This window comes from Acomys minous (assembly GCF_964271855.1).
Source record: "Acomys minous genome assembly, chromosome: 15".
Taxonomy (NCBI): Eukaryota; Metazoa; Chordata; class Mammalia; order Rodentia; family Muridae; genus Acomys; species Acomys minous.
In genome coordinates this window covers 50,036-122,124 of record NC_140497.1, presented here as the reverse complement: position 1 = coordinate 122,124, position 72,089 = coordinate 50,036, and the positions used below count along the sequence as shown (strand labels likewise).

Genomic DNA, 72,089 nt, shown 5'->3' with positions numbered 1-72,089 from the left:
AAGAGAAAGGATATCCCTCCATAGAAAGAACCCATTTTGCGCATTCAACACACCCTGAAATGAAGAAAAAAAGAATATCTTTTGCACCATCTTTCAGAATTTCTAGGTCACTGGCTGAATTTTAAAATCCTAGTCATGACCAAGTACTTTAATCAAATATCAATGATGTACTAGAGGCAAACCACTAAGTACTAACCCAAACACCTTCCAGAGTTTTTGGGCAGGACCCTTAGCACCCTGGATCAGTTTATTATAAAGTAGTGTTCTAGCTCTAGACTCAGATTGCTTCACCACAGTATAAGGAACTAATGTCCTCCAATTCCAGAAAGCTGGATAACATTTCCATAAATGTAAAAACCAATAAGGTGTGACAGCTATGAACTTGCATTCCAGAACTCATCCCTATTACTGGAGGATAGCTTTTCCAGAAGAGCACATTTACATTCCAGAAAACTGAAATAGAACATGCTGACAAATGAATTACAAGGTCCAAGTCCACTGTTCCTGAGGACTCACCAGCTTACACATTCAGACCAGGAAGGCAGGGTCACGCAGGGTCACGAATAGAAAGGTCCATGCAAAGATGTACAATTCTGCATTTTTCTAAGTTTAGAGATATAAACATTGTATTAAGCTATCTGATCACTACATACAGTAAATATTTAGTATACACTTCAGGTAAAAACTTGGCAAAACAGAAAGAAGGCACACATTTATTCTGCACTTGTGCAAGCCTATGCTAGGTATAATTTTTAAAAATCATCATTTTGATGCAAATAATAAGCCTCTGATTTTTTAAGACTAAAAAAATTGTTCTAACTAATTGAGTAACTTTTTCAAATGCATTCAGTAAGAAGTAATAGGGCAATAACTGTCTTTACAGTCCACAGTTTCCATTCTGGCATGTTATCTTATAAACATTAAATCCAAAATGCTGACTTTGCCTTTTTCAATCTCTAAATCTTATTTTTCTTGCTAAATTTTATTTACCTTACCTGCAAATTATAATATTCTCAAGGACACACAGCTGGAAATCATCAGCTGAATTTCTTGTTCTGTCGAACATAGCATGTCCAAAGGAAATTGTATACTTCCTCTTTCATTGTAATTCTTTCCTGCCTTCAGCTTCCTCCTTCTCAGAACTTAAAGATTATCCTGAAGGCATTATCCTCTCCTTTTCATTACTCTACACATAAGAATTGCATAGTAACTGGACCTCCAAACTTAAATTCATCATTTCTCTCCAGCACTACTTTCAACAGAGCCAAAGGAACTCTACAAATACAAATGAGTCCATGTTATCCCTTTCTTTGAATCCTCCTTTGGCTTTTCACCTCATTTGAGATTCTCCCCAAGTCCATCATTTTTCTCCTTTCTTCTCTCACACTCTCATTTATTATACCTCTTCTTCTTAATTAACAAATTCCATCTGACTTCACCAGCTATTCCTTCTTCCAAGAGCACTTTCCTTCCCAATATTTCATCATTCTCTTCAAAAATACTCCCTTATGTGTAAGGTTTCCTAGACTCTCCACTCTGTAAATTGTAAATTGGGCCTTCTCTTGCCTTCTGGTATGGACTGAACAGTGTCCCCTCTAAATCCATATGTTGGCATCTTAACCTTCAATTTGATTCTGGTATTTGTAGATGGGGTTATTTGGGAGGTAATTAAAGCTAAATGGGGTAGTGATCAAAGGCTTTCCTGATGGTGCTAGTAGCCTTTAAAGAGATGCCAGAAAGATACAGATATCATCTCTTTCTCTCCTCTACACTCTTTTCTCACCTGTGAAAAGAACCTGTATCAATCTATAGAGGAATGTTAATTCAGATCATGGCTATTCTGGCAAGAGATCATACCCAAAGACCTTCTAGGTCTATGTGATCTAGCTGGCAAGAGATCATACATACACAAAGATCTTCTAGGTCTGTGTGATCTGGCTGAAATACAAACATATCTTTAATTCAGGAGATAAGGCAAATGGACTTGAGTTCTAGGCCAGCCTGGTATAGAGCAAGTATCAGATAAGGAAAAGGTTAGGTCCAGGTGTGGTGATACATTCCTTTAATCCCAAACAAAGGTAAAATTAGTTTGTAGAAGGAAACACCCATGTTTGGAAGTGATGCCTAATTAAGTGGCTGAAAAGGTGATGAATCAGAGATTTGACAGAATAGGATATGACCAGTTCTCTAGAGAAGAGAGAGGAAAGGGAAACTACTTAAGAGGGAGTTTTACAAAGAGAGGAAGCAGTTTTATGAGGACAGGAATAGAGAGATGGGTTGCAAAGAAAGAACTCAGGTGAAGACAGAATGAGCCAGAGACAAGAAGAAACCAGAAGATTATGAGTTAGTTTGAGGCCAGCAGAGCAATTGTGGGCTGAGAGAGAAGCCAAATTAAATAAGTCAGCTAGGAGAATAGTTTGACCCAGAATGGCTGAATTAAGGCAGGCATCCCAGAGCTCAGAAAGAACAAGTAAGAATGAGCTTGTTAAGTAGTAAGTCTCAGAGGCTGAAAACATTGTAGGCCTAAGTTAGATAATTGGAGGATAGAAGCGTCCAGGACTAGGGATAGGGCAGCAGAAGGAGGTAGTAAGCCTGCCAGACAACTACTGAGCCAGAAGAATAAAAGTTATTATTACAACAGTCAAACCAATAAGTATTATCAAAGTTGTCTGCTGTGTTGTTTAAACCACTGTGTCTGTGCTGATCCTCATGGCAGCATCAGCCAGGAAATATACCTTTTTTTTGTCACTTTCTATATTACAAATACATGCTAAACAGGAGCAGGAACAGAGATACCCAAAGATACAATGATTTAGTTAAGATGGAAGCTCATTTTATGACAAATTACAAGCTAGGTTGTACCATCTTCATCCATAGCTTCCACATTATATGAAAGGCCATAAATTCCTTTCTCACAATCTTTTAGCCAGTAGGAAGGGAGAAAACTACAGGGGAACACATATGCTTTCTTTCAAAGGCACACTCCAGAAGTGATAAAAAATGGTTTTTTCCCTTTATCATTATCTAGAACTTAGTCACATTGACACACCTAAGAGACAATGAGTGCTTGGCCATGTTCCCAGATAGAATCTGAGCTTGGCACCACTAAGGCCAGAGTGAACCCTGGTGAAAATTGAGAAATATCTACATTTTCCCTTCACAAGATAAATTTTAATCAGTAAATACATATTTATTTTATTGATAATTTTAATGTCTATATTCCCCTTTGACAATATCATGTGTGGTAAGGGGATAAAACCATGTGTTTAAATAATCATAGAGCTCACCATGCCAAGTACAGCTAATGGAGTATAGAAGGGGACTCCTAAATTTTTTTGATTGCATTAAAAATCATATCAGCTTTTTAAGCATTATACAATCTGCTATGTTCTATTCATGAGCCTAGATATATGTAGCTCCATTGAATCTTGCCAGTTCCATTGCTGTCTCTACTTTTTGCCATTCATTATCCTCCTGAAAGCTCTCAACTGGGACTTATTAACACTCTACTGAGTTTATTTTCTTGGTTAGATTTTTTTTTTCCATAGCTCTTATTGCATTTAGCAATGCCAGTCACATCTTATTGTTCTTAAAACCTTTTTCCTTGATTTCCATCATTTAAACAATGTTACTTCCTAACAATCAAATAGGCTAGTTAATTTTGAATTATACTTTACCCCCTTTCATTCTCCTACTATAATTATGTTTACTCATTGATGTATCACTTCCTTCTTTTCCATTCAGCAGCCCTTTGGATATCTACTCTGTGTACTGTGCTAATCAGCAAGAATGAGAAATATATAATATAATCTCACTTTCCAAGTAAAGTTCAGAGTCTACTTGGAAGACATAGTAGCAAAACAGCAGGACATGCCACTGATGCTATAAGGAATGTGCTATAAAGAGATATGTCGAGCGGTTATTGTTATCTTATTGAATCTAGGATTATCATCAGATCATCTCAACCTTAAAGATTACGATGTTGGTAATCAGAGTCAAAGAATTTACCCAAGGTTAGACAGTCAGGAAATAAGAACACAATTGTCAATTAGAGACCATCTGCTAAGAAACTCATCTTGCCCCTCTAAACAGGCGCTCTAAGGCAAATGTTATCCTACTGGAATGTGAGTTCTCTTGGGATAGCATCAAGTTTTTGTGCTTATTCCTCACATCTAGGAGCATCTGGTTGGCATACTTTTTAAATCTATTTTTATTTCAAGTTCCTTAAATCTTTCTCCCTTCTCCACCTCAATCTCTTCTAACATCTCAACACCAGGTAAGAGAGAAAGGTTAGTAGGGAGAGGAAGGGTCATAAGGTTCCTTGGGGCAAGTCCAACCCTCATTTCAGGTCATCCCTGACTTCCCATCGCACTGCATATCAGCAGCCAAGAGCAGCAGGGGAGAAAAAGCAGCAAGGGGAAGACCAACAGCCTTTTTCTTTCTCAGCCCCCTCTCCCCCCCCCCCCCCCCCCCGTGTCTTTCTGGATCTGGCTTTTATCCCCACTCACAAAGACCACGCCCACGCATGAAGTAGTTCCCAGCTGACAACGATCACCTCCCCTGAGAGGCAGCTATCAGCTGTGGAAAAACTGGAGGAGGCCCACATCTCACACCTGGGATTAAAACAAAAACATGATTACATATAAACCAAAACTTCCACAACAGCACCCAGTTCAAGCCAAGCCCACAAAGCATCCTCAATGAATGAATATAATGACTTCCTGTGCTTTTTGCTTCAATCTAGGATTCTCATCATAATTTCTTCCTGGGGGAAGCAGTGCAGAATTTGTTTTGTGATGTTCCTATTGTATGGTGCTAAACTATACCCAAAACACTGTGAATGAAAACAATAATTATCTCCTATTTTTGGCTGTTAACTGAGGGGCTCTTACACAAGATTTCATACAGTTGCACTCAGATATTCACAGGAACAGGAATCATCAGATGGTTTTATCATTTATACTTTGGTGCCTGGAATAAATGGCTGGAATCATTGGAAAGTGGTCAGATATCTCACATGCTGGAGCTAACTCACAGCATAGCAGTCATGTCAGATGGACTTTGTACACTACAAAATTCTGGCCTTTTCTAAAACAAACAAACTCCCCCATGGACCCCAGACCCCACAAAGACAAACTTTAATTGATTGGTCAGAAGTGAGTCAGAGTATGGAGGAGGAGGAGGATTCAGGATTCGCTGCTTGTTTGGATATTGGGGACATTTTGGGTCATTGAGGGTTTGGCTCTTACTCAGGAGTTGGCCTTTAATTTGATTGGATGGGGCCAGCTGTGTTCTTTACCAAGGCCATGAAGTAATAAAAGCATAGTGTTTGGTCTTTTTTACTTATAAGCTGATGAGCTGTGCATGAGTTGTGGTTTTTCCAGGAATTGTTAGAAACTTGGCCTAGTTAGGCAGAGTGAAAACCTGAAGACTGTCATGGAGTTGGACTAGTCAAACAAACTGGAGTCTTTGGGGGCTCCGGGGTCCCTGGGGGAGGGTCTCCTCATCTACTACTTCAGAATGGAGATGGGCCATGCTGGGGTTTTAAGGAGTGGAGAAATGGATCAATGGCTAAGAGCTATTGTTATGCAATTCAGGTCCCATCATCCACATAAAAAGCTGAGTGTGGCCTTATAAATCTATGTCTCAGGATAGAGGATGGAGATGGGAGAACTGCTGGGATTTTTAGTCTGCCAGCCTACCTCTAGGTTCAGAAAATGACACATCAAGACCTCTGATGTCTTAGCTTCAGCATGCACACAGGTGCCTCGGTGACACATGCATGTTCATATGTACCTCGTGTATTTCTGTTCTCTGACTTTATAACATGATAAGTTTCATAAAATTTCATTAAATGTTATAAATACGTCTGTCAATGTAAAAAGTTGCTAAAAATCCATAGCAATCAACATTTAAAAGACCATCTGTTTATTTGAGTAGATTCTCAGTACACTTAGATAGTACAAAAAGTCCCCTCGTACCCTTTTTTGGAAACAGTTGTAACTCTGGCTGGCCTGGGACTCACAATATTTCACAGACTGTCCTTGAACTTAGCAATTCTCTAGCATCAGCCTCCTAAATGCTGAAGTTAAAAGCTTGAATATCCACGCCCAACTAAAGTCTTTTATTTTATGTATTTGTGTTGTTGTTCTCCAAACTGATATTTGCAGCAGAGTTAGCAGCTGATAACAGAAATTATGATAATTCCAGCTAAAATTAAAATGCTAAGTATGGATCATCTACTATGAAGAAACTGATTAGCTTAATCTCTGATGAGGAAATGAAAACAGCAATAGAGAAAACTGCAAGCAGCAAGCCCCCTGTTGTGCTCAGTACCAACTGGAATAGAATGAAGCTTTTGAGGGAGATCAAAGGACCTGACACGTGGGATTTATGAGGATTGTCTGTTTACAAGCCCAGGACAGCCCCCAAAGCAAGAGGTTTTGTTCTTGTAATTTGTCAAAGTACCATCACAAGTACTGTTTGATTAATTAATTCCACAAGGGTAAAAATCCTTCCAGGTCATAAATAAGTAGAATAAATTCAGTTTGAGATGAGTAGTTTTGTGCATAACTGTACTTATACAATGTGCAAATTTTCTAATTTACAAGTGCTGGCAAATAAATTTAAACCTCCCTTCTATAACAATTTATGAATCTTTTCAGAAACCTTTACTGTGGAAAAGAAAATGTTTGTAAAGGCTCTTTAGCAACTTTCATTATCAACAACTTTAATAAATAAAGAAGCAGCTTTTTGTGACTATTCCATCTGTCAGTGAAGGGTTTCTTCTTCCTGGGGAAGCATGTGGTGTGTAGGTGCCTCTGCACTTCGTTTTGTTTGGTGACATAAGAAGTTCATGTTGGATCCAATATTGAAAATTTGGAGATGCTAGATTGGTGGTAATACACACACACACACACACACACACACACACACACACACACACACACACACACTCCCTCACCAGAGAAGAAGAGAGAGAGTTAAAACACAACCAGTTTGGGCAGCCTCCTCTTACAAGATTGTTTCCCCTACTTTTAAATTACTGTAAAACTGTAGCCTATCAAAAGCCATCAGAAATCACAAATAAACAAAGTAAATAAAGATAAAAAGAGAGAGGAACTTTGCTGATCAACACTTAGCAAGTGGCAACTAAAACTTGATTCTACTTGAACTGGCCATGGAAACTCTTTCTGACACAGTATCCAAGCATACCTTAAAGCTTTTGGAGTTGATCATTAATGTATTCTATATAGCCCACTCAGCTTGAGGGAAAAGGAGAAACTTTATATTTTTTCTGGTGCTTCTGAAACCATCCTTAGAGACAATACATGCGCGCGCGCACACACACACACACACACACACACACACACACACACGCATGCATACATGTGCACACGCAAAAAGAAAAAACCCACAACTCAAATAGACATCCTTCCTAGCTCTGAGCACCATTTGTCTGCTTGACCTAAACTGTCTTTGGTATAGATGATGAATTCAGAGAGCTGGCTCCACTTACAGCAATAGTTTACATCCTGGGAACTTTCCTGACCTTAAAATAGACTTCCCATTGAAAAATGACTGCATCATATTGAAGATGCAGCAAATAGACACCAGGTGTACTTAAACTTATTGACAAAAACCTTTTATCAATATTACAACTGTCATATAGCACCTGCTTGACTTATAATCCGCTTCTTTGATTTTCCATTTTATTATCCTCAGTTAACATGTAAAATTAATACATTTATTTTTTCCATACAATTTATCACATCTATGACAGCTATTTCAACAGACCAACCCCTCCACCTAGGTCCGAGCCTTAAGTGTAGCAGCAGAAAGTTATTCTCAAAAGTCATATTTTTAAATTTTTTGGTAAGGTCTCATTTAGAGAGCATGTAAGATCTGTATCCCTATCCCCTTTATTACCAGAATCATCAAGCTCTGAGAGGTGCTGAACGAAACTCCAAATCCAAGAAAAGGTAAACCAAATCAAAACCTGACACCAGAGGGACAGGGTCCAAATGGGAAGTATTTAAGAATGTACCTTGGGAAAAAAAAAAAAAAAGAATGTACCTTGGAAACCATGTGTGTGAGTCTACCCGGAGGCAATGGACAGAAAAGATGGTATTCAAGCTACATGTTCAAAAGTAATTTGGAGGTCTTATGAGTGAGAGGGAAATAGGCATCTCATAACAAGGAGTGTTATGGTTTCAGACTTAAATATCTGGTCCCCAGCTGTTTGAGCTGCTTGAAGAACTTGAAGGCCTTTCAGGCAGGAACAGAAGCAAAAACTATAGTGTAGTACTGCTCATTGGCATGCTCTTCTTACACAACTCAGGGCCATTTGCCAAGCAGTGGTATCACCCTCATTTGAGCTGGGTCTTTCCATATCAAGTATTAATCAAGAAAACGTTCCTACAGAGCTGTCCATAGGATATTCTTAGAGAAGTAAGTACTCGGTTGAGGTTCCCTCTTCCAAAAGCAAATCTTCCCACTTCCAAAGGGACTCTATTCTGTGTCAAATTAATAAAAAAAAACTATTTAGCATATTTTGGGATTCTATCACAATGACAAGAGGAGTCAGTAGTACAGGAGTGAGTATAGTGCTAAAATTCAAATATCTGGCACAGTCCATGGTGTAATCCACTGTGACTAGTGTGAAGGTGGAAAAAGGAAGGAGCTGTTTAATATGTATTTGTGTGGCTTTGATTTATAGAGTGTTTTTTAACAAATGCCTTCTAGAACTGGTCCAGAAATACCAGTGGAAAGTATGAGGTACAAAAGCAAGACCCATAGCCAAGTAAGTGGCCACAGATGCTGTGGTCAAGGACATAAGGACTTTGGAGCCCATTGCTTGTGTTCACACCATTGCTCTTCCTTCTCTGGCTCTATGACCTTAGGCATGTGACACACTCATCCACGAAATAGGAAGAGCCACAGTACTGCTTTAGGGCCATTGTGAGGATTAAAATAGTTAATTATTTGTAAGGGATTGTACATGAATCTGAAAATGGATAACTAGTACTTAAATCCTTAGTAAACAAAATAGTGGTTGTGGTAGTTAAGTATCATGTCTCTACCAGAAACACCTGCTCTTGGTTTCACATTTAAGGACCTATTCCTTTTAAGAGAAAAGCACACACAAACTGAAATCTTCAAATGGAGATCTTAACCTAGCAACTTGTTCTAAGAAATAACTGTAGTCTTTGCTCCAGTATTAACTGAACTGAGCCTTGTATAAGAAGGCATAGGGTTCAACCTATAGGTACTAGACACGCCTAAAGACATCAAGTGGAAGTCTGTTTGTTTGCATTAGTAGACAGTTCATAACAAAAGCAGCAGATGGATGTACTCAGAGCAAAGCCAAAAGAAGAGATTTCTTCTCACTTAGGGTTCTCTGATTATCCTTTGCCTCTCAGAAAAGCAGTCTTTCTTTTTTATAGGTACCTCAGAAAGAAATACAATGTTATTAAGACCATTTTAAATTCACATATCCCAGATATCTTTGGGTGACTATTTCATAATTACAGAGTTACATACCCAGACTGTATATAAAATAAATTGCTGTGTATATATGAGGAGATGAAAAATGAATTACAATATTCCTTATAATTGCTGCTATGTTCACCTAGATCATCTAAATGTTTATAGGAACACATTGGATTGCACTTTGTCTCCAGTTTAAATTGATGTAGCTCAAAGGTCACCCACCAGACTTTATTTGTACAACGAAAAAGGCCAATTCATGCTAAAATGTTTAGACTTTTTACTACAGACTACTGACTTCTTCCCACCAAAAGAAAAGGACAATGCTATCAGTCTCCATCATTTAAATAAGTGTGTGTGTAACACAAAAATCTTACTGTTAAATTCAATCATCTTAATAAAAAGAATAGAACAAAGTTTATAAAAGATTATTCACTATACCTCACTTCATTTAAAACTTCTTTTAAATGTTTGTAACTTAGACACCATTTAAACAAAAGTTAATTTTAATGTCTCAGTATATACATCACACATGAATCCATAACTCCTACCTAAGTATAAATTTACCTATAAAAACAATAAATGAGAAAGCCCACATGAAATGTTGCTCTTTCTGGATAGAAATAATGATTATATTACCTTTATACGAAATTTCTAAAAAAAAAATTAACAACTCCTAAAATGTTTCATTTAATGAAACATTTTTTAAAAAGAAGAAGAAAATAGAGTCAGGAAAATAAAACAATAGAATTTTTTTTCTACAGAAAATAACAAAAGGCTTCTGGTGTCATAAGTTAAATTTCCTTTCAACACAACTCTGCTTCCTCCTGGAAAGTTCTAAATGGTTCAGTTTAAATTTTTCAGAAGCTGTTTCACATAAGCATTGCCATATATGCCAAATGATCCATTAAGTGTATTCCATTGCAGCTTGGACAACTCTGGGTTAAATATACAGGCCCCTGCAACCTGAGATGCTGAGTAAATATGCAGCTCAGTTTCCATCTGATGCAGCAGATATTATCCACAGAACATTTGTTTCACTAGAACTCATGTTGATACAATACCACAGAACTTTTCAGGGCGTGTAGGTGCTCTGATCCCCTGAGACTAAAGTCAGTCTGTCCTAACATTGTGGAAGGCTAGTCAGCTCCCACCATTCACATATGAATTCTGATAGTAATGTTTTTTGCACAAACACCTAGAGATCTAAAGTATGTCTTTGTGCTTTCAGGATGATATCATACCACCATATTAACACCTTTCCTGGCCCTCACCTTCAGCAATTTGTTTTGGGTCCTACCAAGGAACTATTGTCAGAACCTGTAGAATAGGATATGTACACCCTTGTCTTAACTGTACTGGTCAGGTAAGTGCTAATTATCCCACTTTTTATTATAGTTGTGTCCTGGAAATAGCCCTCTAACCAAAATTGCATAAATCCTGTCTGAATTTTTGCAAAAAAAAATCTGTATGTCACTGAGAGTATCTTGGACTCAAGACATTGAGTGGACCTTGATACTGTTTTACCGCATGACCTCCTAAAAGCTGTGTAGAGTCAATGGTGCAACAATATCCTGTGGATCTTGAGTGAGTGCCATGTTGAGAGAGGGAGACATTTGATACTTCAGAGGACAAACTAAAAAATGTATATCCTAAAGGCATTTATTTCTTTGAGGAACTTCGGACAAATTACTTCTGGAAAGTGAAGTCCATACACATGTATCCTTTATAATTTTGCTTTCTTTTCATTCAATCACTCTATCAAGAGATCACTAGACTTAGTTTGATATGATGAAAATAAAAGCAAGAACCCAAGCAGTTTCAGAGAGGTCAAGCACAGGGCAGTGAGAGTTTGAGCATGTTTGCACTTTCTGCGTAAGTGGAAGGGAATGAAGACACATTCTAAGTGGGAATTGGTGGAATGGGCAAATTCACCAGGAGTGGAATTGCCCTGGCAGGTTCAGGAAACACTGAGTACCTTCTTCCTTTGGAGGAAGCTGTACCTTGTGGGTAATGTGGTAAGGCCATTAAGAGTTCTTGAATTTTGGCCTGGGGAATTCAGAACTTACCATACAGACAACTCTCTTGGGATAATGAAAACTACATTGACTTTTCTGAAACTACAACACAGACTTGGATGGGTGAATTGAAAACTAAAAGGTAATAATAACCCAAATGCCCTGGGTTACTATTGCTTGGTGTCATATGATGCTTGTTCTGAGAGGAAAATAATGTGAAATTATTCTCAACCAAATCTATCCTCTCCCATCATCGTAGAACTAAGAGTCAACCTCGACCCCAAAATAAAATAAACATTCTACAAAGAGCCCCATGTATAACAGGAAGGTGGAAAAGGGAAGGTATCTGTGTGCTCCCTTTCTCCTGTTCACTCAATGAAGAAGCAAAGCTGGACTGGCCCTTTAAGAGAACTGGAGTCCTCTCAGCTGATAAGAACCCTTTAAGATCAATTTTTTTTTTTTATTTGAAACAGAGCCAGCTAAGCATATCTAAATTACCCTGGATAACAGATCTCAATTCATAGGAGTTCTTTATCAAAGTTATTAATCTGTCCAAATGTAATCTTCTTCATGCAACACCCTGCTCCCCTGAAGTCCTGCCCATGTGTTTGTCAAGGTTTAGGTACCAAACTCTGCCTAAAGCCACATCAAACCAGCCAGCTTCGTCCTAAGAGCAGCTCAAGAAGCCTTCTTCTCCCTAGAAGCTTGGATTCTCAATGTTCTTAGTGCTGCAACCCTTTAAGGCATTTCCTCATGGTATAGTGATCACAACCACAAGATTATCGTTGTTGCTACTTCATAACTGTAATTTTGGTGCTTCATAACTATACTTTTGCTACTGTTATGAATTATAATATAAATATCTGATATGCAAGATATTTGATATGCAACCCCTATGAAAGGGTAGTTTAACACCCAAAGGGGTTACAAGCCACAGGTTGAGAATCACACCAGCCCTCTCAACCAATGCTGACTTTAGCCTGTCTCTAGCTGGTTTGCTGTGGCCACAAAGGCTCTGAGGCACTTTCTTATTAGAAACACTCTCAACCAAGAAAGTCGGGGAGAGCTTAAAATCATGAAGAATCGAAAACTCCCTGTGATCAATAGAAGGAAAAAGCCGGCGTCAAATAAAAGCAGAGACATTTTCTGCTGCCATGTTGTAGGAAGGACATATGGCTACTTCCCTCCAGAAGAGAACACAACTTACAGAGCATGTCCACAAGATCTAGTGATAGGAAAGGCTTTGTCCAGAGAATTACATCCTAAAAGGACTTTATCACACTGTGATTGGTTCCTAAGACCAAAATGCGTGTTATTTACAAAGGGGGGGAAGCCATAGAAGGAAAGCAATACTTTTCCATCACCCAGGCTTTTGTTTTGTTTTGTTTTGCTCTGTTTTGTTTTGTTTTTTGGAGTGATTTAAACTAGGTTACTGAAAAAACAGATTGCTTGCTCTCAAAGATACTTCATAACCAAATCTGGGTCACTGTAATACAAATGTGGAATTTGTACATTCTAATCTATTTTATAGAATACTTGCATTTTAAATGAAGATGAGAGAAGGCAACAGGCATAAAAATGAAAATGCTAATATGTATCAATAGATAATAACATGGGTCCTGAGAGACACTGTTTACTTAATAATCACCTATATAGAATCCTGTCACATAAAAATGAGGTTTCTAGAAGCATTTGCAACCCAAAGTTCTAAAACTGAAAGTGTGAGCCACTAAGATGCTACAGAAAAAAATGTTTATTGTGAATCTATTATTTCATACTTATTAAGCATGTTTTATATATTGGAGACTGACTAACTAGAGTCTGACCCATTTAGATCTTTTTTACTCCAACAATTCCTTTAAAAGGTATAATTAGGTAATAAAAATGTTATGGAATTGCACAGGAATGGTACTGAACTCAAAGAAAAATGGAGTTTGGTAAAAAAAAAAAAAAAAAAAAAAAAAAAGACTACTTGGAGGAGGTGGTATTGCTGTTGGGTACTGGCAAGGATAGGAAAAGACCAAGCATTTAAATGTGAACTGTAAAGACAGCTACAGTGTGTGCAAAAGCACACAGATGTGACTGCTGATGAATCACTCAAGAGACTACTAATCATTCTACTGAGATGGGACTGAAGTGCATGGAAGGTGATAAGAAGAAGGAAGGACAAGGTGGCAATAGTCAGAACAACAAGACTGTGCCCCATGGTGAGGTCCTGACTTGGAAAAGAACAGAAGGGGAAGTCTTACTGTGGTGTCAAAGCTGAGGACAGACTGGGCTCGAGCAGGCCTGGAGGTATCAAAAGTAGTTGGGAGGCTGAGGAATTTTCTAAAAAGAAAGTGGTGGTGGAGAGTTTCAAATGCAATATAAAGAATGAAAAAACAGACTGGGTGTGGTAGCCCATGCCTTTAATCCCATAACTCAGGAGGCAGAGGCAGGTAGATCTCTATGAGTTTGTGTCCAGCCTGATCTACAAAGTGAGCTCAGGACAATCAAGGCTTGTTACTCAGTGAAATCCTATGCTGAAGAGAAAAGAAAAGAAAAAGAAAAAAGATTAAGAAACGGGTCAGCTCCATAGAGCTGAGGGAACAAAAACAATTTCCGTAACTTTTCATTTACAATGGTGAAGAGTGACAGCTCCCTGAGATGTTATATGTAGACAGGAACATGTGAATTTGCATGTGAAGATTATAGCATGTCTTAGCTGGGGCTTTATTTCTGTGAGGAAACATCATGAACATGGCAGCTCTTATAAAGGACAACATTTAATTTGGGGTAGCCTACAGTTTCAAAAGTTTAGCCCATTGTTGGTGGGACGTATGGTGCCACGCAGGCAGACATGGTGCTGGAGAAGGAGATGAGAGTTCTATATCTGGATCTACAGCAGCAGGCAGAGATTACATACTGAGCCTAGCTTGAATATCTGAGATCGTAAAGCCCTCATCCAGTGACATACTTCCTCCAAAAACACCAGCCCTATTTCAACAAGGCCACACCTCCCAATAGTGCCACTTTCTCTGAGCCTCTGGGGGGCATTTTCTTTCCAACTACCACCCAGTGTAACTCCATCGAGTATGAACTTCTTTAATATCAACCTCAAAAGTTTACTTACCTATAAAGGTTTTATACAACTATCAAACTATGAGGCTATTATTCACAAAAATAATTCATCTCATACTTAAAAAGATGTAAATACTTTCTCTTTTTCTGTTTATATGTGTGCGTATGAGTGAGTGAGTGAGTGAGTGAGTGAGTGAGTGAGTGAGTGAGAGAGCGAGTGTGTGTGTTAGTGCATGTGCATGTGTGTGGAGTCCAGTGGCAGCCTCAATTGCCTTCCACCTTGTTTTTAGAGACCAGTTTTCTCACTAAACCTGGGGCTTATAAAGTAAGCAATTGGATGTCCAGCAATCCCCAAAATTCTCCTGTACCTGGAACTTACTGAAAATCTGGGTTTCTGGGATTTCTTAATAGAATTTAATTAATGATACTGCTGTTTTTAAATTTCTTACTCAAAATATTTTCATTTAATAGTCTATAGCACTGAGTACTGATAACATCCTTCAGCTTCTATCTTCCTTCAAAAATTCCTTAAGCTCTCAGATACTATGCTTCCCAAACAAACCCAGGAAACATTTTTTCTATGGATCTTACAAAATCCAATCAAAATTATTTGAATATGATAAAGTGGTTGGTGATGCTGTAGCATTTTTTTCAAAGGGAAAATAAGCTTTAAAAAGAAAAGGCTATAATCTAAATGTAGCATGTATACTACCCTTATGCAAAAATCTTACATATTATTGAACCCCTGACTAATTCTTTGAGAATATCCCCAAATTTGAGGATTAGGTTCACATTCAAATAGAAGAAGCCAAATGGCGCCATTTATCAACCATCTCTGATCAGAAAGCCTAGGATTGTGGCTATGTAAAGTCAGTTCTCTGGTCTGTGCTACTGCCCCCTTCACAGTTTACTGGCTTACTATAAGTTTTCCCTTCTATTATGATTGACATGTTAAATGTTCCTCACTACACATATGTTTGAACATTTGGTCCCCAGCTGTTGGTGCTGTCTGGGGAAGGTTGTAGAGCCTTTAGGACAGGCAATATGGCTGCCAGAGTCTGTCTGCTCTAGCAGGCACTGAAAGTATTATCTACTTCTGGTTCTATCCAAAACTTTCTGCCTCCTTGTCTGTGTCATATAAGAAGCTACTGCAGCCAAGATCCCTTCTCCACTTACCTATCTGCTCCAACCACTATGCTTTCCCAGCCATGATAGACTGCACTTCTGAAACTGAGTCAAACTTCAGCTGTTCCTGTAAGTAGTTAGCCACAGCCATGAGAATCATTATCTTGTATATTCTCCATCATTGCTCCCCCTTCATCCATCCTCTGAATGGCAACCAGAGCTGTCCTGTGAAGTCACCAAGCAAGTTATTTCTTTCCTTTGCTGAGTATTCTCAATGGCTGAGTAGTCTCAACTCTCCAATTTAGAGATCAAGCCAAAGTCTGAAAAATGGCCTGCAATGCTTTCCAAGATGCACCCTGTGCTGGCTAACTTTATGTCAACTTGACACAGCCTAAAGTCATCTGAGAAGAAGAAACCCCAATTGAGAAAATGCCTCCATAAAGTTGGACTATAGGCAAGCCTATAGAATATCTTCTTAATTAGTGATCGATGAGGGAGAGCCCAGCCCATTGTGGGTGGGGCCATCACTGGGCTGGTTGTCCTGGGTTCTGTAAAAAAGCAAGCTGAGTAAGCTATGAGGAATAAGCTAGTAGTATCACCCCCTCCATGGCCTCTGTGTCAGCTCTTGCCTTCAGGTCTCTGCCCTCACTGCTTTTGATGTTGAACTTTTATGTGAATCTGTGAGTGAAATAAACTCATTTCCTCCCCAACACATACCATATCCTGATCCTCTCTCCTCACAGTGCCACTTTCTCCACTGGACATCCAGTGTCCCTGGCTATTGTGGGTGGCTCACTCACAACTCTGAGGGGTCTGTTGAGATGTTCTTCTCCAAAGGGTCTTCAGCATGAACTCATTCTATGTCCTCTCTCCATGGAAACTTTCTTGATACTATATCATCTGTGCACTCTATTTAAAACTGAAGCACAGGGGGCTGGAGACATGGCTCAGTGGTTAAGAGTGTCACCTGCTCTTCCAGAGGTCCTGAGTTCAATTCCCAGCAACCACAGGGTGGCTCACAATCATCTATAATGTAATCTGATACCCTCTTCTGCAGATAAACACTCATATGCAATAAATAAAATACATAAATCTTTAAAAAAAAAACTGAAGCACAACACACTTGCCCAGAGCCTTCAGAGGCCACTGACTAATTATGTCATCTTTCCCTGAGAACATAAACTCAATGAAGAGATCTATGATTCTGCTTTTTTATTTGTTGTTTCACATGCCTGGTACTGAATAGGCACTCAATAAATGTTTTTTGAATGACTGTAACTGTATAGTCAGCAGATTCTTCATAATGAACAAAGTTTCGTGTATTCAGCTATATCAAGAGAGAGAGAGAAAAAAAACTAAAGCCAGAGGAAGAGCTTCATGGTAGCTAGTGGGACCTGTTATTTCTGGTGGAAGACCACACTGCAGACTTCCACTCACCTTCCACACACCTTCCATGTCTTCTTTTGTTCACTTGTTTGCTCTTATTATCTGAGAAATAGACATAATATAAATCTGACCCTCTCCTCCTCCTGGAATTGTTGTGAAAATCGCAAGAACAATCTGTAAGCTTTTAAGTACTCACAAATGGTGGCTATTGTTACTACCTGATTCACCATAGAGACCATCTTTAAGCAATAGCTAGCTATTTCTGGAACCTATGGGAATGGAAAAGCTTTTCCCTATTGAAGTGCTCTAATCAATAATACGTAGAGAACAAAAAAGCAGATACTTTGACATTCATCTCTCAGAATTTCCAGGCTGACAAAATAGCATTTCCAATAATAGCTATCTATTAGTTATGATCTATCAGCAAGACCACTATTTAAAAAGTGTGTATGAAGATCAAATATACTAGAAATTTACTAACATGAACCAAGCCCAGAAAAGTGAAAGTTATCCTCCTCTTTGCAATAACCTTGAAACTCAAATTTTCCTCCCTAAATTATGTTCCTCACCAAACTACCCACAGCCATCCTTGCTCCTTTCTGTTCCCTCAGTTCATGATATAATACCCAGAGGGGCAATTTTAGTTCATTTCAGTCGTCCCGCTGCCCTCCCCAACACACATAGTCAATGTTTAGGAAAGCATATTTTTCCCATATCTCCGTTTGAAGCCATTGAGACCAGTTTTGTCTAGACTCTCTGAAAAGGGAGTGGTAGGGTGCTTCTAAGCATGTGTATTATTAATTCAGGGACAGGCTCTGTGGGTGAGTTAGATCAAGGCTTTGTGGTTATAATGCTCATCCACTGTAGTCCAATGAATTTTAATTTTGTGTAATTAACCAATTACTAACAGAAGTCTCTTTTTAAAAAAATTTGACTAGGATAATGACTGTATTAGTTTTGCCTAGTTCTAAATTAGGTTTGATTGTTATTTTTAGATAATTATGAAGTTAGAATTGTCATATTCTCATTTTTCCTTCAGGATTAAAGATTCTTCTTTTTATCAAAATGTAGAATCCTCCTCAGTTTTAACAGAAGTGTGTGTGTGTGTGTGTGTGTGTGTGTGTGTGTGTGTGTGTGTATGTGTGTGTTGCATAGGACCCACACTGCTTCTAGGTGCAAAAGTAGACTTACTTACTTTCTTTTTTAAAAAAAAATATTTATTTATTATTTACACAGTATTTTGCCCACATAGCAAAAGATGGCACCAAATCTCATTATAGATGGTTATGAGCCACCATGTGGTTTCTGGAAATTGAGCTCAGGACCTTTGGAAAAACAACCAGTGCTCTTAACCTCTGAGCCATCTCTACAGCCCTAGACTTATTTTCTTATAATTACCATTTATCTGATGACCTTTCTCTAGTCTTCTATTTTCAATAATTCCTTAGTTATATAGTCATAAAGCTCATTCAGCTGCCTCACTCTTCTTTTCTCCTTTAAAATATAAATAATTGTTAATCTGTTTTAATAACCACTGGCAAGAAAATAATAATTTTACTGTAGATGCTTATCTTATTTTATGGCTTAATTTAATCTTTTCTACCTCTTTTCTGACCTTCCTGCTTCCTACTATTACTATACACTTTCATTTACTATTTATCCCTATTTATTTGGAATGCATAAATCTTGTTTCTATCCTTTTAATGGTTAGTTTTCTTCATATTTTGACAATCTATCCCTACATTAAGTTACACAAATATAGGGCAAAAGATGTGAGTATAGATCCATGTTAGAACTCATGCTTATCGTGACTGGATATCATCCTTAACACCAGGAGGAGAAGGAAGAGAAGGAAGAGGAGAAAGAAAAGGATGTGGCCACAACAGTAGTAGTAAAAGCAGGTGATAGGAATAGTACCCAGAAAGGGATGAAGATATAAGTGATGTCCTCTAGTCCAAGCCTGGCCACCCTTGAACCATGATCTTCCACTTTCTTCTCAGCAGTAATGTGCATAGCACTCATGTTAAATACAGAACTGAAGCCTAAATTTCACAAATTATTGACATGAAGCTCTAGGGCTTATTTACAATGTCAACACACTTAAAAGCATGTTTTAAATTCATAAACAGTGTCTCTACCTTAGGACCTCAAAGGACTTAAGTCCAAGCATTCCCTTCACATAGTCAGACTATCATTGGCCAATTCAGATACCCAGGTATGTAAACTGACAGATAGATAAGAAAGAACATGAATAGAAGGGAGCAAAAGAATGGAAACCTAGAGGGGAAAAAGGAAGGAGGGAAGAAGTGAGGGAAGGAGAACAGATTGATTCAGAATAAAATTAGAACAATACCTCGAAAAGGCTTGGGTGGATGCTTTAGATTAAATGTTTTACAGGACTGTAGACCTGAAAACTAAAAAAGTAAGATCTAAGTCTTTCAAGGGTATGATTAATAGCATCCAAGGTATGTAGAATAATCGATGTCAAGGCTGTAGGCAAGCAAGCATTATTCATTTCAGAAGCACAAACAGACAAATATAACTAGAAGACAATAGTATCAGGAAAGGTGCATAATAATGTTGTTTTAAAAATCAGACTACAAGCCCAGGCATGGTGGCATACAGGTGTAATCCTAGTGGTTGAGAAGCTGGGACAGCTGGATCTCTGGAGCCTGCTGGACAGCTAACCTAGCTTAGTCATCAAGTTTCAAGCCAGTGAGAGACAGTCTGGGGGGCAGGGGAAGATCGAGAACATCTTTTTTTAAAAAAAGTGGGTGGCCCCTGAGGAATGGCACTGAAAGTTGTTCTCTACCTGCATGCCACATACCCACATATACATGTACACCTTCACACTGCACATACACATGTTCATGTGCACACACACACACATGCAAACACTACAAAAGAAATAACAGAAATATGATCAACTGTAAGAGATCATATTCCTGTGTTAACTGAAGTATAATTCATAAGATCCCAGAAATGAAAATTACTGAAGTGGCCATCAGCTAAAGAAGGGCTAAAGACAGTATAGTGTGTCTGTCTATATACAATGGAATACTATTTGACTATTACAATGAACAGGATCCTGTTATTCACAACAACATGAATAAAAATAAAGATCATTATATTAAGAGGAAAAAACCAAGGCCAGAAAGACATATACTCCACGATCTCATTCATATATTGAATATCTACCATCCTCATAGAATAAAATGGAGATCACCGTAGGCTGTGTAGAGTAGCATGGAAAAAAGGACTTGAAATATGTTCACCACACATAAGTCAAAGACATTTGAAGACATGGGTATGTCTAACCTGATTTGAGTGTGATACAAAGTACACACATATCAAATCTAAGTTTAGTGAGAGATATCTTCCCAAAATATAAGGTGAGGAGCATTCAAGAAAACACCCAAAGTCAACCTCTGGCCTCCAAATACACATGCACAGCTACATGTACACACGCACGCACACACACACACACACACACACACACACACACACACACACATACACACACACACACACACACATACACACACACACACACATGGATTAAGGGATGGAAAATATCACATTAGCTGGTAAATATTTGAGAAATAAAACAAAGAGAAAATGATCTGGGCAAGCATGTAAATTACTGTTGCTGCACCTCCCCCACCTCCACTAGCTCTGCCACCAGTACAGCTGCCTCATCTACACACAAAGGCTTGATCTCATGGTGCCATCTGGTGGGGATGATGAGAGCTGCTTGATTCAAATCCACTGCAAAGAGCCATCTTTCCAGGGTAACCCTCTCCCCTCACCCCTAGCAACCTCAGTCCTAATCAAATTCTTTCAAGCCCGTTTTTAAAGCTAAATTTAATTGAATTCAATTGTTTTCTATCTGTTTTATAAACATTAATATTGGTTCTTATTATAATTTAAAGTCTGGAGTAGACTGCCTGGACGAGGTTATAATCTTATGAGAAATTTATTCTTAGTTCTAATAGATTTATGGAAAAATGAACAGCAAATTATCTGTCATTTAAAAACCACTTACAAACTTTTATAGAATGGCAATGGATAAATACAATTATTTATGATTAACTTTACTGAAAAGTTTGAAACCCATGTTCCTGTGTGTTATATTTTTAGCTCAGAGTCTGGTCAAAACATCTGGAACATCTGGTGAATGCTGAAAGAAATCTGTTTTTTTTTTCTTTTAAAAAAGTAGCAATCTGAAGGAGGCTTTGCTTCAAAGGGAATACTATTTATAATTTCAGTTGGCAATTGTTGAAGCTTGCTTTGGCTACCTGTACATTAAATATTTTTAAATTCTAGTTGGATATAATGGCTACTGCAAGGCAGATCTTTGTACTTAATTATATGATATCAAGGCCACCAATCCAGCTGAGAAAGTTTTTCACTTGCTCTACAGTGACTAATTGCAAGATTATAAAGAACTACTCTTCATCCATTGCTTCTTGTCCATAAGGTTGAAAGATCTTAAAGGCAATGCTTATTCATCCAACTTTATTCAGAAAACTTTGACATGTTACCAAAGTGTGTTAATATTCTTATTGCATTGGGCATAACTCTCCCACTGCTTTAGCTAGGCAGGGAAGAAGCAATGACTTTCTCTCCCCTATGTAATTAGAATGACCCTTACTTTATGAACACTTTTGTATCCTTCCATATCAAAGTAGGATTTAGGGATGCAAAGGTGAAATTCCTCTTTCTGGAAAAATGAATTACAGTGTGGTTTTTGGTATCATAGTAGGCCCTAATGAAACAGGTTCCAGTGCCTTTAATAACCTTCTATCACCAGCTCTGCCACTTACATTATCTTTTTTCACTTTTTTATTATTTATTAATTCATTCATATTACATCTCAATTGTTATCCCATCCCTTGTATCCTCCTATTCCTCCCTCCCTCCCTCCCTCCCACTTTCACCCTATTCCCCTCCCCTATGACTGTGACTGACCTCCTCCTCCTGTATATGATCATAGGGTATAAAGTCTCTTCTTGGTAGCCTGCTACTTACATTATCTTAAAGTGCCCAGTCTCATAGACCTAGTCTACATGAAATGAGTGAGGGGTCACAGCCCTCTTTTTCTCCAAGACTTGCTTAAAAATCTTTCACCACCAGCAGCAGCAATTTGCCTTAATTGTTATCCTGGGTAGCTGTCAAACTGTGAGGTCAGTGATGGAGGAAAAAGGCAAAATGAATTACTGTTATGCCTCTGGAAATAAACTCATTGGTTCTGTGTGAAACTGCTATGTTCCTGGTACCTGGGCTGGGCTAGGGAGGCAGATTAAGGTAGAATTATCCTCTGAGGCTGTCAAACATGACCACTGAGGAAGGTCAGCTCACCACATGGGCAAAGCAGAGTGGTTGAATAAAAACACAGTAACTACTGCAAGCCTCTCCACTATGCCCACATCACCTCACCCCTTCTTATGTGCTTACCCTACGTTCAACTCCCCATCACACACAATATTATAAATCCAATCAAATCAACTGTTTTGTCATCACTCTTATCTCCTTTGATCCAGAGTACACACTGTTTATATTCATATGCTTTGCATCCCAGTCACCCTGTGACTACAAAGGGATGCCATTTATTTGTCTTTGCTGCCTCTCCAGACATCTGCCTACCTACTTTACAAGAGATGAGAGAGTACCATGAAAACATGTTTTTTAAAGACTGATTGACCCTTTATCTTTGTAGACTATTAATTCTACTACATGCTTATGCTTATAGTTCTAATAGCTTTGTCTTGGCTACTTTAAGTTGGAGTTGAGGGGGGAAAATCTTGCAGGAATTATCAGGAAACAATTAGTGATCCTTTTCTTTGCTACAAGTAGCCAGCCGATGACTTGGCATCACTCAGGAGGCAGCAGAAACAAAGAAATGCTGGCATTCTGTCCCCTTATAAAACTCTGCCTTTCACTTAGTTCAGATGCCAGAACTTTTCTGCTGGGCTGAGAAGAAAGGAATCAGAAAGGGAGTGGGCATTTGACTACATAGCTCACAAGTAAATGATGGCTTCACATCAACCAGAACCCCGTCTACCTATGGGAAGCAGTAAGCTTGAAACTAAACAAAGGCCATTCACATTCCACCTTGAATGACTTAGAAAATACCCTTTATCTGGGTTTTTAAGCCTCCCTTTGGGAGAGGAAAAGCTAGAAATGGTTGACCTAGAAATAATTCAGCCTTGAGAGCTGGCTGAAGCGAGACATTAGCCAAAACCAAGAGGGGCCTTTTAGGACCATTTATAACTAGATCAATATGTCATCTAGTCCTGCCCTATCCTTACTCAAGTTTTTGTTGAAATGGAAATATTTAACCCAGAAACAAAACTTCCAGAAAAAGAAACATCACAGTGGGCAGTCTAAGGAAAGGAAGGAATCTGTTGTCTTTAGTTTCACCTTCACATCCCAGAAGATATCAAGGCAATTTGATGAGCTATTGGGTCTCAGCATCTTTTTATTCAAAACAAATACATGTATAACATATAAAAGTAGAAAATACTCAGCCCATGGCTCATCATAAAAGGGGGGGCACTAAGGAGATAGCTGAGTCAATCAAGGCTTGCCTCATAATTATAAGAACCTGGGTCCTCTTTTCAACAGCTCTATAAAAAGCTGGGCATGATGATGCTTCACTTGTAATCCCAGCACAGGAGAGGAAGGAACAGGTAGATCTTTGTGGCTCTTCAGCAAGCTGGCCTCAAGTAGTTACCAAACTCCATGCCTGTAAGAGACCTTCTCTTCAAACACAAGGTGCAAGGGTTAGACTTGCACATATGAAAACACACAGAGGGAAAAAAAAGAAAACACACAGAAAGAATGGGGGGGGGCTATTGGGGAATAGGTGAATAAAGGGTACTTTAAAGGCCAGCAAATAAAGGCTGCTTTATAGAATTGAGTCTACTCCATGCACCCAAAGAAATGAATCCTCCTTGCTGAAGTCCATAATCAAAATGCCTGGGGTGAAATGGAAAATGCATAGTATACTATTGGTTGGAGACATAATACACTTTCATTTACTTTGTTGACACGTATTAATTGACACCAGTGGCACTTGAAGTCCTGTCCTGAGACAAGGATAAAAGACATTAGCTGCTTGTACTGGCTGGTTTTGTGTGTCAATTTGACACAAGTTAGAGTCATCAGAGAGGAAGGAGGCTCAGTTGAGGAAATGCCTCCATGAGATGCAGCTGTAAGGCTTTTTCTCAATTAGTTTGGGAGAGGCCCAGCCTACTGTGAGTGGTGCCATCCCTGGGCTGGTAGTCCTGGGTTCTGTAAGAAAGCAGGCTGAGGAAGACATGTGAATCAAGCCAGTAAGAGCACCCTTCCTTGGTGTCAGCTCCTGCCTTCAGATTCCTGTCCTATTTGAGTTTCTGTCCTGACATCCTTTAGTGATGAACATTAATGTGGAAGTATAAGCTTAGTAGACCCTTTCTGTCTCAACTTTATTTTGATCATGGCATTTTGTTGCAGCAACTGAAACCTAAGACACTGCCTCAGTAAGAGCTGAGAACAGTTGAAAAGGAAGAAACCAGAGCAAATAGAGGCAGCTATGTGAAACTCCTATCAAAAGACTGCAGGATGTGTGTGAGGGTACATCTAAGTTTAGTCTTTATAGCATGATTGGGGACCATAGTTGGAAGAAGGGGGCCCTTGTTCAGAGAAGATGCAGAAGAGTGGAAAGTGGGCTGACTGAGAGGGCAGGGAGCTTGTGAAAGAGGGATAAAATGAGTGGTAGTAGGTCTATTAAAGAAAAGCCAATTCTCAGTAGAGAAAAAAGAAGGAAGGGGAAGTGGAAGGAAAGGAAAAGTGATAGAGGTTTAAAAGGCCTAAATAAGATGGTTGTACCCTGACCCCTGTTCCACCTATAGCATGGACTTGGACTCCAAACAGCAGGTAGCTGCCATGGAAGAGAATTAGATGGGAGAGTCACTTGGTCGGATTGTTTGGGAAGACTATTTATCCATTCTGATCATCAAAACACATGTCTTATTCCCTATTCCTGTCTAGGTAACCCCTCTGGAAGCTTCAAATGCATGTCTCCAGAGAGATGTTTGAATAAATGAAACACAAAAATTAAATTAGATAGAAGGAACAATTTCAAAAAATATATTGCTGGGGGTGAGATGTAGCTCAGTGGGTAGAGCGCTTACTTAGCATGCAAAATGTCCTAGTTTAGATCACCAACACCACATATAATTGGGCATGGTGGTACATGCACGTAATTCCAGCCATCAGGAGGTGGAGGCAGGATGATGAAACATTCAAGGTCATCCTTGGTTACGTAGAAATCTCAAGGCAATCTAGGGTACATTAAAATCTGCCTTACCAAAATAGTATTGTATTCAATTGTTTTCTATAGCCTATAATCTCTGATTCTACTCCATAAAAGGGACAGTTGACCCTTAAAATAGTCTTAAGTTTTTCAACACAAGATGGATAGAATTAATGATGAAAGATTTGTGCTTGAAGCACATTTCCTGTGTCAGAAAATAACAAGAAACACCTTAATCTAGAGGAGGATCTATGAGCTCAGGAAAAGTATTATCATATACTATTCTGATTTTGTAAAGGTACTGTTTGTGTTCTCTGTGCCTGTTCTGTATCTGTATAAGAAAGCAAAAGAAATACTAGCATTGGGGATGAAAACTGCATCCCGATGAAGCCTTGGTTCATCCACTCTTAACGTTCTGATTTTAAATACAGTCTCAATTTTATCTCACCTAAGCAAAGTAAACCTGCAGGTCTTTTAGAAAGTTTGGATTCAAAAACCTATACAACTTCCTGGGGCTCAAAGTGCAGAGCAGTGACAGCAAAGTGAACCCCACTTTCCATGACAGAGGTGGAATGCAGCTGATGACTTTGAACTGGCCACCTGCACTCCCTAGTCTTGGTCTAGCAAATTTAAACTCCAGTGCCTTGGGCTAAGTGATCCTGATCTGTGCATTATTTATTTTGCTTTTAGCATGCAGAGCCCACAGGTTTTAACAAGTGGACATATGGATGGGCATAGGTATGCTAATAGCCACTTTCCTGTTTGAAAACTTACCTGAAAATCACATTCTTCCAAGACAACCCTTAGGCACTTTACACACTTAAAACAAAGTAGAGATGTTTTGTTTGGGAGGGAGGTTGGTTTTGAGTTATTTTTTCCCAATTTTACGCTGAAGTAAGTATAGAAGAATTCTATTCAATCTACAAAGTAAAAAGTAGTTTTCAAAAGTTATAAGCAACCCAGATATGACTTTTCACAATAAACCCAGGTTTTAATCTGCATTAAAATTAGACAGTAAAAAATTTAACACTTCTTAACTGATTCTAGCAAAGTCTTTATTCTACATCTCTCTTTCCTCTTACCAACCCAGGAAATTAAGGATAAAATGTGTAGTAACAATATTTATGTTACAAATGTAAATACAAGAACATTGGGAAATATTTGATTAAGGTTCTCATACACTTTGTAATTCATCCACTAGTCTGTGAAAGCCCTATACTTATGTGCTGTGTCCACATCTGAAGCTTAGTGAGAAATGAATATTTCTCTGGAAATTCTTGTTTACAAAGACAGCCTTAATTTTTAGCTTTGCTGATATGAATCTGTAATCCAACTAACGTAAATTATTCATCATTTTCCATGTAACATACCCACAGAGTTTAACTTCTCCTCTAACATTTTTATAGTTTGTTTGTTTGTTTGTTTGTTTGTTTGTTTGTTTGTGACAGGTCTCTTTAAATAGCCCTGGATGCCCTGAAACTCATTATGCCTGGCCTGGAACTCATAGAAACTTGCCTGCCTCTGCCTCCCAAGTGCTAAGACTAAAGGTATGCACCACACCACACCCAGCCCTCCTATATTTCTTATTAATAGCTCTCAGGATAGTCCAGAAGATTTCAAAATGTACTCTTCCCCTACACACACACCAAAAACTCTAGGTTTTTTTAAAAGTATTTTTGATTTATTAAAGGAGCTGAGAGTGGTGACTGATGCCAATATTCCCTGCATGTAGGAGGCTTGGGCAAGAGAATTACCATAAGTGCACTGAACTATGGAAGAAGACCTTGCCTCAAAACTAAGTAATTAACTAAAGCTTACTATAAGAAATATATCATAAATGTTGGGAGCAGAAATTTAAATCTCATTTGCATTTTCCTTCATAGTCAAGAAAGGCTTGCAGGCATAGTGGAACACACCTTTAATCCCAGGACTTGGGGAGGCAGAGGCAGGCATATCTCTGTGAGATCAAGGCTAGCTTGGTCTACAAAGAGAGTCCAGAACATCCAACGCTCACAGAGAAACCCTGTCTCAAAAACACAAAGAGAGAGAAGAAGAAGAAGAAAAAGAAGAAGAAGAAGAAGAAGAAGAAGAAGAAGAAGAAGAAGAAGAAGAAGAAGAAGAAAAAGAAGAAGAAGAAGAAGAAAAAGAAGAAGAAGAAGAAGAAGAAGAAGGGAAGGAAGGAAGGAAGGAAGACAGGCAGACTTTTTGAGGAATCTTTTTGTCAATGAAGACTTTGAATAAAGTGTGAAAGTGGCACACAAAACTGAGTGTACAACAGAACGCCTTCTCCAGCAGGAGACAGCCACCCGCGCCACTCCTCATCCTTCTCCAGGAAACAACACCACTTTCCAGCCTTTCCCAGCAGAAGAAACCTTTTTTTCCAACATTCCCCTAGAGATAGCATTCCTTTCCAAGACTTCAGAACAGGAGGCAGTTCCCTCATTCCAGGCATGTCTGCCCATATAGGTCTCTGTTAATCCATCTTGCACACTGCACAAAAACTTTCAGGCTCATACTCCCAATACAGCAGATTTCTTGACAGCAAGTCACTGCTGTCTGTATTGCTATCAGTCTCTTTAAATTCCACAGCAGAGTATTAGCTTTTTGTACTTCTTCAATGAATTAAAACAAGATTCTACCAGATTTCCCTTTTTTATACAGTTACAAAAAAGCCACCAAAACAATAACAACTAAAAAAACCAAAAACTAGAGAATTCATCTTTAAATTGCTATGAAAGGAGAGAAAAGACAAATAGATAAGAGAGGGGGAAGGGAGAGAGAGAAGGGGGTTGGCCAAGGACTGGAGAGATGGATTAGTGGGTAGAATGCTTATTGTAAAAGTATGAGAACCTGAGTTTGGATCCTCAACATTCACATTCTTGTGCTGGGAGACGATGTCCAGAGGGGTAAAACCAGGAGGATCCTGAGGCTTGTTATCCAACAGGTGTAGCTGAAATATCTCCAGGTTCACTGACAGACTCAGTCTCAAAACTATAGAGTAAAAAGTTATAAAAATTTAGTCAAAATCAACCTCCAGCCTTTCTCATGTACACACACACACACGCGCGCGCGCGCGCGCGCACGAGAGAGAGAGAGAGAGAGAGAGAGAGAGAGAGAGAGAGAGAGAGAGAGAGAGAGAGAGGCTCACATGCAGCCAAATACCTGTGTGCCAGAATCCATCCCCAGCAGGGGTGGAGGTGGGGATAGGGGTGTCAAAACCCAAAGGAGGATGTGTGGAACCTGCAAAAGAAGACTCTGACCAAGAGGTGCAGTTCACACATTTTGGCACGGAGAGGACTCAGGCCACTTTTGTTTATACACCTATCTTTCACAGATGAACAAGTTTTACATTCATTTTCTCATTTTCCCATGTACAGTTTTTTAAAAGAACTTCCTACCTTTAACAATAATATGCATACTGTACTTTTTCCCTTCCTTACCCTTAATCTCTGTGGTTTCCTACTAAACCTGGAACTATATCAAGAAGGAAATATAGCTTCAGTAAGCCGTTAATATCTAACTCAGCCAACCAAATGACCATGGTTGGCAACAATTGTGGTTACAGTATAAGAAGATGATAGACTGTATAGCCAGAAAATCCTGATTTAATTATTGGCATTTAGTGTTTCCCACATCCTAATCAGGGGGTCTAATTCCTCTAACACGCAGTACTCTTGGTAAATTAGTAACCAGAATCAACTCCTCATCCTTGCTTGGCTCACCTCTGATCTGAATGTTACTATTATGTCTTGGAACCCAAGTCTGTAAAGATCAATTAGCAATTAAGAGCAATTTCTAATCTTCTAGAGGTCCTGAGTTCAATTCCCAGCAACCACATGGTAGATCACAACCATCTATACTGGGATCTAATGCCCTTTTCTGGCATGCAGATGTACATATAGATAAAGCACTCATATACATTAAAAAAACAAATAAATCATTTTTTTAAGTCTTGGAACCAACAATTCAGAGAGACATCCCCAACCTTTTGATAATCATCTGACTGTTGTTTGGAACATGTTGGTGGACAAATTGTTGTCATCAACCATATCATCATTATTACAAATAAGTAGTGATCTGTTTCATTCCCACAATCATCAGAGACAAACAAGAATGAATCACAGTCTGAGCTTTCTTTTTTTTTTGATTTGGGGAAACATCTGTCATAGACAAAGTGAAAGTAAAAACTGCCAATAGCAAAGCCAAAAGTGAAAACACAAGGCAAAAGCGAGCCAAGCATTCCCTCAGCAAAGGCCAGAAGATTCTGCACAAATATCCCCACAGGTCCTTCTCATGTGGGCGAGAAACTGTGAAATTATAGAATATAAGATGTTTGTTTGCTTGTCCAACTTTGCTTGCCCAGTGGCCTGAGAACCTCTCCCAGTTCTGGAACTGCTAACCTCAAGAGTTCCACCCTAATTCCCAGAATAGTTACATGCAAATTTGCAGATATCAGATGTCCTCACAAGAGGTTCCCTCAGGCCAGATGTCTTAATGTCCATATGGATTCCAGTGATAAGCAACCCCACCTGCTTTGTGGTTTTGCCTTTAAAACTAGCCTGTAACAGCTACTCGGAGTCCTTTGCCTCCCGAGTGCTGAGGGACCCTGACACATCAACAATTGGGACCTTTGACGTGTCAGTAATAAATTTTACCTATACCTATACCTCTCAGCTGGTGTGACTTGAGTGGTCTCTTGCAGCAACCCCCTTCCCGATTTGGGCCCCCAGGGTCCAACATTTTTGGCCAGGGTCCAATATGGGGACACAACTCCTCCAGCCTTGTCATGAAGAAAGCTGTCTGCATTACACTCATGCACCTTTCCCAGGAGAGGCTTTGCCACCTCGAACTGTGTGGTATTCAGAAAACTTGAAGCCAACCTTTATTTTCTCTTTTCTTGGAGCATTTATTTCATACTGTGTGTATGGTCTAAGAACAAGGGCAGAATTTAAACAATCCCTGATTGAAGAAGATGGTACAGCATATTTATCAAATTTTACAGTTGGATATTTACTCCTGACTGGCATGCATTTGCATAAAATCTTTCATAACTCAATTCATTTATTTAAGGAATGCTTTTACTTATTTCCATTGGTTTATTGGAAGGGAAAGTTTATTCTGCAGGTTACTGGAGCCTCTCAGTGGCAAATGTATGTAATTCCAATTCAGCTTTTCTTTAGGGCTATCTTTGGAGGTATCCAAGTTCTTAGTTTTTGAATGGTTAGAAAATGAAAGAAAGGAAGGAGGAAAAGAATGAAGGAAGAGAAAGTGAACGAGGGAGGGAGAGAAGGAGGGAGATACAGAACAGAAAAAAGAGACAGGGCAGGGAAAGGGGGGAAAGGATGCTCTGAAGATACGCAATATCCACATCCAAGCTGAAACCTCTCCATATTGGCTTTAACCTCTTACACATATTAAATTCCACATGCAGTCCTTGTTTGGTAAAGATAATAGTTCACAGCTTCAAATTCTACTGGTCAACTTTAAACCTGAATGAAAACATGCACAATAAGAATATTGTCGGAAATTTCAGGTTCCCTCGACCCTGGAAGTGGTGAGTATCCAAGACAGTCATTTAAAAGTTTAAAAAGCAAAAACAAAACAAACCTTCTTCTCAATTCTAGAACATTCTATAACTACTTAGCCTGGCCATGCTCTACATAGACATTAACACCATTCCCTAAACCTGCATCTCACAGGACAATTTCTCTGACATCATGGAAGCACACAGAGCCACCCACTGCTACACCAGGTAGTGGCCGTCACCTATCAGAGGGTTTCAGGCAAGTAAGGCTGACTAAACAATATTCACCTTCCAAAAACAAGGTGCCTGACAAAAACAAGGTCCATCTCAGGCTAGCATACACACTGGGTGTCATTTCCACATAAATGATTTCATTGCAGCAAGTTCCTGTCTCTTCTGCAGGGCACCTTTGTCCTTATACTTGACTGGAAGGTAGTTTTCTTTTTTTAATATTTATTTATTTATTATGTATACAGTGCTCTGCCTGCATGTACACCTTCAGGTCAGAAGAGGGCACCAGATCTCATTTTAGATGGTTATGAACGACCATGTGGTGGCTGGGAATTGAACTCAGGACCTCTGGAAGAGCAGTCAGTGCTCTTAACCACTGAGCCATCTCTGAAGCCCGTGGAAAGTAGTTTTCAAGAGCTGCTGTCCTCACCTCACCCCACAGTTCTGATTTGTTCTACTGACACAGTGAACATCCCCACCTAGTAACCAGGCCACAAACACTATCATCACTCTCTGAGCCTTGTCACTAACATATCAGATGATGTTGTAAAATTCAGCTCCACCTCAGTGGCCTTCTGTGATGAAATACTGTATAATATGTTCACTTCCGTCTTAACCCTAACCCTAACCCTAACCCTCAGCCATGTTCTACTTCAGCTCATTCTCAGAGCCTTCTTTATACAAAAGTTTTCTTTTATTTCTTTCAATGGTTGTAATATCATCGTATGTCATTAAAGTGATTGTTCCATCATGTATGCAATAGTCCTTTAAAATAAAAGCATATTCACTATTTAGAACCTTTGGTCTACACACCTGTGTCATATTCATCCTTTTATGTATTAGGGTTCGTCTTTGCAGGTATGTCTCAGGAGTACCCAGTTTAAGCCAATTTGTACTCAGGAGGCAAACACAATACCCACTAAACTGATAGCTTGGTAATAGGAATGCAAGTCAAATCTGAAAAAACACAGGCCCCAGGACTGCAGAGGTCAGGGTTCCTACTCCAGTGATCACATCTGTGTAACCCTGTGGAAGGTACCCACACCCACTGGGTCTTGGTGCCTTGCCATGTAAATTAGACAAATGCCTTTAGGGCTCCTAGGAAGAATCCATAAAATACTCTGTGAGTAGAGCAGGGAGAACTCCACTGATGGCAGTTATTATTCAGCATGAGTTAGCAGAATTAACAATTTGCCCAGTCGCTCTCCTCTGCTTCTACATCATAGTACACTCTCTTCCTGTGCTGGAATCTGTCTTTTCTCCTTTCTGTTCTTGTTCTCCACCTCCTTTGCCCATCTATGGGTTGCTGCTGAGTCACCTTCACTCTTCCCTGTCTGTGGCTTTCAATTCATTTTGCTGCTATCAGCCACTGCCCACCTCCTTACTTCCACTTCTGTTTTCCTGCTGCTGGCTTCTCTTCCTCAGCCAATTTGCTGACCTTAAAGTCTCCAGGGGAACGAGCCTTGTCCACTTTGTTCCCTTCTGTGTCTGAAGCCTTGGGTTGGCATATTGTGAGCTTTTAATAAGTGATAAATGAATATATTCGTAGTAAATGAATGAGTGAATGAACAAATGACAACCATGAGATAACTTTCTAAAGAATATAAGCCAAACTCCAAGAAGAGTGAGATATAGTTACATTTATTATTTGGCATTTTTGTAATTACCTTTATGTTTCTTTAAAAAATGGAATGGAGCCTGTTCTCAGAAGCTCTTAGGCTTTGCTCCCTCAACCCAAAGATGCTTCATAGAATTTTTCCTCAATTCCTTTCTCCAATGTATAACTATAAAGTCTTGTTTGACTATCTTTTCACTCTCAAATAAATTACTTAGTAGTCACAGAGATACTAAGGGAACGACCCTGCATTAATAATTTACTAGTAGCAAACTGTAGTTTTGCCCTGAACAAGAAACATATAGATTCAGAGACCCTCTTGTTTGCACACTCAGAAATCACATAAAACACTAAACTTGGAATATATATATAATTTAATTTTATATAAATTAAATAAAACAGAAATAAGATAAATTTTATTGAGACAGGGTTTCCCTTGTAGTCCTGGCTGTTCTGGACTCGCTTTGTAGACCAATCTGGCCTCAAACTCACAGAGATCTGCCTGTCTCTACCCGTGATTAAAGGTGTACACCACCATGCCCAGCCCGATACCATATTTTTCGAACTATAAGACACGCCTGACCATAAGACACACCCAGTTTTAGAGCAGTAAAACAAGAAAGACAGTAAAAACAGCAATCAGACCATAAGGCTCACCCTAATTTCTCCCCAACTTTTGGGAGGGAAAAAGTGTGTCTTACGGTCTGAAAAATAAGGTAATTATTTCTAAAAGTCCTCCAGTCCCCACTCTCCCTCCATCAGGATGTAATCAGAATAAATTATAATAAAAATGATACAAAAACTAAATAAATAAAAATATGAGGGGTAAAGCCCTCCTTTGCCCACTTGCTGCTTACCAGCTTGGCCCATCTGGGACAAAGAGAGAAAACAGGCAGAGCTGAGTGGGGTGTGGGCCACAATCTCATTAGCTGCCATCTGGAGAAGGCCTGTGGGACACTGGAGAAGCTTTGGGCCTGGATCTCTCTCTGCCCATTGCTTACCAGACTGGCCCATCTGGGTCAAAGAAAGTGATCCAGCAGAGGTGAGTCTGGTGCTGGCCACAACCCACATAATTCACCAAACCAAGGAGGCCTGAGGGGTACCTGAGCAGCTTTTGTCTTGAAGCTCTCTCAGCCTGCTCCTCTCTTGCCTGACCCAACTGGGACACAGACAGGGAATCCATCAAAGCTGAGCTGGGTGCAGGATCCAACATCCATTGTTTACCATCCTAGGGAGGTCTCTGGGGTCCCTAGGAAACAGCCTTCAGCTAGGAACACTCTTTGCCTGCTCCCAACCTGCGTGGTGCACGTGGGATGCAGACAGCTGGTAAATACCTTCAACAATGTGTCTGGATACAAAAGTAATTCAAGAAAAGCAGTATCCCTCCTTATATAGTTGATAGATGGACTGAGTAAGAAATTAGGGAAACAATATTCTTCAAAATAGCCACAAAGAATATAAAATATCTTGATGTAACTCTAACCAAGCCACTGTTTGATATTTTCTTCTAAAACAATGAATTCACTTTATTGGCTGAAAGTATTAGGAGGTTACTCAAAGCCACCCTTTTGTAATCCTCAAAAAGAGAGAAAGTAGAACATGGATATCAAATGACTTGGAGGAGAGGAAGGAGAGGGGTGTCATCAGGCTGTAAAGTGAATAAAAAATAATTTTCAATATTCTATTAAAAACAAGAGTACAAAGAATATGCAATAGTAAATTCTAAGACCGAATTTTCAATTAGAGCAGGGCTGTCTCTGACTGTTGCCTGCCTTTGGGTGCTGTTTGAATAGTTGGGCTGCCTTGTCTGGCTTCAGTGGAAAGAACGTGCATTGTCCTGTTGCAATTTGCTATACCATGGTGGGCTGGTACCCATGAGGGGCTTCCCCTTCTCTGAGGATAAGGGCATGCAGGAATGAGTGAGGGGGTTGAGGGTGGGAATTCAAGGAGAGGAAGGAGGAGGCTGTGATCAGTCTGTAAAGTGAATTAACACATGATTTTTAAAAAGTCTCATTTGTCCACAAGCCAAATGCAAAAGGGTAAAACTTCACAATGTGAATTGTTAAGAGTAAAATCAACAAATTGATTCATACCTACCTTTAAAAGAGGAATTATGTGACAGAAAGGCATCTTTTGAAACTGAATTGCTATAAAATTTAACCTAGAAAAAGCATGGAGAAGCTGCAGGGGGGGGGGGAAGAACAGACAAGACACAGAGAGTGAAGCGAAAGGAGAGCAGCATCGTGTGAGGGGGTGGTGTTAGAATTCTTGTGAAAGCTATAAACAGAATAAGACAATGGATATGGAACAGTTGTGTTTGACAGGATGACACAAGGGAAAGAAGAGCTTTAAAGAGCCATATGGTTGGTTTGGTCCCAACACTCTTTGAAAGGACACTCTGTATGTTCTACTTAAAAATCACTTCACAGTGATATTGAAACACTTTTTTTTTAACAGAAGAGTTGGGGTGAGTTTTGGGGTTTTTTTTCTTCCCTCCACTTATTACACCAATATCTTTGCTACCAGGCCTGTGATATTCAGACCTCTAAATTTTGCTGAGAAAGCTTTCAGGATTGCAAGTCCAGAGACAGGTTCTAGAAGCCTATGGCATTAAACTCATATTTTTCAGAATCCACATATATTACTACACCTGAGGAAGGGATTATAACCTTGAAAAGAAAAGTTCTGAAAATGTGTCTATGTATAACCTCCAATTCCAGTGAACCTCTTTTACCTCTGTCCTTTTTTTCTCTCTTGCTCTGTGAAGGGTCTTCACAAGACATCTCTGAACAAATGGCTAAGTTTACATCTCCTAGTTCACAGGAATAATTCAGAGTCAGTCCTGACTTTCTTGCTCATATTCCTCACCCTACCTGGTATGGTGTCTCTGGTTTAAGAGTACATCTAGGGATGGACAGTCTCACATTCCCCATGTAGATTTCTTTTCATCCCCTGCTTGCATGGATGCCTAAGCTCCCAGCTTGTATTTTGACTCTGACTTCCATTCTCAGAACACCAGGCTGAGCAATCTTTACAGCAATAACATGATTCCACCCCTCTATCTAGAACCATCTAGTGATTCTCCATTTCATCAGACAATTTTGTCTTTTTCTTGGTAAACTCCTTCATATCAGCCATAATCTCATGGTTTATATTAGGAGGCAGGCTACTGAAGTCCTCAGATTTGATATCTGTGGCATAAAGATCATGAAAAAATTCTTCCTGTATTTGTAAATGTTTTTTACTTCCTCAGATGAGGAGGTGAGATGAGAGCTGTTCCTAAGCCTTCTTAGATATTTCTGAGCTATCAGCTGTTCTGGCCTATACTGCTTTCCAAGCTGACTTATTCAAACTGGCTTCTCTTGCCTTCTGATTGGGTTGTTCTTCCTGGCCTCAAACTAATTCTGGCAACATCTTCTAACCTTCTGGCTCCTTCTCTTCACCTGTGTTTAGCTTGTTCTCTCTACAATCTGTCTCTGTAAAACTTTCCCAGTAAGAAATTCTTGGTAAACACCTTCTTTCTCCCTGCACTACTCTTAAACAGCCTTTTCTCTCCCCTTCTCATGAGAGCTGGGCATATCCTCTCTCTGATTCATTCTTTCAGATCTTTCTTTGATTCATCACTTTATCTGCCCTTCAATTAGGCGTCACTTTCAAACATGAGTGTTTCCTTCTATAAACTAGCTTCACCTTCGTTGTTTGGGATTAAAGAAAGATGTGTCTGCATTCCATCTGGATCACATAGACCTAGAAGGTCTTTTCATGTGATCCCTTGCCAGAGTAGCCATGTTGCTGGATTAAAATTCCTCTATAGTAGGGAGCAAAATGTTAACAGTATTAAACATATTTACCCACTTTAGGCCTATTCACTGTTACAAACATCATTGTCTTTATATCATAAATAAAGCTCTATAAAGTCTCAGTGAACAAGCAGATGAGCAATAAATCTCTTCATTTTTTCACTCATTCCAAAGCAAACTACTTACCAGGCACTTGTGCATCACCCAGGCCCTGCATAATACTCTGTGGTTCTGTGATGATTATGTTTTAGTGCCCTACTCTTAGGAGTATAGCAAGGCATATAAGCAAGTAAATAAATAATCAAGATATCTATTAGAACATCCAACAGGTAATGAGGTATAGAAAAAGGGAAAAAATCTTAATAGATGGGAAAAACCCTACCATACAGATGTCCTGGATAAGGTTTTGAAAAATTCTGAGATCCTGATGGGGGTGAGGATTCTAGGCCAAAGAAGAGCAAGTGTAAAGTTTCTAAAATGAGGACAAGATTCATGGATATATGAGCAATGTTTATACTCACATTATGTTTTTTAAAAGAAAACAATACCTTTAAAATTAATTTGTCTAAATCATACAGCTTATGGACAATCATGTTCTGACCACAGGGTATGCAGTCTTAACCAATTCACAGCTAATGTAGATTATCTTCCTGATTTATGGATAATGCAAAGCCTCCAGAAGTTGAAGGAGTCTGAGGTTTTAGCTGAATAGTCTTCTACCAGACTTATCAAAACAATAAAACAAACATAAATTTGGTAGGCAAAGAATGTTACCTACTTCCTTAATAAGCTTGAGAAAAAATGAAAAGAAAATGAACATAAAAGTTAAGTACAATATTACTGTCATTACATATATTTTTAAGCAATGGCTCTGCTTTTGTATCTAGAGTACTAGAATTAAAGTCCTATGCCACCAGGGCCCATCTAAATATAATGTAACATTACCCCAAACTACCCATTGTCTGGTTCTTGCTGGTGACAGTGGTAGAACTGCTTATGCTGACATTCTAATACAGTTTCATCCTGTAGCCAGCTTCTGAGTCCTGAAGGTGTTTTACCAAGGTTAATAGCACTACTAGTAGCTGAAACACTCACATGTGAATACTACTTTTAAAAAAAAACTTTGTAATCACCGACTGGAGATAGTAATTGACAATCACACTGATTAAGCCAGTTAAAACTCTGAAGTCCTTTTTATTAAAGGCCAGACCAAGATCAGGCTTCAGACTCTGAAAAGTCTTTTGGTGCCCAGGTTCAGGAGTACATATTTTTAAAGGCAAAACCCACTAAGATACATCAAAATTAAGTGATTGTTAGAGTAACTTTGAAGCATTTATTATTGGCAGAAAATGGTAGTTATTTTAGATATAACTTGTCAATTATTTCGGTTAGTACATCTGGACCATGGCCAACGACCTGGAAATCATATACGTGTTGCCAAGGCCGACTGGCATTAAATGGAGTCAAAACAAGATCGTATTATCTTAATCATTTTATTTTCGTTATTTTTCTACTATGTTCGACATCCAAGCTCACTTTGTTGTTTTTTGAGAAATCAATTCAAATTATATCAACATTCAATTTCCTTTTGTTGAGTTGGGAATAACTTGGTCCAGAACAGTCCGCCAATCCCATAGGTGGCGCTGAAGCGCTGTCAGATGAGTTACCGAAAGCAGAAGCGTTGCCCCTTTCCGCCTTCCAGCGGTACCGATTTCGTCACCGCGTTCTTGTGCGTGACTGCCGCCCGCGTAAATTTGAAATGGCTGATGAATTGCGGGCGGGTGTAGTTCTGGAAACTGAAGCTATGGTTCCAACGAGGCCTGACTTGACTGCGGAGCAGGAACCGGCGTCCTGGAAGGAAGGTGAGCACCTCCACAGAGACTGATTCCGTGGCTGCCGGCGGGGCCCGGCCAGCCTTAGGACGCGGATACCTGCGTGGGGAGGGCTGCTCTGGGCCTGGACCTGCTTGGGATCTTTGTATTGAGCCAAGACTGTCTGTTTTAACCGACATCTAAGAGGTCATGCGCTACACTTATCCTTTTTTAAAAACAAGCTTGAATTCTGATCCTAAATATCTGTCCTTAGGACTAAGGAGAGATAGCTCGCATACAGTCAGAGCTTAGTCGCAATAGAATCCAGAAATAGAAGCAACCCAGGTTTTCTAACCCTTAAGTTCTTTATACCTGGTCATAAAGATTCTATTATCGTTTTTATTTTTATTTGCCGAACTATGTCCTTGGATATACTAGGAAAGCATGCTACCTCTAAGCTACATCCCCAGTTCCTCTTTTTTGTTTGTTTGTTTGTTTGTTTTGAGGCAGGGCCTACATGGCCTGGCTGACCCAAAACTCATTATGTAGACCAGGCCAACCTCAAAACTCCATTCCACCTGTCTCTGCTTTCCAAGTACTGTGATTAAAGGCATGTGCCACATGACCTTCCCTGTTAATTTTTTAAAGTTAGTTTATTTTTAACACGTTCAGTTATAATGTGTAGTAGAAAGAATTCTGTAGAAGAAAGAAAGCACAGGTGGCTTAAATCTGCTACTAACGTGCTTTGTGAACTGTCAGACGTTGCTTATGTATAGTTTACTCCCTTAGAAAACAACCAGTAGTTCTGTTATAAAAATGCAATGGTATGAAAAAGAGTCAGCTTTAAAGTGGCTGTAAGGAACTCAACTTGTATGCTATTGTAAAAGAAATATTTAAAAGTTGAGTTTACAAGCCAAGCCAGGGGTGATGGTGCATACCTGTGATCCCAGCACCCAAGTGGTAGGAGCAGGAGGGACAGGAATAAGGCGTCATTTTTGGCTATCCAACAAGTTAGTGACCAGCCTAGCTAAACCAACAGTCACAATCAAACTTAGAGAGACAAAGTTGACGTCATGGTTTCCCAAAGGGTGGGGGAACTAGGGACATGTTTGTCAAAGGAGAATGAACAGCATGAAGAGTAGATCGTGTATTCTCACCATTTAAAGAAGCTTTGTGAGGTAATGGAAAGCTAAGTCTTTTTGTGGTAATAATTTCTTGATGTATAAATGTAAACATCATGAACATCTCCAGTAGATGAGCTTACTTTTCTACTTTGGTTTCTTTGAAAAAAATTAATTATTACATCAAAGATAAATACTTTGTAGGTATTTCAATATAAGCTGTTATTTCATGTCTATCTTACATGAAAAAATACATGAAAAGTGGTTTCTGCAACAGTTTCTACAGTAGTTACTCAGGCACTTCTGTAGTAGCAATTGGTTTAGTTCAGATCACTGCCTTCCTTTTAAATAATGCAATTTAGGTGTGTGTACACTGATGGGCATGTGAATGAGAACTGCAAAGAATCTGTGTATGCAATGGCATTTTTAGCTTGTACATGTAAAAGTTTATTTAAGGCATGTGTACAAAGGCTGGTTGATTAGAATTTCAGTGATGTGGAGAATTTGGAATGTTGTAGATCTAAAGTCTAATTGCAATTTATCTTGGGCTACTTTATGTAATCACTCCTTGCCCACCTCTCCTTTGACTAGCAGGTGCAGCTGAAAAGCATTTTGGAATGCACTAACTTAACAAACAGTTTCTACCAATCAAGGGACTAAATTTCTATCAGCATCTGAGATTTATAGCTGAGAGTTCTCTGCTTGGCTATAACTCACATCTCATGTTTCCACCAATGTATTTGAAGAGTGCCTTGATTTATGACTTACTTTGTTCTGTTACCATAAAACAAACAAAACAACTTAATGAAACTGCTTCCACATTGGAATATATAATTTGGGGTAACCTAACACTGTGTTCTTGGGTCATGGTCACTTTGCTGGCTAACTTTACACAAGCTAGAGATATCCGAAAAGACTGAACATCAACTGAGAAAAATGCCTCCATAAGATCCAGCTGTAAGCATTTAATTGTTTTGTTTTGCTTTTCGAGACAGGTTTTCTCTGTGTAGCCTTTGACTTGCTTTGTAGACCAGGCTGGCCTCAAACTCACAGTGATCTGCCTGCCTCTGCCCCACGAGAGCTGGGATTAAAGGTGTGGGCCAACACTTGGCTGTAATCATTTTCTTTCTTCTTTTTTTTTTTAAATTAATTTATTCTTGTTACATCTCAATTGTTATCCCATCCCTTATATCCTCCCATTCTTCCCTCCCTCCCATTTTCCCCTTATTCCCCTCCCCTATGACTGTTCCTGAGGGGGATTACCTCCCCCTGTATATGCTCATAGGGTATCAAGTCTCTTCTTGGTAACCTGCTGTTCTTCCTCTGAGTGCCACCAGGTCTCCCCCTCCAGGGGACCTGGTCAAAGGTGAGGCACCAGAGTATGTGAGAAAGTCATATCTCACTCTCCACTCTACTGTGGAGAATGTTCTAGCCATTGGCTAGATCTGGATTGATTGGGGCATGCCCAGCTCCTTGTGAATTGTGCTAGCCTGGATTCTCTAAAAAAAAAAAAGGAGGTTGAGTAAGCCATGGTGATCAAGCCAGTAAGCAGTACCCCTCCAATGACCTCTGCATTAGCTCCTGCCTCCAGGTCCCAGCCCTGCTTTAGTTCCTGCCTGCTGTTAGAGGTTGGTCTGATGTATTTTGATGCTAATTACTGCTTGCTGTCTCTGTGCTGCACCTTGTACCCTGCCTAAGAGTCTAGCCTGTCTGACCAATAAAACACCCTCACACCTGGGCAGCGCAAATGGGAAAGGCATAGCTAAGGTTCCTGGTCTTTGGGAGACAGGGAATCTTGGGAGGAGAGGAAAGGAGAAAGAAAGCTGTTCCATGGGTTAGGTGGAGGAGAAGCACATGGCTGGCATGGATGGAGATTTGTCCCAAATGATGATAATTAGCAAGTATTTGGGATTATGAATGGAAGGTAGCTTGATAGAAATTATTAAAAGCAGATGGCATAAGAAGTAGCTTAGGGGATCAATATCTGCCCTGCCCCAGGTTAACTAAGGCTATTTTAAAATATAACAGGTATCTGTGTCTTGATTGATTGCTAGCAGGTTAGAAAATACCGCCATAATAATAATAATAGGCTAATAATAAACATTATTAGGCCATACTGATAAGTTAGTCACAGCAGCCTGCTTTTGATTGTGAACTGTTACATGGAACTGTGAGTGAAATAGACCGTTTTCTCCCCAAGTTGCTTTTGGTCATGATGTTTCATCACAGCAATAATCACCCTAACTAAGACAGTCACTCAGTATTTGGCTCCAGAATAAATTCTCTTAGCCCTTTTTAAGTGATAATTGTGTTGCTGTATTGATAGGACCATTTTTATTTTGTTCTTGGGCTGTCAGGTCACCCTGTGGATGATGTCACAGGATAGTGTCATTTTCACATGTGTGAAAATAATACTCCATTTTATCCATGTCTCTCAGGAAACAGTGTTTAACTTCTTCTATATAAACCTTTAAATCTGCTTTTGGAGTTGAACTCAACATGGCAGACATAATATCTGCACAGTGGAACTTGCCTTTGAATGAAATTGACCCAATTTTACTTGCTGGTAGAAGCTCAATTCAAATTTTGACTTTATCTTGAAAAGATCTAGTTTGTATGCATACATTATTTTCACATAAACTTTTCCAGTAATTTCATATATTTTCATTTTATTTTCACAAGATACAGAGCAGAGACAGGATGTTCTTCCATCTCAAACCAGTCATTATAATGATAATCTAGCAAGTTCTGATAGTCTTTTAACTTGAACTTATTCCCATGACTTTCCTAATTGCAAATTGTCATTTTCTGTGTCTGACAAGTGTCCTGGGCCCCACATCCGGCTAATCCAGGCACTGTTTGCCCCCCGGGGCCAACCAATCAGAGCCACAGGTCACCATGACCAGAACATACAAAAAATTCCCTCCTGTGATCTAGCCCTAGTCCCCTCACTTAGCCTTGGTCCTCCAACCAATCAGCTTAAAGAGCAAATTTCCTGTAACCCTCTAACCTATCATGTAACAGCAAGGCTTGGAAAGGGCTTGGAACACAAACCCCGCCGACTGCAGGTTTTTCCTTTAAAAACCCTGTTCCCCTAGCACTAGGGCTTCCATCTTCCCTTCCCATGAGGGGCCTGGCGGTCCAGGCTCTGAGCTTAACTAATAAACAAGACCCTTTGTGATTTTCATTCCTGGTGGTCTTTGTGGGTTTCACAACTTTGGCATTACACCTTGAGTGCCTTAATTGGCGATCTAGCCCCTGGGCATTCAGTGGCAGTTCACCTAATAGATGGAGTCTCAGGTCAAGGTAGATGAATGGTGAGCAAGTGAGCGAGCTCACCCACCCACCCCCTTTATAAGCTAACCAGCCTTTATTTATAAACCCTGGGCAGTAGGGAGGGGTTCTGAGGGTGAATGTGTCTGATTCGTTATGGCTAAATGTGCCTGGATACTTAATCCACATACAGTGGTACAGTGCCTCAGTACTTAATTATCCTAGATGTAAAGAAATGGCTTCTAGTAACAATTAAAGGTTATTTGCAGGAGGCTATCATCTCTGCATAGGAGGGGATACTTCTACGAATTCCCTCTTGTTGAAATTCCTTATCAGGAAAGGATCAGGCCTTTGTTTTTCCTTTAGGGTTATGTGACACTCCTCACAAAATCTGAGGTTACCAGATCAGGTGGAGTGAGAACCCAGGTAAGAAAAGGGAGTCTACCTTCATAGCCTGAAAAAGCAATCTGGAGAAGTCAGACTTCAACCTCATCAGGCAGAGTGTCACACCAAATAGTTAATGACACAGAATTCACCAGATTTTCTGTTATTTAGACAGGCATCATGGCACACTCCTTTTTGTTCCAACACTCAGAGAGGCTGAAGCAAGCAAATCACTGTGATTTTGAGGGCTAGCCTTGTCTATAAAGCAAGTCCAGGACAGCAAAGGCTACACAGAGAAACTGTCTCAAAAAAACAAAAGAAAGGGGAAAAATTTTTTTTTCTGTTTTTGAATTGATTTAATGAAGTTGTGTTTATCTCATGTGGTTTTAAAGTTTTGTTTTTGTTTTTGTTTTTTTCAAACAGTACAAACATTGTAATACCAAGATTTCCCTGTAATGTATATAGGAATTTACTGTTAGTTACAGTGTCTGGAAAACAAATGTTGAAAGCATGGTCGTGATTCAAGAAAAAAAATGTTTTTGAATAATTCTTCACTGCTTAAAATACACAAATGCTGTGGATGTTGGTATCAAATTGTTCCAGAATTTCTTTCAGTATCTATTTCTAAAGCTCTTCTCTAAGGATTGTATCTACTTGTGAAAATATCACATAACACCAGAAAGTTGCCTTTTTCTTTGAATGGAGCTATGAAATTGATTGCTAACATGTTAACAAAAATCTGATGAATTGATTAGGTTTCTTTTTTTTTTTTTTTTCAATATGAAATGTACCTTTGGAAATCTTCAAGCAACAATGTTAGCTTTGAAGTCTTAGGCTCAATAATCATGTGCTTTAGAAAAATATTCTCCACAGAAAATTCAAGCCGCAAATAGAGAACCATTTAAAGTTAGAAAATCAGAAAAAAGACAAGACCATCTACTCTCTCTACCTATTCAATATAGTACTTGAAGTTTTATCTAGAGCAATAAGAAGAAGAGAAGTAGATACGATTTGGAAAGGAGGAAGTCAAAATCTCACTATTCACGGATGATATGATAGTATACATAAGCAACCCCAAAAATTCTACCATGGAACTCTCTCCAGTAGTTCCTTTTTAAAATATACATTGATGTAATTGTTTTGGAGGATGAGAAAGCTACCAGATACTTGGTATCTACCCTGCTACTTACAATAAAAGTAAATATCATGGGAGATGGCTAGTGGTTAATAGAGAACACCTCTGTTTTAGCAGCTCAACACCCATGTTAGGCAGTTTACAATTGCCTGCAACTCCAGTGCCTCTGGCCTCCCTCACTCCTGAGTACATACCCCCACACAGAGTTACACGCATACAAATAATTAAAGTCTTTTAAAAGTTATAACTATTAGCTTTGAAAGAGAAATTGTGATGCTTCCAACAACAACATCCCAACAACAAAAACATCTGTGAAACTTCCTAAAAGGTGGTTGTTTGAAGTATAATTTAGATTTAGAAAGTTTTTTAAGCTTTTCATGATATTACTTGTCATGAGAGGTTAAGTGGGGCTTTCATCTTTAAATCCTTATTTGTATTTTATTTGGATTATCTAAATAGACTTGTGATTAGGAACACTATCTAATAACTAGGTAGTTGAGTCTGTTATGTTGTTTTAGGTTTATTCCAGGATGCAGATCCATGCAGTGATCGTGACTACCATGTTAAGTCAGGTGCTACTGCAAACACTTTCGTGCCAGAAGGAAAAAGTCTTTTTCCACCAATTATTCAAACAAATGAACTTTTATTTTATGAGCGATTCAGAGCCTATCAAGATTACATTTTAGGTGAGTAATTTCTTGTCTTTTTATAGTTTTATTTTGCAAGTAGGTTGTTCTCATATTGTCGGTTGTTCTGAGAAAGTGGATTCAGATGAATTTATTAATTTCTTGTTTATACATTTCCAATTCTTATTTAATTGGTAGCTGACTGTAAGGCCTCTGAGGTGAAGGAATTCACAGTCACCTTCTTGGAAAAGGTCCTTGACCCGTCTGGATGGTGGGCAGTCTGGCACACGAATGTGTTTGAGGTGCTGGTTGAGGTAAGTTGAATTCTTTTATGAAATACATTTTGCCAAGCTTTCTTCTGTATTTATGACTTTGTTCTCCAGGTACTGGATTCATTTCATCTTGTGTCTTTTTAATCTTCCTTGAAGTCATTGATTATTTTTAATAGTAAAGTTTTAAACTAATTTTTGAGGTTATGTGTGTTAATTTTCATAATACTTGGCATCCTCATACATGTGTGACATACTTTGTTCGCATTTGTTTTCCTCCCCACAAACCCCCTCCACATGGTTCCCTCCCTACCTGTTAGTTTCAACTTCTGCTTTTTTATTACATTTTTACTTTACCTCTCTATTTTATACTTTTGCTAAGATCTTTTCCTTTTAATGATCTTGTTTCTAGTTTTTTAATATGTATTTTTACATTTATTTATTCATTGTGTGTATGTACATGTGTACACGTATGAATGTGGAAATCATAGGACAGCTTGTGGAAGTCGGGCTTGGCAGCAAGCACCTTTATCTGCTGAGCCTTGCCTATACCAGTGAACTTTTGAAATCTTCATTACCTATTTCAGTTTCTGAATTCAGCAGTTGAAAAGCTGTGTTATTTTAGGATACCCAGTTACTTTACTTTTTCCAATTGTTTGTGTATTTTGTGATGAAATTTACACATCTCTTGACTTAGATAGCTCTCGTGGTTTTACTTGGAGATCTTATGTGGACAGCTTCCTTTTTAAGTTTTAATTTCTAATAACATTCAGTGCAGAGAACACAATGTTACAATAGCTTAACACTGAACTGTAGAAGATACAGAAATACACTAATATATCACTAATGGCCATAACTCAGACGATGGGGAAAATCATGTAAAATATGCTATGAAATTAAAAATTATTTTGGCTAAATGTGTATATAATGCATTAATGAGGTTTTAGAAAAGAGGTGGGAAAAGGAAAAAATAGAAGAGAAGCAGGGTTAAATAAATGAAATGAAGAAAGATTAAGAAATGTTAAGAGAGGAAAAGAGAAAAGAGCAAGAAATTAGAAAGCACAAAAATGAAAAAAAGAAGAAAAAATTTTCTCAAGAATGAGAAAGTTCAAAATTATCTAGATATATGGAAAGGAATGAATATTAAAATCTATTTTTTAAACCAAAGACAATAAATACTACTAAAGCAACAGGACAGAAGTCAAAAGGTGATAAGGGGAATGAGAAAGGGAAAAAGATTATCCACTAATAAAAAAAGTTCACAGGCAGAATTAGGTGAATGTCTGAAGGGGAGTAATAAAACCATTTTAAAAAATACAATGAAATAAAAATACAGCTGATACTGTACTAAAGACAAAAAGCAAAATATAAGGGTAGTAATAATAATAATAATAATAATAATAATAATAATAATAATAATAATAATGTTAAAATGTTAGAGCAACTTCTTTCTAAGTCCTTGAAAATTGGAAACTCATATGCACCAAGTGGGAGAGGTAGAAGTCTTGTGTACATTTATCTTTCCTTTGGCTTATGCTGGTGTTGAACCTGTATTTTATATTATCTGATGTCCACCAGCTCTATCGTCAGCTTAGTAGTTTACCCTTTTGTTACCAGTGGGGCTGTGAAGATTCTGTCAGCCTCTTAATGTTTCCCAGTTTTTACCCATGAGCTGGCTAATGTTTTACTTAGAGTTATCTCTCAAATGCATTAAGAAAGTAAGAAGCAACTGCAACATCAAATTCTTGTATAGGTCTGCCATGTCTATACAATGGAATTCTTTTAAATATTAATCACCTTGCTGGAGAGATGCAGCTGTGAGTGTAAAGTAGACTTAATGGAATATCCAAGTTTTGAAGCTTACAGCAGTGACTGACAAGATACGTGACTGCAGTTAGGCTTAGGGCAGTGGAACTCTAGGGTTATTCTCAGTTGATGACTTCTGCTCTTGGCATCTGAGGATGGGGCTGCTTTTCTCTGTGCACATCACTGTTTGATCAGAGCCTCTTGCTGCCAGCGCTTTTCTGTTCTTTAGCATCTGGCCCTTCTCTCTACAACTGGAACCCAGAACTATCTATCATCTGTTGTGGCAGGTCAAATTCTGGCTTCCTTTATTGTGGTTGATTCTCATACTGAGGCCCCAGTTTTAGGTCAGTGTTGGAGTATATGGTCTGGTGCTTTGTATTTGTTAATTGCTTGCCCCCTGAAATTCTTACTGGAGACTTTCACATAACCCAAGTATTGCTGTTTATGATACCTGTGCAGGGCCGGAGAAAAGGGGGAAGCAAAAGTTGAGGGGCTTGTGGACAGGAACATCTTGGGAAGAAGAAAGGACAGGTACAGAAGAAGGAAGCCGGGCGGATATTATGGGTTAAGTAGGATGGGCGTGGGCTGAAGGAGATGGAAAACATTAGCAAGTATTTGGGTTATGAATGAAAGATAGCTCAGTAGGAATTACTCAAAGCAGATAGCATGGGATGGGGGCTGGGAGATATAGAAGGTATTTAGGGGATTAATATTTGCCCTGCCCCAGGTGAGTCAAGACTGTTTTAAAAGCACAACATGTGTCTATGTCTTTTATTGATTGACTGCAGATTAGAAAATATCATCGTAATAACTATAGCCTAAAAATAAATATTTATTAGGACATAGTTTTAAATGAATCACAACAGCTCAGTTTCAAAGTAACATATTGCCTGGCCTCTGTCCTACAAGTCATACAGAGAAACAGTAAAATCCTGGAGAATCGCTGGCTCACCAAAACTCACAAGTGGTTTGGTGGCTTGTGAAGCTGTTGGCTTGTTCTGAAGTAGCTCTCTCATTCTTTTTCATCAGCACCAGTCTGGCTTAACTTTCAGAGGCAGCTTCGGTTTCCCTTCCTGCTGCTAAGGAACTTGAATCACATATCTTTTTCTCAGTAGTTTTCAGGTTTCTATGTCACTGCTTTTTCAAATCCTAGTGCTGTTCCTCTTTCTTTTTGAAATATTCTTATTTTTAAAATTCTGAGGCTTTTCCTTCACTGTGTCTCATAGAGAATTGATTTTCTGCCATCTTATCCAGAAGCCCTTCTGTTTATTTTTCTAGATTATACATTGAGGATAAGAGTAATTTCTGGTTTTTGTGTTTGTTTGGTTGTTTTGTTTTGTTTTGTTGTGGGTTTTGTTTGTTTGTTTGTTTAAATTCTTAGAAGGCACTTTGACCCATTTCATATTTTAAAAAACTAGGTGGGCTGGAGAGATGGCTCAGTGGTTAAGAGTGCCGCCTGCTCTTCCAGAGGTCCTGAGTTCAATTCCCAGCAACCACATGGTGGCTCACATCCATCTATAATGTAATCTGATACCCTCTTCTGCAGATAAAGCACTCATATGCAATTAAAAAAAAAAACTAGGTTATAAACATTTGTGTGTTTCCATTTTGATTTCTAGATATTAAAGTGAATCAAATTATTTTGAATTTCAGGTTACAGATGTGGACTTTTCAGCCTTGAAGGCAATAGTGAGGCTTACAGAGCCATGTGTCTATGACTCTAAATTGAGCACTTTTACTTTGGCCAATGTGAAGGAGCTTTTGGACCTGAAGGAGTTTCAACTGCCTCTGCAGGAGTTATGGGTGGTATCTGATGACTCACGTGAATTTCACCAGATGGCACTGGCAATTGAGCATGTCAGGTAGAAAAAGAAGTTGATACAAGTAACCTTGTGGTCAAAATTGTAATTTAAGTGAAGACATTCTGGTCCTTTCTTCTATTCTTTTTTCTTTTCTGTCTTGAGGCTGGAACCTAGGTCCTCATGTTAGGAAATGCTGAGCCACACATCCATACCCTAGGAAAATCTTTTAAAAATAAAAGCAAAAACTTTTAATATCTTACATTTTCATCTTGTTATCACTTCAAACTCATAGAAAAGTTGAAAAAAATAGTACATGTAATTATTTTTATTGCTAAAATTCTTCAAATGTTGACAAAAGATAAAGGATTCTTAATTTGTTTTTTATTAATTTAGAAAGCTATAAATGCTAAGGTTTGTGTTTGGTACATTTTGAATGTAATGGGTTAGAAAAAAAGATGAAAGGTAAGAAAATAAGAAAAGTTGTATACTACTAGTTAGACTAGTATATATCATTTCTAGACTTATGTCTAATCAAAGAAGGTATTTTCTTACCCTATTTTGTAGGTTCTTAGAGGGTGTGTTCATGTGTCTTTTGTGAGTGTTGGTGGACGTTATCCTTTAAATGAGATAATGCATCTTTAGTAACTGGATTAATAAATACACTCTTTTTAAAGATTTATTTTTTTAACTTTTTATTATTATTTTTTATTAATTCATATTATATCTCTATTGTTGTCCCATCCCTTGTATCCTCCCATTCCTCTTCCCTCCCACTTTTACTCTATTCCCCTCCCTATGACTGTGACTGAGGAGGACCTCCTCACCCTGCATATGATCATAGGGTGTCAAGTCTGTTCTTGGTAACCTGCTATCCTTTCCCTGAGTGCCACCAGGCCTCCCCATCAAGGGAACGTGGTCAAATACAGAGCACCAGGGTTCATTTGTAAGTCAGTCCCCACTCTCCACTCAACTGTGGAGAATGTCCTATCCCTTGGCTAGATCTGGATAGCGGTTCAATGTTTACTGCACGTATTAACCTTGGTTGGTGCCATAGTATTTATACTGTATTCCACCTGCATGTGTGTCTGCACTCCAGAAGAGGGCACCAGATGTCATTATAAATGGTTATGAGCCACCATGTGGTTGAACAGCCAGTGCTCTTAACTCTGAGCCATCATTCCAGCCCACTTTATTTTTAAAAATATGTTTTATTTTATGTGTATTAGTATTTTGCCTACATGCATAAATGTCCACCGAATGTGTGCCTGGTGACCATGGAGGCATTAGATCCTCTGGAACTAGAGTATACGATCATGTGAGTGATCATGTGGGTGCTGCGAGTTGAAGCATGGGTCCTCTGTAAGAGAGGTCAGTGTTCTTAACTGATGAACCATCTCTTACTAAGTATTGTTTTTTAATTTATTCAGATAAATTTACTAAAGAAATTTTTCTTTTAGCTGCTTAAAATGGATATATTTCATGAATTTATTTAATTGGACTTTAAGATCTGAATCTGATTTGCTGAGTAAAATAAGAATTTGTATTATTACTTAGTAATAAAGACATTTTGTTTTCAAGTTCTATACAATCTATGTAGTCAAACTTGCTAGTAGATTTGTTCTTTGTTTTGTATTTGCCTCTTTAAGGTGGGGGATAAAAGTTGAAGCTCTTCTATTTCATTATAATGGGTACTGATACATGCGTTCTTTACTTGTTAGCCCTGTTTTTCTAAACAAATTGTTTTTTACAAATAAAATTCCAAGAAACATATTTGAGAAGATAGATGTGTATTTTTCTAGGAACTGGAAGATTAGGTAATACAATGTCAACAATATTGTTTGGTGTTTCGTAGTCTAAAAGATACTTTCTACTTTCTATACCTTTAGTGTCTTAAGCTGAGTCTTCTATAACACTTAGACTTACTATGCCCAGATTGTCCTTTGGAATTTAATTTTATTTCTAAGCCTAATGATTACTCAATATTAAAACAAAATAAAATAAGACCCCCCCAAAAAAAGTGATTAGCACCCAGATTTATATACACATGATTAGAAATGACAATGAGTGCTAAGTTATAATTAGAATTATTGAGATTGCTATCCTATGGTTGTTTCTTGGGGCCGTGACATATGAATTTAAGTCTAGAAGGTTAGCTAGTCAAGGAGGGCAGGTGCAGGATGTCAGTGAGATTAAGATATTGATAGGCTAGCACAAGCAACAGAGTCCAGGAGATGGCAGGCCTGACATTTTGATAGGTCAGAAGGTGCAGTGTTCTGTCAGCCAATTAAGCAGTTCTATAAAAGAACTGTGGAAAAGGACAGAAGAGTTTTCATTTTTGGAAAATATAATCAGCTTTGTGTTTTAAGTTCATTTAGGCTTCTTATTGTAAAACAAAAGGAGGGAAATGGAATAGGTAGGTCAGTTAAAAAGGTGTGTACAGGGCTGCAGAGATGGCTCAGAGGCTAAGAGCACTGGCTCCTCTTCCAAAGGTCCTGAGTTCAATTTCCACCAACCACATGGTAGCTCTTAACCATCTATAATGAGATTTGGTGCCCTCTTCTGGCCTGCAGGCATACAAGCAGGCAGAACTTTATATACATAATAAGTAAATAAATCTTCACATCTTCAAAAGAAAAAAAAAGGTGTGTACAGAGGAGCCAAACATAAATGCTTACACACTAGATACTGATAGGACAGGACAGAAACTGAGAACTGGAGCAGCTTGGACTTGAGCATCTATGAAGGATGAGGTGTATGAGGCTTATTGTAGGTCTCTGCTTTGAAAGAGTAACTCTGGGGAGATGCATAATGAATGATCATATGGTGCTGTATTGGCATGAATAATAGTTGGAGCTAGATATGAAATTTAAATATATTTACCAGGTGGAGAAAGTGGGAGGCACTTGACCAACATGCTACAAGGAAATCTGAAAGAGTATGAAGTGGGGAGTTTACATGTAAGGGTTCTGAAGCAGAAGTGCTTTAAAGATGCATGCTAAAAATGAATGTTCCTGAGATCTGTTTTGAAATAATCTAGTATCAAGATGTATGGTATAGAAGAGTAATAAGTAAGTTTGGTAGAGATGAAGCTGCCATTTTTAAAACTACAATTCATAATATTATTCAGTTTTTTCTATTGCTATATACATTTGTATTTTTTCTAGTACGTTAAAACATCAGGGGATTTCCAAAGAAAATATGCTTGTTGTCCTCCCCTGAAATACTGATTTATTGATTTAGATTAAGGTTTTTGTTGTGGTTGTTTGTTTGAGATACACTCACTATGTAACCCTGAAAATGACATGGAACTCAGTGAAGAGACCAGGCTGGCTTCAAACACACAGATCTACTTGCTTCTGCCTCCAAAGTACTGAGTTAAAGGTATGCACTACCACTCAGCTAGAAAATACAATAAGTATACTGGGGTACCCTGATTTGTAGCCATAGTTGCTAGCTAATGCTTTGTATTAAGTTGCTGCATCATAAATTTATCACTAAGTCCTAGATTTATATCTTTGTTTTTGTTTTGTTTTTTTTTTTTTTCTGAGACAGAGTCTCTCTATGTAGCTCTGGAAGTGGAGAAAAGCTGTATTGATCTGCCCATTGGACATCACAGATCATAGCAGCATCTCACCTGCAGTATTTAAACCTCAACTTTTATTTAAACCCTAATTTCTTTCTCTACTACATAAGTTACACTGCCATCTGTCAAGTTACTGGTGGTTAGTAGATAGTTGTGATACAATGGAAGTTTGCCAGGGCCAGTGACACACCTAAAATCCCTGCATTCCTGAGGCAGGGGGATTGGGGGTTCAAAGCTAGCCTGGCCTACAGAGCAAAATTTTCTCTCAAAAAAACTAGTCCCAGTTAAGAAAACAAAACAGAAAACCCAAAGATTGCATCACTCTAACAACAGAAGTACAACATTGTAGAGAAACAGCTTGAAGCCTTATTTTATATCACTCATGGGTATCAACTGCAGCAAATACTCATTGATATCTTATAAAATTATGTGTACTTGATGTGTTGGTAGGTAGGAAATTTCAGCCATTAAGACATAAAAGCTGTTATGGCATATAAAACTAAGGTTTTATATCCTAATATTACATAATACCAAAACAAAAGCAACTTAGTGGAAAAGGCTTTCTTCTCGTTTCCTTCTCCAGCGGGTGCACAGACCGTCATAGAAAGGAAGGCAGCAGCAGCATAATGAAGCTGCCCCAACCTTTGCACAGGTAGTATGGAGGCAGAGGAATGGCAAGCGCGGCTGTGCTCAAGCCTTGTGCTCAGTATATCTTTCAGCAGGACTCCATGTCTAAGCATTTCCTCATCTTTTCAAACATTGGTACCTACTAGGGATTAAGTGTTTATCCACATGAGCCTGTAGTGGACTTCTCATACTCAGACCACAGCATCCATCTGTTGAGCCAACTGTTGAATTGTATTGATATTAAGCTTCTTTTCAGGTTTTTCTACAAACACATTTGGAGGAGTTGGGATGAAGAAGAGGAGGATGAATATGATTATTTTGTCAGATGTGTTGAACCTCGATTGAGATTGTAAGTATTACGATGTCACACACACGTACACACACAGGAGCTTCATGGGCCAGGAATAGATTGGTATAGAAATAGTGCAATATGGCAAGTTAATAAATAAACTTTGTGAAAGAAAAGGGATACCTGCATTTTGTGTGTGCGTGTGTATGTGTATACACTTGAATTCTTTTTTGTTTTGAGATAGAAGTCTCTATAGCCCAACCTGACTTTGAAGTTAGGATTGTCCTGCCTCAGTCTCTCTAGTATTGTGATAATAGACCTGTGCCACCATGCCTGCCTATGTTTATAAACTAAATTTAAAAGAACTTTAAGAATATCTAAGTTAAAAGCCTATAAATCGGAAGTGTTGGGCACTAGACCAAGGCTTCCTCAGAGGCCTCAAAGAAAAAAAAGAGTGGGAGAAGGATGACAGGGAACTCTAGTTCTGTGTATTGTTGGCTCTGTTTCTTAACAATTAAACTTTATTATACAACCCAACTAGCTTACACAAGAGGGAAAAAAGGTTAAAGGGAAAAAAAGAGTGAACCTTCCGGTATCCATTCCACAGGATGGGTCCCTAGGTGTCTCTGGCCTGCGCGCTGGTCCAGCCTGTTCACTGTTCCTCCTTCCAGTCCACGTGTGCTCCAGCCCAGTCTGAACCTGCTGCCCCTCCTCTCTGCCTGCCTGTCTCACGTGGGAAGGGCAGTCTTCTTATCCGATTGAGGGTGGATTAGAAAACCAATAGTCCAGGTGGAGTCCCCAGGTCTGCTTCCTGAATTCCAGGCCCAGGATGGCTCCACCCAGTCTATCTCAAGGTTAATCTAAGGAAGTATCCATGGTGTGTCCAAGGGCAAAGCCCGCCAGGATTGCTTTCACCTGTGACAAAGCTTACAGTCCTTCCCACAGTGTATTTGCTTAGGGGCAGACTTGGCAAGATCCAGTATAGGGCTAGGACCAGAGCCTTGAAGGAATTAGGTTTTAGCTCTTGGGAACCTGGCTTTGCTCTAAAGGCTATGGTTATCAGTCTCAGGGCAGCTGTGTTTGAGGAATAATGTGAGGGTTTTATTGCCAACATCATCTGATTTAGTTCTCTACTGAAATTGTCCATTTTCCCCCTGAAAAAGTATATAAGATGCTCTACTTTTTAATAAACTTGCTTGGAATAAGTCATCAGTTTATGGAAGACCTCCTGGTCCCTACAATCTGTCTTCTGTATTTCTCGTTCCACACCCTCCCCCCTCGACACCTAGCTATTTGAGAACCTTCTTCCTGCATATTTATTCATTGAATAATATTCAACTAAGCTAGTACTTAAGAGTCCTGGATATTGTTAAGAAATTGAATTTGTTCTATTTGTTCTGAGTGGTTTTAAGCAGCAATGATTGATTTTTATAGATGTGAAAATTAATTTTAGGTGAATATCATATGTTTCTGGCACATTTGCTCTTTACTTTGGAGGAAAAAATTGTGTTCTGATTTGATAGTATGGCATGTGTTAACAAGGATTAGTTAAAATGGTATCTTACATTTCACTGGAAAATGAGAGAATCTACTGGAAGTTATTTTTTGTTATGAAGAAGAAAATCTGGAAAAAGTGTACTGATAGAAATGTTGGCAGATGGGAAATATTCCCTGTGCTGATAGAAGATCTGTCAATAGGCAACATTTAAAAGGAATCAAACCATATATTCTTTCTTTTATATTGTGTGTGTTTTTCTTTCTAATTCAAAATACACTTTACAAAAATGTAGAGATGTGAAGTGTTAATGTTGAGGTACTAGTAGATATCAATATAATTTTTAAAAATAAGCTAATTAACATAGTTACAGAAGTGCTGAGAGTATTTTGAGCCTGTCTTCACAGCTTGGTTGAACTGATATATCAGTCGTTGGTGGTCTTTAGTCACTTGTTTGTAAAGTGGATTTGCAGATTTTAACTAAAGAACACCAAATCCACACTTTTCCAGTGCCATAATATTGAAAAATGAAGAAATTTATTTTTTTTATAATATTTGAGTATTCACTACAATTTGATATGTTTGCTTAGAATATGGTTTTCTTCTCCCATCTTATATATATTATATTATATTATATTATATTATATTATATTATATTATATTATATTACATTACTAGTTGAACAACAAAACTCTTCTCCAAACAAAATATAGTTCTCAACATTTGGTATATATTAGTTTCTGTGTTGTAGAGACCAATGTAATTAGTCTGATTGGGAGCCGTGGCATTTACATTTTTAGATGCTCCCCAGATGAGTATAATATTAAGTCATGGTTAAAAAGCTCTGGTCTGAGGCATAGACCAGATTTAGTGTATTTCTAACTGGGAAATGAAAAGTTTATTTAGAAATTATTTATAATGACAATAATATTGTACTTACATTTATATTTATTTTTCTTTTTCATCACTTTTTACCCATTAATTTGCCATTGGCTATGTCTTTTTACTGTGTGCCTTTTTTTCATCTCTTTCCTTCGTTTAGTTGTGCCAGAGGTCCATTTATCTTCTCAGAGAACCAATTCCTAATTCATTAATTCTTTGTAGTGTTTTTTTTTCCTGTTTCATTAATTGCTGCTTTAATTTTTTTCCATGTCTTTTTCTAAATTCTTGAATAATTAAGTAATTATTGGTCATTTTCATTATCTCATAGTTATTCATCAAGTAATCATTAAGACTTGTATCATTCAGTCATTTTTTTTTTTTCTTTCTGATTTTTTAATGTAGGTTCTTGGTCTCTCTTAGAAATGCTCAGAGGTTTTATTGTGTTGTTGTTTTGTTTTTATTTAGTTTCAGGAATATTTTGATTTTTTTTATCAGGTTGTCATTCAAAAATGAGTTTAACGTCTATGAATTTCTACACTTACTAGAGTTTTATTTGTATCAATTTTGTATTTTTATAATCACATTATAAGGCTAATGGGATTCTAATTTTTATGTTGTTGTGTATGAATTCTTTTATGTCATTTGAATCATAGTAGGTTTTTTATTTTGCTTTAGTCAACTATAACAAATTTTTTTTCTAGGTATAGTAGCCTGAGTTGGCAGTTGTCTTTTAGAACTTAGAGTATATTGTTCTTGCTCTTCTTCCAGGGCTTCCATTGAAAAATCAGGTGTTATTCTGGAGGGCTTTCCTTCATATATGATTTGTATCTTCTTTTGCAGCCTATGATATTTTGTCTTTGTCCTGTATAGTGTTGAACTATGATATTCTAAGGAGTGTTTAATTTTCTGGTTTTCAGTTGTTGAAGTTGTTTGTGTTTCCTTTCTATATTTCTTTCTTTAGCTTGATGACGTTTTCATCTATAATGTTGAAGATCTGGTCCATGCCATTGCCTTTGGATTCTTCTTCCTTTCCTATGCCTCTAACTTCAAGATTTGATGGTATCTCACACATCTGATTGGTTTTTCTAATTTTTGATTAAAAAATAATAATTTCTTACCTTTTTTTTTCTCTAGAACTTCTGTTATATCTTAGAGTCGTGCTATCTTACCTGCTGCTTGATTTATGTAATTGTAATGCTTTCCTCTGAGTTCTCTAATTAGAATACTGCTGTAGGCTTTGAACTGTTACAAACCTACTTTATTTGGAGTTCTTTAATGCCTATACATCCCTTCCAACCCACCTACCATAGATATAAGAGAAAAAAAGATTAATGGGAATGGGAAAAGTAGACCATTTAGACATCAGAATTTCAGCAACCCTTTTAAACAAACAAACCAGCAATTCAGCAAAGGTTGAAGCATTCTCTGGTGCATTTCTTTTAAGGGGCATCTTGAAGTGGAGAGAAGAACAGCCAAATGATAGGAAGTGATGCCAAAAACAAAAAAGCACACCCTCTAGTTTTGGGCTTGTATATATGTGTTTGTCCACTAGAAGAGGCAGTTCTTCTTCTAATGGACAAACATCACATGTCCTCTCTTAACTTTGTTTCCAGTGGACAAACACCGCACACCTTCACATAAGCTTGTTTCACATCCCACACTTGGAGTCAAAACAAAAACGTTTACATCACTACATACTGTTTTTCCATCCCATCCTCACTTTGACTTGTATTCTCTTAAATGTTTGTCTCGTTATTGAATTAAGTTTTCAAATTATCTTCATTCACCTGTATATTTGAATATATTTTCTTGTACTCATTCAAGTATTTATTATACTCCTCTTGGAGATCAATGAAGTATTTGTGTCTCTAAGTTTTTTGATAAAGTTTATAAATGTTCTTTTATGTTCTGTGACCTGAGGTTCATCTTGGGATTTCTCATTAGAGAATTCTGCAGGGCTAGTGGTTTTATAGGAGGAGGTATGCTACTTTAACTTTTCAGGTTTAAATTTTACAATTTGACCTTGGCGTGTTTACTTTTTTCTTTCATTGTGTGTCTCCTGTACAAATTTGCCCTTCTTTAGATTGGGCCAGTGCAGGAGCTATGCCCCTAGAATAAGGCCAGTGAATGAGTTGTTTAATTAGACGAGGGAAAGATGGCTCCTAAACTACAAGTCTGTAAGCTTGTCTAAGAAAGGAAGTTTACAAATGAAGAGGGTTTGTGAGCAAAGATCTAGAATTTGGAGTATGGATTTGCAGATGCAAGGTGGGGTGTGGTAAAGGCCAGGGAAGAGAAATAAGATTCTTACCCAGGAAAGGTGACTCACTCACAGTCCAATGGATAAAGAATGAGGCTTGTAGGTTAGCAGATGGCAGACAGGGAGGGAAAGGATAGAAAGGTGGGAAATGGCCATAGAAGACAAAGACTGGGCTAAACATAATAAAGCTGAATCTTTGAGGACTAAGTCAAATTTTAATGATAGGAAAATATACTAGAAAAGGGAGTGGATTTCAATTTGCTTTTAAACTTTCAGGTATTATGATATACTTGAAGACCGAGTTCCCTCAGGACTTATTGTTGACTACCACAATCTGTTGTCTCAATGTGAAGAGAGTTACAGGAGATTTTTAAATCTGAGAAGCAGTTTGTCAAATTGTAATTCAGATTCTGAGCAGGAAAATATCTCCATGGTGGAAGGGTTAAATTTGTATTCTGAGATTGAACAGCTGAAACAGAAGCTAAAACTAATTGAGAATCCTTTGTTGAGGTATGTGTATTTTTGTTCTTAATTATTTAGTGTATCATCTTTCTAGTTATCTAGAACTGATGGGTCTTCTTGGTTTTTTAAAGATATGTTTTTGGTTATCAGAAGAACTCTAATATCCAAGCAAAGGGTACTCGTCAAAATGGCCAGAAAGTGACCCATGTGGTTTCCTCCACCATGAAGACAGGCCTCCTGCGCTCTCTCTTCAGGGACAAGTTTTGTGAGGAGTCTTGCAAAGAAGAAACAGAAATTCAGGTAAAAGAAGTTATTGATCCAAGTGATTACTTCTGATTCTCTCCAAATTTTCATCAATTCTATAAAGTGTTTACTGGAACTTTCTAGAGTTGTTTTTCTGTGAGATCAAAATTGTAAGAGCCCTGTACTTCCATGATAGCAAGCACAGGCATATACTAGGTTAAGAGCACTATAAAAAAGATAGATGAAGACTTAAGTTTGGGTTAATTTTCAAGTAAAACATAAAAGCATCAGAGTAATACCTAAGTGGCTTTAGGGGGTATACGTTTACAATATGTTTTTGTTTTCTAGTTCCATAGTGATCTGTTGTCTGCTATAAATGCCTGTTATGAGGGTGACACTGTCATTATTTGTCCTGGCCATTATGTGGTTCATGGCACCTGCTCCATAGCTGACTCCATTCACTTGGAAGGTGAGTATGGAATATTATAACCAAACTGTCATTCTTAGTAAATAAATAATTAAGGTTCCTTGACACATTAAAGATATTTAAATCATATAAGAAATTGTCCCAGTGTTTGAGCAGTTTGAATCACAGGTGTTTGTATTAGTATGTTGGTAAGATTTTTTTTTATAGATGCACACTAAAAAAAAAAAAAATCAAAAGGACTTAGTAACAAGTATAAGTTATATAAGATTGGTAGTTTACGGAAAGGAAAGCTTTCTAAAACAGAAAAATATTTGAATTATCTTAAAAAGCAGCAGATTTTATTTTTTATTTAAATATATTTTTTATTTTTTACATACACATTTATATTATGTCACATATATACAATAAACTACCTACAGCAAGAAGAGCCATGAAACAATCAGGAATTATATACGTGTTACATTTTTAGTGTTTTGTATTTGGCAGTCTTGAAGAAAACATCTTTCCTATCTTGGTGTGTCTAATAATGTAAGTTATTTTAGAATTATCTTAGAAAGTAGCATGTTTTCTTAGGACATTTATATATATATATGCTTTGTTTTGGTTCACCCTCACCACGGCCTCTGCCTATTATCATCACCTTATTCTCTGTCGCTGTGGGAGCCTTCATCCCTAGTGTTCCCCTTCTACTTCATAACTCGTGTGCTCTGTCGTTCTCACACCCCTCCCTCTCCCTTGAGGCCTTTACTTATTTCATTGTCCTTTTCTAGTTTCATGACAAATGTATACATCTCCTCTCATAAAAATACAAATACATAAAAATTAAAAGCAAAGTACACATATAAGAGAAAATGAGATGTTTGACTTTCTGAATCTGGACTACCTCACCTAATATTTTCTACTTCCATGTACCTGTGAACTGTATAATTTAATCACTTTCATTAGAACTGAATTGTATATATGTACCACAATATGTTTATATGTGCAAAATGTCATTATGCATCATCATTATCCATCATGAATGGAACAGAAATAAATCTGGATGAGCAGGTTTATCTTTAGTTTTGAGAGTTTAGAGAGCTCTTTGAGTATGCACAGAAATGGTATTGCAGCGTTATGTTAGTTCTATTTTTAGTTTCTTGAGAAATTTCCATGCTGATTTCTATGGTCCATATTATATCCCCACTAATAATGAATGAGAGTTGCTCCACATCACCCACATTTGTTGTCATTTGTTTTCTTCATAAGACCATTCTGAGGATGGTGAGATGGAGTCTCATGGCAGTTTTAATTTGTGTTTCACTAAGAATGTTAAAGATGTTAAAGATATTTATTGGCCATTTGCAGTTCTTTTTTAATACTCTGTATTAGGTCTTTTTTGTTTGTTTGTTGGTTTGTTTTCTTTTAGTATTTTGTGTTCTTTTTATATTCGATATTAACCATCTGGTTGGTGGTTGTTGCAGCAGCAATTGATACAGATGTCACTTAGCAGTCACTATTCTTAGCACTTTGACCAGATATCCATCCCCCTCTGCAAAAGGTAAAAGCATGTTTAGAAGGTACTGTGAGTGCATGTTCATTTTTGGAGACAGGTAGTTTGTTCTTCCTTTGGGCCATGAGCTCCTCAGCCATAGGTTTTTGACCATGTTTATAGTACCAGGTATGTCAACTGTCCTGAGGAGCAGGCCCCATATCCATTCACAAAGTAATTAGCTATTTCCAAAATAGTCATGTTACCTTGTATCAGTGAGTATACCTTGTCTGGAAAGTGTGTTATCACATGCATAATGTACACTTTGGTAAGAATGTTGACAAGATTTTCCTTTAGCAGCCCAGATAGCACTTCCTGGTACTGTGGTCCCTAGCCAACAGAGAATGAGTTTCCTGCATAGTTACGTATCTCTTTTTTTATGTTCTGGTGGGTGACCAAGAGCAATGACAATAAGATATGTTCTTTTGTGACTTCTCAAACCTTTCTGATCCATAAGTCACAGGGCAGTATAGCACATCTGGTGTCGGGCTCTTGTTTTTTGGTGGTTTTGGTTTTTGTTTTCCGGGCTCTTGTTTTAAAGCTTTTTTTATGTAAATTCTTGAAGTTATTATTAATTACTACTATTATTTTACTTTATAAAGTTACAATGTTCTATATAGCTTTTTTATGCTTACTTAGTTTCGTTTCCCTATCTTCTCAATACCCTCCATCCTGCCCAACCCTTTCATGTCCCTATGTTTTGCTACATCTTCCCTTGCTGTTTCCTCTGTCCCTGGAATCTTTCTTGCCTCTCTAGAGAATTAAATTTTAATTAAAAAATAATATAAGCCAGCATGACGACACACTCCTTTAATCCCAGTACTTTGGGAGGCAGAGGCAGGCGGATCATTCCGAGTTCAATGCCAGCCTGGCCTACAAAGTGAGGCCAGGACAGCCAAGGCTCCACAGAGAAACTTTGTCTCGAAAACCAAATAAGTAGGGGCCGGACATGGTGGCATAGTCTTTAATCCCAGAACTCAGGAGGCAGAGGCAGGTGGATCTCTGTGAGTCTGAGGCCAGCCTGATCTACAAAGTGAGTCCAGGACAGCCAAGGCTCCACAGAGAAACCCTGTCTTGAAAACAAAAACGAAAAGAAAACCAAATAAATAAATAAATAAGTATAATTTTAAAGATCTAAAATTTGAAGTTATGTATACAAGAAAGAAAATATGAGGTTTCCCTTTCTGAGCTGAGACTACTCTGCTCAGTGTAATACTTTCCATTTCTATCCATTTTCCTACAGATTTTATGTTTTCCCTTCTTATGGTTGTATAGAATTCCATTGTGCATATGTGCTTCATTTCCATTGTCTATTCATCTGTTAGACATTTAGATTGTATTAATCTTTTTGTATGTAGACATTTCTCTTCATTCTTTCTAAGTATTTTTATTTTCTTTCTCAGGATATGGTCTACCAGATGATATTGTCATAGAAAAGAAGGGTAAAGGAGATACTTTTGTTGATTGCATGGGTATGGATATTAAATTTTCAAGCATAAAATTTATTCAGCGTGATTCTGTAGAAGGAATCTTAAGTAAGTATCTGGGTGTTCAGTGTTATTTTTTGTGTGTGTGCTTTGATAGAAATGTTGATTTTTCCATGGAACATAAAATTTAATGAAATAATACTTTAATATATGGAGGGCTAATTAATAATGTGTATAGCATGATGACTTAGGAAGCCTACTTTTAAAATCTATTTTTACTTTTGTTTCTTATATCTTTCTCCCTTCTCCATCCCAGTCTCTTCCAATACCCCAACATCAGGTAGGAGAGGAAGAAGGTTAGTAGAGAGAAGGGGTTATTTGTCTTTGGCTACTTCCTGCTGTTTAGGGCTCTTTGGGGCAGTACCATTATCCACCATCAGGATATTAAGCCAGCTCAACAAATGCAGCAGCAGCCTTCTCTTTCTCCTCCGACGTCTCTAAGCATTCTTTTCACAGACCTCTTTCCTCTTCCTCTCCCGCTCTCTCTCACTCTCTGCTCTCATATTTATACCTTCTCAGAGTCCACACAAGGATGTTTTCCCAGCTGACAAATACCACCCCTCCTTCCCTGCACAAGGCAGTTTTCTGCTGACAAAGATCATGAGCACTCTCACGAGGCTGTTATCGGCTGTGGACAAAATGGAGCAGCCCCATAATCCACACCTGGGATTAGGACAACAAAATGTTTACATAACATAATTTGAGTTTTTAAGGAAACCAAAACTTCTACAATAGTTTGTCTTGAAAACTTACTATTTTCTTTTCAGTTATTTGGTTTGTTGTTGTTGTTGTTGTTGGTTTGTTGTTGTTGTTTGTTTGTTTGTTTGTTTGTTGGGGGTCTCACTCTGAGCCTGGCCATCCTTGAACTCATAGCAAATGTCAATTCTCCCTTAGCCTCCTGAGCCTGTGTTTATAGACATATTTCACTATACCTACCACTAGTACAACAATGTTGAAGTGGTAGAACCCTTTAGAGGTGGGACATAGTAATAGATAGTTTACAGGGATTCTATCCTTAGGAATGGATTAATATACATGTGCCTTCTATATGAATTTCTGTTTTCTATGCGTTTCCGCATTTGTAACATATCTGGGGAGATCTTATCAGATACTATGTTGTTCTGAATTTACAAATATTAGAATCATGTGTCAGGTATTTTGTTATAGATACCAAAAAAAGACCAAGACATTGCTCTACTATTTGTTTTATAGGACATGTATCCACCTATTTTCAAGGTCTTTTTTCTTTTTCCAAGATACCCAGAAAAGCTGTTCTCATATATATATATATCAATAGTAACATAAGAATATATATATCTTTTTGTAATGAATGTGTACTTATATACTTTAGCTGTTCTTAGTTTAAGTCTTTTTCTTTTCTTATCTTTTTTTTTTTCTTTTTGTTTTCTGTTTTTGGTATGTGTGAATGTAGTGACCTACCTACTATACTTGGGGAAGGTGATTCAGGAAACAATCTTGGATGTCAGTCAACATTTTTCACCTGGTTAGAGATGGGGTCTCTTTGTTGTTAACTGCAGTTCATACCAGGATAGCTGGCCTCAGGTCTTTTGGGACTTCCCCTGTGTCCACCTCTTATCCTACTATAGGATCACTACATATGTGCACTACTGTACCTGTCTTTACCTGAGCTCTGGGCACTTAAATATAGCTACTCATGTTTTGGCAGGTGACTTACCCACTGAGCCAGTTGTTTATTATAAATAATATTGCCTTTAGTTTCTAGAAAATAGCTCAAAATAGGTATTACTGCTTCATATTTTTTGAGTTTGTAACATGTGTAATAAAGTTTAAATGGTATCTCTTGAGAACTATCCTATTGTTTAATTATGTTCTAAACTCTCAAGTTTTCTGCTTTTCCAATTCATTTTTGAAACATAAGGCATCTTAATTTTCATTTTAACTTTTATTAGCTTTTTAGTTTTTCCTTTTTGGAACATACAGTCATTTTATCCTTTATATTCAAATCCTTATTGAATAAAAATTATTCCATCCGTATATCTATGTAACCTCTTTTACTTACTGTTTTTTTTTAATCATGACACATGTGCTTGATCATTGAGAATAGACACTGAAAAAGCAAATCTTTATCATCAGTATGTTAAAGGAATTGTAAAAAGTAATCTAAATCAGTAACAATAACATGGTGATTTTGAATTTTTCATCTCAATAGGAAGCCTGTCAGCTCTAGGAAAAGCTTTGGCCTAATTGCTTACATATGGAACTCCTAAGAGATCATAGTGCCATTAGAATTTAAGCTTTGTTTTTATTACTGCCCATAGCTTGGCATGTTTTTGCACACATGTTGCTTTAAAAACTTATGGTATATTTTGTTTTAAGGTTGCTGTTAATTTGTTTGCTGCTTTCAGCAAATTATTACCACAACACACACATAAATCCATATATTATGTGGTCAGAGACATGAAATTGTACATGACTTAAAGATTAAAGCTAGGCATTAGCTTAGGTTGTAAAAGCACATTATACGGAAAGTGTAAAACAGGTTGTTCCCCTGTTCTCTTAAAGGCCAGTGTGGTGTTTTGAATGAGGATGGTCCTCATTGGCTCATGTATTTGAATGCTTGGTTCCCATTTGGTGGACTTTTAGGAAGGATTAGGAGGTGTGGTACTGGAGGTGGGCTTTAAGGTTTCAAAATCCCACACCAGGCTGAGTCTTACTCTCTGCATGCTGCCTGGTGATCAGGATGTAAAAGCCTTTGTTACTTCTGAAGTCCATGCTTCCTTTTCTGCCACTATGCTCCCCACTGTGATGATAGTGTACTAACCCTCTAAAACTGTAAACACTCCCCAAAAATATAAATGTTTTCTGTTATAAGGGTTGCCTTGGTCATGTCTCTTCACAGTAGTAGCACAGTGGCCAAGGCAGCAGGTTAAACTTAAACAGTTGCATACACAACAGGATAGGTTAAGTGCATAGTTCTAAATGGTCTCTACATATATTATTAACTGGCTGCAAAGTGCATCAATATTTAAATTTGGGGATGGTCAGAGATATTTTTATAAAGAGTTATCACAACATCTAATGTTAACTGTAAACTTTCTGATATTAATAGATCACTTGAAGTAATTGAATATTTTTATTACAGTCATTCACCATGGTAAGACCACACTGGAAAACTGTGTACTACAATGTGAAACTACAGGAGTCATAGTACGCACATCAGCAGAACTTTTCATGAAGAACTCAGATGTGTATGGTGCCAAGGTATTGCTTTATCTTTGGAAAGAAGTAGTCATTTGTTCATTAAGTTTGAAGTCAATCAATCAAATATTGCTTGGTAGCAATATTGATTACAATTACTTTATAAAGGCCAACAAACTGGCTCCAGGGCTTAGATGCTTGATGCTAAACCTGGAGACCTGAGTTTGGTCCCTTGGGAACCAAAATTATGGAAGAAGGAGAGAACGGCACCTACAAATTGTCTTCTGACTTTCACAGGCATACCATGGCACACATACATACATGTTTGTGCATTCGCACACATCCTTAAAATAAGTAAATGTAAAATATAAAAGAAAGGGCCAATAGAAGTTATCTCTAAAACAGCATATTTTACATTTATCCCATCTGAAAGGCCAAGAATTGATAGTAGCAAACCTTTATAATCTTATCTTTTTAAAATATTTGTTTGTATGAGTATTTTGCCTGTTTGTATGTCTGTGCATTACATGTGTTCGGTGCTCATAGAGAGAGGCCAGAAGAGGGTGTCAGATCCCCTGGAACAGGACTTAAACATGGTTGTGAACCACTATATGTATGCTAGGAATTGAATCCTGGGCCCTGTAGAAGAGCAGCCAATAGTCTTAACTGCTGAGCCATCGCCCCAGCCCCTAGTCTTGACTTATTAAAGCTATCGTCTCATACTTTATAGGGTGCTGGTATAGAAATCTACCCTGGCAGTAAGTGTACCCTGAATGACAATGGCATCCATCACTGCAAGGAAGGAATCCTCATTAAGGTGGGTATTGGCTGAAACATTTCTTTCCAAAGGTTATGATTTCACCTAAAAACTTAGGTTTGTTTCATTCTCCTGTTGTGTTTTATTATTTTGTTTTGTAAATTATAAACAATATATACATTTTAATAGCACTAATTGTTATTAAATTTTTCTGATATCATTTGTTATCTTTATATCTACAGAAATGACAATACTAACTCTGAGCTTACTGCTACAGCTTACTAATAAGCAGAGCTTTTCTACTTATATTTTTAGAAATAGTATATGAAAAGTTAGGTGGATTATGAAACATAAATTTAATATAACAATTCTTTAAGATTTTTTTTAATGTCACAGGATTTCCTTGATGAGCATTATGATATTCCCAAAATATCTATGATCAATAACATCATACACAATAATGAAGGTTACGGTGTTGTTTTGGTGAAGCCTGCAATTTTCTGTGATCTACAGGAAAATGCCCAAGATGAAACTGATGGTATGTTATATTTAATAATTGAATTAAATTTATGTAAATGTATTTATTAATTGAACATATAACTAGATCTAATTTACTGTATTTTAGCACTAAATTCTGATGATGACTTTGGTTTTCTCATCCACAAATATTGCTTTAGATCTAGAGATATAGTTCCTCTTGCCTAACATGCACAAAACGGTAGGTTCAGGCCCAACACTTAGGAGTTAGAAGCCAGAGGATTGAAGTTCAAGGTCATACTTAGCTGTAAGAGTCAGATCACTTTTTAAAAAGTCATTGACTATGTTACATCATAGAGGTAGAGATGTTTGATTAAGCCATTATAAAAGCTAAGCACGAAAGAAACTTTCAAATTTGATTTGTGCTTCTGTTCATTCAGAGTTTTGGTCTGGTTCAGTGTAAGTCCCTCTATTTTTTGGCTTCTTGTAAGGATAAAGCAATGGTACTATTATAGATAATTTGTGAAGGATCAAAGCAGGGAATGAATTTTCCAGGTTGAAGGTTGCTTTTACCTGAAGGTTTACTGGAGGTTGTCTTTACTTTTCATTGCAAAAGTTAGTGCCTCCCTGTTACCACCTTTCCTGGAAGAGAAGATAAGCACACAGTGGAAATCTGTGAACTTCAAGTACACATAAAGAAGTATAAAGTTGCAGTATGCATGCCTGTATTCCAGCACTCAGGGAGACAGAGGCAGACAGATCTCTGAGTCTGAGGCCAGCCTAGTCTGCAGAGTGAGTACAGGACAGGCAAGGCTACACACAGAAACCCTGTTTTGAAAGAAAAACAAACAAACAAAACGAAGTATAAATTATTGACATGGCTATGGAAATTTAGAGACAATTTAAAGGATAGGCCTTCAGGAGCCATTTCAGTTAGGATATAGCAGGGTAAATTGATGTGTATATTGAATAGATTCTTACCTTGAATCTCTAGTGGAAGAATCTATTCCAAGTTTATTTGTGTCATTCATTTGTGGATCCATGGTATAGATCCATGGATTAACGTCTCTCTTAGCTCTATAGCCCTGTTGGTTAAGATACAGATTCAATTAATTTGAATAGCCTCAATCACATTGCAATGCAATGCAAAATCTTTTTGGCATTTAACAGTCATGAGATTACACTATGAGGATGGGAATCATGAGGCCAGTCAGTTAGCTGGTAGACTGGGAGTTTAAGAAAAGTGACACTATTATATTACTCTTGGCATCCTACCTCCCAATGCATATCTTAGCAGATAGTAAATGTCCAGGAAAATGTCCAGTGACTTAGATTTTAGGATAAAGAAGGTAAACAAAGTTTAAAAATGATGACCCTATTAATGTGATAAAAGTTTGCAAGAAAATCCAAGTATCTACTCATTGAAATTCTTATAGTAAAGAATTCACAATATCCTGTCATAAACACTTAGAATAAAATGCTTGAGTCTAACATACTGTTAGAAATACCTTCTTGTTGATTTAGACTGTATATTTAACTTCATTATACTTTGTTTCCTCAGACAGTCCAGTTCAAAATAATAGAGAGATGGATGCCACTGAAGGATTAGATCTGGAAAAAATGCTTCAGTGTGTGGGTAACAAAATGGAGCTTTATGCCACAGCTGACTTTTCTGAACAAGCTAAGGGAAACTGTGAAATTATAAATGAACTACTTGCTATTTCCATGCAAAAAGGCCGGATGAAGAAAAGATTGAGTGAACTTGGGATCATACAAGCTGATGACAACATAATGTCACAGGAGATGTTTATTGAAATTGTGGGAAACCAATTTAAATGGAATGGCAAAGGTAGTTTTGGCACATTTTTTTACTAGCTACAATGATATCAAACAATAACAATACTGTATTTTGAATATTGTCCTAAGAATCATGCTGCTCATGTAGTTTGCTTCATTTGCTTCATAACTGTATATTATGTAAAGTGTACTTGATTGACCTTTATGAAATGTAGCTTTACTTCTATCTACACATATCACATTCAAAGCACTCCTTTGTAAGAAAGCCACAAAAACATAAAATATGGTTGTAGATGTAGGTCAGTAATAGAGCGTTTGCCTAATGTGCCCACTGCCTAGTGCCCAAGGTTCAATACCCAGCACTCCTCCTCACCTCCCTCCCAAAAATGAAAGTAAAATAATTGGAGATTTTTTTTTATCTAGAAAGTCGTGTTGTTTGTTTTTGTTTTTTTTTAACTGCATAGCTCTTCCATGTTAAGCTTGCTAATGCTTTTTTTCTGTAAATACATTTTGGCATTGAAAGTGAAATAATGGAGGTGTAAGATATGAGAGTAAGCGTGCAGTAGGTGTCATGTGTACAATGTTCCTTTGTTTTTCTTTTTTGAGATATTGTCTCTACAGAGCAAGCAGATTTTTTTGTTTTGGTTTTGGTTTTGGTTTTGGTTTTTTCAAAAACTAAGTGTATAGACTATGCTGGCCTCAGACTCATATTGATCTGCCTTCCTCTCCCTTCTGAGTGCTAGGATTAAAAACAAATGCCACCATACCTAGCTTAAATGGAATACATTTTTATATTGAAATATATTGTCATCAAAACAGAAATAACAGATTACAGGTATGCAACAGAAATGTATTCAGAGTCAGTATTGAATATAAATGATTAATAAGAAAGTATCTTATTGTGTTCTAATAATTCTTTTCTTCTCGCCACTCTTCCTGTCTTTCTTCGTTTCTCCTCTCCCCACCCTAACCTTAACCCTATTTAAGACAGTTCTTTTATTCCTCAGGCTGGTTTAAAAGTATGTAGTCATTAATATCCTTTAACTTCTGATCTTCCCACCTTTACCTCCCAGATGCTAATATCACTGACTTGGAACACTATTCCCTAATTTTTTTTGACACTGGAGATTGAAACCAGGTCAGTCTTGTTACTAACACCATTATCATTACTGTAGACTTAATTCCCACTGCTATTCTGCTCATCTCATTGCTATGACTATGGAGCTAAAGTCATCTCTGCTTACTGCTCTGTGATTGCCAATCATGTCAGGCCCTTTCCTTTTTTGGTTTTTCAAAATAGGGTTTCTCTGTGTAGCCTTGGATGTCCTGCACTGGCTTTGTAGACCAGGCTGTGCTTGAACTCACAGCAAACTGCCTGCCTCTGCCTCTTGAGTACTGTGATTAAAGGCATGTGCTACCACACCCAGCCATGCTCTTTCCTTTTAACGCTCATTTTTTCCTGATCCTCTTTCAATGTTTTCCTTTGAGCTTTGGATGGGATGATGTACTTATGATGCTTTTTTGGCCATTGTGACCTTTGCCATAATAGCAATTACATATTGGCATTTAACTGGTTATGAATCTTGATGTAAATAACCAAAATCAATAGCAACATGAATGTGTAGACTTTGGCACATCACATGGATTAAAATAATAGCATCTTCCTAATACTGAAGACTGTGATCTGCCCAACCACAGTCTTTCCCCTAATGTTTTACATTACAAAATGCAAGTTACTCCATGCCAAATCCTTTGCCTTGATTCCAGCAATTTCTTCTTATTTGAGTTTTATTGTATAATTCTTTCTTTGCTTTTAATCATATCCTTTCTGACCACAGCAAGATTGTGCAAATGTAGTTTTAATTGTTGGTTATACTGGGGTTTTGTTCAGTGTTAGGGTTCCTATGATAAAATACATTCAATACAACTTACAGGATTAATTGGGTGCACTGTTTAAGGGGGATAAGTCAATCGTGGCTGGTAGACATGTTAAGGTTAGGGTTGGAGTTAAAGGTTAGGGTTAGGGAGTTAGAGTTAAGTGTTAGGGTTAGAGGGTTACAGTTAGGGTTCTTAGGATTAGTTTTAGGATAGACACTTAAGTCGAAAACAACAAATGTGAGAAAACATGGTGTCCTTGCTTTCTATCTTATTTGGTTATTGTCTCAGCAGAGATATGCTCAGCTATCTTATTCATTCCAGGCCCACTTGCTTAGAGATTTTGCCAACTCAGTGTAAGAACCTTCCTTCATCAATGAACACAGTCTCATAAACATAGCAACCTACCAATCTGATCTGTGTATGCCCTCAGTTGATGTTCCTTCAGACAACTCTAGATTGTGTCATGGTGACATATGAGGCTCATTAGCGCAAAGAGACAGTAATATATCACAAGATTTTAAATATCTGAAACCAGTATATTAATCACATTAATCACTTAAGTAGCAAAAACTCTTAACAATGGTTATAGAAACAAACACAGATATGCCAAGAAATGTGGAGAGAAGAGCCTCTAAGATCAAGAAGAGAAAGCTGAAACTGTTTCTCCACAGAAAGTCTCCCAAGCCAATTTAAACTCAAGGAACGTATTACATAGAAAAATTGCACAAGACAAAATTTGTGTAAGTCCATCATTTTCTAGAGAAACAGCACTATAATTAGAGTATAGTTAATAAAAATCACATAACATGGATGTATCACTGACAAAACAAGTCACAAACACATATCTTCAAATATGCTATGGTCCCTTCAGCAAGAACTACAAGATTCTAATCCAAATTCAAATCCAAGATATCATTTGCCAGCACTCATCCTGTGCACTCTGGTTCTTTTCTTTGCCAATAGTAGAAACTGAGTTGGCCGAGGAGGGATGTTTCACCTAAATTGGAGGGATTCACTTGAAGCCAGACACTAGAGAAATTAGTTCTCTTTGAATTTGCCTCCCATAGATACACCAAAAGCATGTTGACTTTGAGTTTTGTTTTTTTTTTTAATTGTTTCTACACAAAGCTCCCTGCTAGCAATGGTCTGTGCAGATGACACCTACAGAGCAAAGTTATTCAGAGGCCGACACCTGGGTCCAGGGACTTGAAAGGACAGATGGGAGCTCACAGGACACTGAATCTGGCCACAGGTTCCTACATAGCCTTGGGGAGGACTCACCACTCTGACTCCTGCAGCTCACCATCCTCTTCTACCCACTAAGGACAGCAGCCCCTTGCTAAACCCATGCTCCCCTCACAGCTTCCTGCATCTGCACTCATGCCTGCTCTGCCACAAAGCCAAGCCTGCAGCCTGGCACCAAGAAGAGCCCTGCACCAGCTCTGACTGACAGGTAGGCATGGAGGCTCTGAATGTCGAGGCCTGAGTGACAAGAGTACCTCCACTAGGATAATGCTCTGAAAGGGCGCAGCACAGTGGTTCCTGGCTGTGGCTTCCACCAGGGACCCAGTCCTTTCCCAGATCTGCAGAGATAAGCATTTACCCCTGGCATCCAATAGTCAGGCCTTGTCGTCACTGCACCCAACAGGCACTTCTCCTTCCTCCTGAACACAGTGTGGCCTGCACCGCCCATTACACAGTGTGGAATGCAGTGATTCCCCTGTCCCACAGGTGGGAAGGATGACCAGATACTAACAATTAAGAGAAATTTTAGGGGGAAAAAAAAAGATGTTTATTCTTTAGCTTCATACTGAGGTCAGGTGAACTGAAGGTACTTCTCACCTGTTAGACACAGACTTCAGACAACCGTGAGAGAAAATCAGGAACCAGATCACAAAGATGATAGATCTTTCTCCCATCAGAAGGATGGATGATGGCTCCAT

The 72,089-nt window shown here is 38.1% G+C and overlaps 1 protein-coding gene across 1 annotated transcript; it reads left to right on the top strand.

The window, feature by feature from the left end:
• The first annotated feature begins 38,224 nt into the window (after window positions 1-38,224).
• SHCBP1 (SHC binding and spindle associated 1) lies at window positions 38,225-69,162 on the top strand. Its single transcript, XM_084758834.1, has 13 exons — window positions 38,225-38,409; window positions 44,790-44,957; window positions 45,096-45,211; window positions 48,626-48,834; window positions 53,241-53,333; window positions 58,184-58,417; window positions 58,501-58,669; window positions 58,961-59,081; window positions 61,974-62,105; window positions 65,182-65,300; window positions 65,968-66,054; window positions 66,391-66,532; window positions 68,033-69,162. Exons 1-13 carry the CDS (start codon window positions 38,307-38,309, stop codon window positions 68,344-68,346), a joined length of 2,007 nt encoding a protein of 668 aa, XP_084614960.1. The 5' UTR covers window positions 38,225-38,306; the 3' UTR covers window positions 68,347-69,162.
• The last annotated feature ends 2,927 nt before the right edge of the window (window positions 69,163-72,089 follow it).

Bases quoted from the DNA above. Each gene is read 5' to 3' on its own strand.
- SHCBP1 (XM_084758834.1), top strand. From the start codon at position 38,307: ATGGCTGATGAATTGCGGGCGGGTGTAGTTCTGGAAACTGAAGCTATG. The intron at 38,410-44,789 runs GTGAGCACCTCC...ATGTTGTTTTAG, and splicing joins ACCGGCGTCCTGGAAGGAAG to GTTTATTCCAGGATGCAGAT. The intron at 48,835-53,240 runs GTAGAAAAAGAA...GCTTCTTTTCAG, and splicing joins CTGGCAATTGAGCATGTCAG to GTTTTTCTACAAACACATTT.